Source organism: Dendrobates tinctorius, unplaced genomic scaffold (assembly GCF_039654945.1).
Source record: "Dendrobates tinctorius isolate UK_male_01 unplaced genomic scaffold, ASM3965494v1 ptg000111l, whole genome shotgun sequence".
Lineage (NCBI taxonomy): Eukaryota > Metazoa > Chordata > Amphibia > Anura > Dendrobatidae > Dendrobates > Dendrobates tinctorius.
The window spans coordinates 29,886,712-29,953,901 of NW_027361779.1; the positions used below are offsets into that span (position 1 = coordinate 29,886,712).

Genomic DNA, 67,190 nt, shown 5'->3' on the forward strand with positions numbered 1-67,190 from the left:
CTGATTCCCTTCTTTCTGCTTTCAATAGTATTTGCATCAGTATGGAGAGGTGGGAGCGTGGGGGATAGTATGGAGAGGGGACAGCAAGGAAGGACGCTATAGAGAGGTGCGAGTCCTGGGACGGGACATTTTGTACTAGTGGGAAATTGTCATTCGGCATTATAATGACACTTACTTTGAAGGGCACTGTGTGGATGTTATGTAAAAGGACTGAGAAGAGGGAAATCTTCAGAGACAAGCTATGGATGCCAATTCTCATCATGGTGTTTGTACTACATGGATACAAAATGGATGAAAATGACTACAATCAGAGAAGATGTTACCTGTAGGATATCTGGATATAAATGTTTATTTCTAATCATTATTGTGGTTTCTGTATGTCTACTGATGATGGCTGGTACAACTCGTAGTATTGCCTTACCATTGTTAATGACATATTGGGAGATACAGGTTCATGCTATACAAGTATATGTGGTGGAGGACAGCATGAGATTGCAATTGATCACTGTACTAAGCGTGATGCTTTATATAAATAGCGATGTCGGTTCTGGTACGCTATTCATGTACTGACATTGGTTCTGTTCTGGTGATGTATTCCAGTACTGATGGCAACTCTTGATTGCTTAATCAATGCATTGAAGCTTGTAACAATTTTCTGTGCTTTACATTGACAAACTATGATCAATCTTCAAAAACATAGAAATTATTATAAACTCCAAGCACTGATTAGGCAAGAATTAGGTTGTCATCAGTCACGATTTGTACCACACGCTGATATCCAGTTGCCAGAGCAAACTGAAGAAGTCTTGGAAAATAAAAGTTAAAGGGAACCTGTCACCACTTTTTTGGCCTACTAGGTAAATATAGCATTTAATTGAGTGTCAGCTATGCGTTCCACAACTAGTTCTGAAACCCCCTGACTCCCCATGTATCACCCATGAAAACCTTTTTTATTTGTCCCGCGCTGTAAATCTGTTCGGTCTGGTCCGGTCCGATGGGAGTTGCCTCTGTTTCGTCACTCCACCCCTCCTGGGCTTGCTGTACGCATTATTATTTGCTGTGAAGATCGCAAACAGATTTTGTGCGTGTGTATTGAAATGTGACCTCGCGCGTGCACAATATGCTTTGCCCAACAGAGGGCAAAGCCAAAAATCAATAGTTTGCATGGCCGCGAAATACTTCCAGGACATAAGAAACAACTGCGTATGCCGGCACATATGCACTCACTACAGATTTTCGGCTTTTTCCTCAATTGGGCAAAGCATACTGCGCACGCGCTTGGTTACATTTCAATGCGCATGCACGAAATATGTACTCGATCTGCAATCTTTACAGCGAAGAATGCGTACAGCAAGCCCAGGAGAGGTGGAGTGACTGAACAGAGGCAACTCCCATTTGACCGGACCGAACAAATTAACATACAGCGCGGGACAAATAAAAAAAGGTTTTTATGGGTGATACATGGGGAGTCAGGGGTTTTCAGAAATAGTTGTGGAACGCACAGCTGACACTCAATTAAATGCTATTACACTGTAAATATTGAGTCTTTGCACAAACTTGAAGCATTTGTCAAAAAAAGTTTAAAAACTTATGAAGCACATATAATTGTACTTCATCAACCATACAAACATCTGACTAAAATATCTAAAAATACTGAAGAAGAAAACTTTGCGAAAACCAAAATTAGTGTTAGTCTCAAAACTTTTGACCACCACTGTACATAGGGGCAAATCTGTCATCTAGCTAAGCGGAGCAGAGAGAAGCCAGGTCATCTGAATAATCTTCTCAGCCACATTGTTTCTGAATCTGTATAAAGTATGAAAGTATGAGACATAGGTATTTGCAATAAAATTTTGGGCAGTTTTTTAAATTATTTTCTATAAAAAATTCTCTCAATTTTGCCATATGGATAAATTATACAATACAGAATGATTTCATGTAGTTAAAGGGGATGTTTTATGTTAGAATACTTTCTGCCATACGCTGAGATAGATATAAAAAAAACAAAACAGCAAGGATCTAACTGATTGGCTGCACCGCTGTCGACATAAAGTCACTGATGACAAACAACAGAGACCAGGAGCTGGCGCTGGACCTACGGATGGTAATTAATACTTTGTGTTTTTTTAAATTATTTAAGCATATGGCAAAAAGTTTTGTTAAATATGACAGCCCCTTTAAAGGAGTTTTCTAACAAAATATAATTTTGATCATTTTCACTGATCACAAGAACAGGGGGCCCAATGCCCCAGTGTGCTTGGGATTAATTAAAGTGGTATGGCTGTTGTCTATGGGACTGATGGAGATAGCATATTGCTGTACATGGATATCTGTATCAGTCACATATACATACATACACAACCATGCTGCTTCATTCAAGTCTGGCTACAGTAAGAAGGAATTGGTGGTGGGGGAACCTGAGTTCTGAAAGGAAGGGGTCACACCATTGGCTCATGGCAGATGAGATATTGGCTCTCTCTTTTTTAAGTCATTTTATGATTTTAATCATTATGACTTTAGTCATTATATGATTTTCAGTAAATTATATTTTTTTTTATTTACTGCTAATATTTATGCTTTTTATTAAGGGCTCAGGATTCTCTAGGGATATATCTGTAGGCTACTCTTCATTATTAACATGTGAGCAGTGATCCTTTGGAAAAGACCAAAGAAAGTACCACCAAATATAAAGGCCTACATCTCTGGAACTTTAAGGTGGATTTGAAAAACAAAAACAAAAATATAATACTCAGCAGAGTAGTGGAAATAATGTAAGTTCAAAAAACTGGCCACCTTTGACCTGATGATAGGACATCTGTAATCATACTGCTCTCTCTTGGTTTTCTTCCTACCTTTCAGACCACTCTTTCAGTATATCATTTGTTGGCTCTCATTCCTTTCTTCATCTATTTGTGGGGAGATATTAGTTATTATGCTACTCTTGTATAGTGCCATCATATTCCACAACGCTTTACAGATATTGTCTTCGTTGTCCCCATAGGGGCTCACAATCTAAATTCCCTATCAGTATGTCTTTGGATTGTGATAGGAAACTGGAGAAAACCTACACAAACATGAAGAAAACATACAAACTCCTTGCAGATGTTACCCTTGTTGGGTTTTGAACCCAGGGCCACGGCACTGCAAAGCAACAGTGCTAACCACTAAGAAACCATGGGGTAATTCAGGGACCCATTTTAGATCCCTTCATCTTTTTTCTTCAAATATTGGACAAGCTATCAAAAGATTTAGCTTGCAGTAACATTTCTATGCTTATGCCACCAAGTTATACACCTCTTCTCCTGACAACATAACCTCACTGCTCCCAAATACCAGTGATTGCATGTCTACGGTTAAAAACATACTGTGTTCTCTCTATCGTCAACTGAATTTTCCAAACCTGAACTTCCTAAGTTTCCACCTTCTACTAACCAACATAAGCCTTATTTTTCCATTTCTATGTGTGGTACTACCATAACTCCAAGGCTGGGCCTGTTGTTTTAGGATTATATTTGATCTGAATCTCTCCTTATATCCTGTTGTTCTCAATCATTTGCCCTGCATCTCAAGAACATCTCCAACATTTGACTTCCTTTTCCTACTATTGCTTAGATTCATTCTTATCTTAGCTACTGTAACTCATTACTAATTGGTCTTCCACTCACTAAACTCTCTCCTCTACAATCTATCCTGAATGCAACAATAAAACTCATATCTGTCCAGCAATTACACTGATGCCTCCTCCAAGTGCAAGTCATTGCACTGGTTATCTATTTGCTACAAAATGCTACATAAACTTGTCACTGTTACTTGCAAAACTTTCTACAGTTCTGCAGCATCATACAGCTCATCGTTCATCTCTGTCTACTATGAAGTTTTCCAGTGCCCACACTTTAAAGTGTGCCATAAAAACGTATCTCTTTAGACAGGCCTTACTCATCTAACTTTTGTCAGTTACCCCTTCCTATTGTACATTATCTTCAGAATCTGGTTCTTTCTATCATCCATTCCTACAATGTCCATGAACTAAGGCTAGTTTCACACTTGCTTTTTTTTGCAGCGCGTTTTTCCCGCAAAAAAACGCATTGAAAAAACGCATACATAAGCATACAACTGCTGCGTTTTTTTCAAGCATTTTTATGAGCATGCATGAAAAAAACGCAGCGTTTTTATGCGTTTGTATGCGTTTTTAGTGCGTTTTTACCGCGTTTGCGTTTTTTTCCAACATTTTTAGGTGGCCCCTCACACTACCCAAACCATGACTTTACTAACCCTAACCCTGACCCTAACCCTAACCCTAACCCTGACCCTAACCCTAACCCTGACCCTAACCCTTAACCAAATCATACTTAACCCTAACCCAAACCCTAAACCCTAACTAACCCTAACCCTAACCCTTACCCTGACCCTAACCCTAACCCTAACCCTGACCCTAACCCTAACCCTAACCCTAACCCTGACCCTAACCCTAACCCTAACCCTGACCCTAACCCTTAACAAAACCATACTTAACCCTAACCCTGACCCTAACCCTAACCCTAACCCTAACCCTGACCCTAACCCTTAACCAAACCATACTTAACCCTAATCCTGACCCTAACCCTGACCCTAACCCTAACCCTAACCCTAACCCTGACCCTAACCCTTAACAAAACCATACTTAACCCTAATCCTGACCCTAACCCTGACCCTAATCCTTAACAAAACCATACTTAACCCTAACCCTGACCCTAACCCTAACCCTGACCCTAACCCTAACCCTAACCCTGACCCTAACCCTAACCCTAACCCTAACCCTGACCCTAACCCTTAACAAAACCATACTTAACCCTAATCCTGACCCTAACCCTGACCCTAACCCTTAACAAAACCATACTTAACCCTAACCCTGACCCTAACCCTAACCCTGACCCCAACCCTAACCCTAACCCTAACCCTAACCCTAACCCTTAACAAAACCATACTTAACCCTAATCCTGACCCTAACCCTGACCCTAACCCTTAACCAAACCATATTTAACCCTAACCCTGACCCAAACCCCAACCCTAACCCTGACCCTGACCATAACCCTAACCCTAAACCCCCTTAACTAACCCTAACTCTAACCCAAACCCCTAAATTCCATGGTTAAAAAAAAAAACGCATATGCAAAAAAACGCATACATGAGCATGCCAGTGCGCACATATGCGCATCCATAGGCTATAATGGCCATTTTTAGCGCAAAACGTGCGCATATGTGCTCATGCGCTTTTTTGCAGGGCCAAAAAATGCAACATGCTGCGTCTGGAAAATACCAACGCACACCCCAAAAAAACGCAGCGCATGAAAATCGCATACATGCGCTTACCAGCGCGCAGGTATGCGCACCCATGTTAAATATAGGGGAAAAAACGCATGCGCAGGTATGCGTTTTTTTCCAGCGCTAAAAAACGCAAATGTGAAACCAGCCTTAGTAGCACTATTGTATGTATCTAGAAATAGACAGATACTGGCTTTATGAACAGTTCATGCAACTTTACAATTTATTATACCCTTATTTATGATGATGACTGGGCCATACCTTTTGTGTGTTCCCTACTTCCGTACACAGTGGGGAAAATAAGCATTTGATACAGTGCCGATTTTGCAAGTTTTCCCACCTACAAAGAATATAGAGGTCTGTAATTTTTATTGTAGGTACACTTCTACTTTGAGAGACAGAATCTTAAAAAAAATCCAGGAAATCACATTATATGATTTTTACATAATTAATTTGCATTTTATTGCATGAAATAAATATTTAATGCAATAGAAAAACAAAACTTAATGTTTGATGCAGAAACCTTTGTTTCCAATTACAGAGGTCAGACATATCATTGCATTTTATTTTGTGCTATGCCTAAACATTGATAATGTTATTGCTGTAATCTTTTCCATTATTCAGAAATAAATAATTGTAACAAAATCAATATATACTGTATGCTCTGTTATTGTGGATCTCATCTGTACAAATTTTGCAGAGTCCTGCCTGTGCTTTATATCACATTTTTACAAGGATGACATGAAAAGATTCTCAGTAGTCTGGTTATTACAGATTGGCGGTCCCAGACAGGCTCACTGAAGAAAGATTATCACCGCTAAACACTCTATTTGAAGATAAATCCAAGGCAGTGACTATAGATGTATATGCTTAATCTTCTCAGCAACCTCACAAACCCAATTAATAATGATTTTCTAAGATTGGCAAAGATACACTTTACATAGGTCTTAATAACTGCAGCCGTGTGCAGGCTTATGCTATGTAGAAGGATTTACAGAAATACCATTTAAATAAGAATGCGTGCCAACAGTGTAATATGGAATAAGACACACAGCTAAATTAACATATTTTTGCATGCAATTAAAATAAAAACATTCTGCAAATCCTATAATACTTGCTATTGCTTTATATCCCATTATATTGCCAAAGCTCAAAACAAGCTGAGCTATCATGAAGTGCAATAACAGCACACTTGAACTCTAGATTGTGTTACTCACATTTACTCAGTTTTTCCAAAATTGGACATTTTACATAATGGACTTAAGGTAATAAATAAATAATTTGTGAAAAGTTTGGTTGCAATGGAGGATTCTGGAAAACGCTTGACACGGTGCATTTCTGTGCTTATATTTGAAGAGGGTGTGATTTAAGGTACTGTCACACTTAGCGATGTACCAGCGATCCCGACCAGTGATATGACGCGGTCAGGATCGCTGGTACATCGCTAAGTGGTCGCTAGTGAGCTGCCACACAGGCAGATCTCACCAGCGACATCGCTGGGGACGGGGGTCGCTACTTACCTGTCACACTAGGCGATCCTGCGTCCTCCCGCCCGGCTCCACGCTCGTCGCTCCACAGGAAGCGCCGCAGGAAGCTGACGATGAGAAATATTCCTGAACGTTCTCGCACGATCAGCGATAAGCAGCGGGGGAGCCGGTCGTAGGTAAGTATCACACACAGCGATATCGCTAGCAATATCGCTATAACGTCACAAGTTATAGCGATATTGCTAGCGATATCGCTTAGTGTGACAGTACCTTAAGATGTTCTTCTACATATTTGGTTTAGAACAGAGCTCTGCTCCATTTCCTAGGGTGAACAGAGAGAAAAAGGGACACCAAGCGCAATAGGGTCTTATCCTAGGGAGGAAAGTCAAAGTGAGGGGAGGGAACTGCTCACCTTATGGGGTTGTTTGACCTACAACTAAAGTATCAAGTATGACAACTGCTGCAGCACTCTTGAGATGGAAAATCCTGTTATGTAGAATAGATAATAGGAGAATAGTGGTAGTTCTCCTGATGAATAAATTGATCCAACATTGTAACGCGTAGAGAATAAACTACTGGTCAAATTTCCTTACTTCCTTTGGTTTTGAGTCCTACATCGGCAGCGCAGACTACCACCCCTATTCTCTTACTATTTATCTGTTTCCTAGGGTATTAGTTCAGGTCTGTTATCAATTACATCGCCAGCAGATTAGATATGATCAAAGTTTAGGTTACCAAATTGCTAAAAATAACAATCAGCCTTATCTAAATTTATATACCACATGGAGACAGCATTCCCAGGATATTCTTAGTTAGCCGAGATTTGATCAATATTTTTCACCTTCTCAAAGAGATTAGTCTGTACTTTTTTATACATGGTCTATTCTTATTTATTCTGGTCCCAGTAGTGGTAACGGCCCATAGGATAGACCATCAATGAAAAAATTGTGCTAGTGGTTTGGGAATGCTACCTCAGTTAGTGAGGTACCACAGGGACCATTTCCATTTAAATGTCCAGGCTAGTTTATTGATGCTGCATAAACCATGCCACAGTCAAAGAAAAACAAACTGCCTTTCAGTATAGGTAAAACAAAGTAAACAGTTCCAACAAAGTCATTTTAGGGACAGTTCAGTACACATAGAATGGATAGCATCCAGTATAACGGCTCAGTCTGGAGACATCACACAGTAGGTCTTCTTACCTCCACATACAAAGACCATGTGTAAACAAACAGTCTCCATTTTACCCTGTGAACCAAAGTCAGAGGTCAGGTATGTGGGCAATCAGACCTGCCCTTCTCTCAGGCTGCAAGTAAAACCTGGCCCAGATGCACAAAACAAGTCTCTTATTACTATATGCACTAGAGCATTACTCCAGGTTTACATCACAGAGGACAACCACCTCCGTGATACATACCTCCCATCAACTATGTGTCCGGTAGCCACCTTACAGTGGCCAAACCCTTCAAGACAGTTATTCACTGATTATGTTTTACCTGCAATTGGTTCTGAACATTGACTTACATATCTTAAATATAGAGTACAACCCTGGTAGGGCTACCAACCATCCAGAAATTCCTGGACTGTACGTAAAAATAAGGCACTTTTTTCACCTGCCTGTACAGATTATTTTCAGTGTAATTATCTTCACCAAGTATTGGCAGGGCTGTGATTTGCCAGTGCAGCACTTGACATGGCCTGTATAGATGCCGGATCATGAGTGTCGCTGCCATTCTGCTCTGATTAATGTAAGTACAGGAGACACAGCTGGAGTGAGGGACATAGGTAACACAGTCTGCCAAAAATCTGTTGTGTGTACTTTGCACGTGTCTCAGTGGGAGTACTGTGCCAAAAGCCGCTGTATGTACTCTGAAACTCTGTCTGTGGGAGCACTGTGCCAAAAGCTGCTGTGTGTGCTGTGCACCTCCACCTGTGGGAGTACTGTGCCTATAACCTGCTGCTGTGAGTACTCTACACCTATATTTGTTGGAGTACTGTGCCAAAAGCTGTTGTGTGTACTCTGCAACCCCACCTGTGGTAGTACTGTGCCAAAATTTCTGTGTACTCTTCAACCTAGCTTGTGGGAGTACTGTGCCAAAAGCTGTTGTGTGTACTCTGCACCCCTGTCTGTGGGAGTATTGGGACCTTAAGCTACTGTGTGTACTCTGCACTCATATCTGTGTGAATACTGTGTCAAAAAGCCACTGTGTGTACTTTGCAGCCCTGCCTGTGGGAGTACCGTGCCTTTAAACTGCTCTGTACTCTACACCCATATCTGTGAGAGTACTGTGCCAAAAAGCTGCTGTGTGTACTCTGCAACCCCACCTGTGGGAGTTCTGTGCCAAAAGCCACCATGTGTACTCTGCAACCCTGCTGTCAAGGTCCAGTCCAGAGTTTATTTTCTGCTGTCCTCTCTTTAAACTGGTCATGCTAGCTGGGCTATTTCAGTCCGTCACAGTCAGCTGACAAGTGTTAGTGATAGCTCAAGCTTCCAGTTTAGAGCCTCTGACCCTTGTACCTTGTTGATCCTCCTGCCTTTGACTTGTGTCCACGTGTATGACCCGGACTGATCTCTTACCTCGTCTCTTGGTATTCGTCTCTACTGCTACGTTCTCTGTCTGGCTTTTGATTCCCCGGCTTGTACTTCGACCACGTCTTTCGTCTCACGTTTTTGGACCCCACGCTCATGTTTGGCTTTTTGACCCTCGGCTTGGTATTTTGACTATGTGTTTTGCTGCTTCTTCTGGTACGTCCGCTCCTGATCATTTCTGACTCGGTTCGTCTGACCATTCTCTCATTACCTGTGACAGGTTGCTCAGTGTTGCTACGCTTAGTGTGTAACCTCTCTTCCCTCACCAGCTCCCCCTGGTGGAGGTTTCACTACACCTGCCAGGAGGAGTACTGTGCCAAAAGCCACTGTATGTACTCTGTAGTTTTATCTATATGAGCAGTGTGCATAAAAAATAATTCTACTCTGCAGCCGTCTCTTTGTCATTTCTAGGCCTAACAAATATTTTTATGTACCGCTGTGTATTTTCTAGTAATGTGACAAATAAATAAATCTCAGCAGCAGTTTCTTTGCAATCTGTAGGCCAGTCAGACAACTTATACCAACCATAATTAAGACCCGAGTGTCGAAACGCGTCAGTTGGTAGCTCTCTGGGATCTATATGTTGTCTGCTTTGTGCCTGTTTTTATGAATTATTTCCATTAAAGATGAAGTTTCATATTTTTCTACGCTGGAGTATCTTTCTTTTTCTTCATTCTTTTTGTTAACAGTGTATCTAAAAAAATTTTGTACGATGCAGCCTTCTCTTTCCCATTTGTGGACCAAAAAGCCTTGTTTGTACTGTACCAAAAAGCCTCTGGGAATAATGTGCCAAAAAGCTTCTGTGTGGATGGTACCAAAAAATATCTGTTTGTAATGTACCAAAAACCTCTGGGAGTAGGCTTCTGTTTCTACTTTACCAAAAAACCTCTATGTGAACTATGCCAAAACCATTTGTTTATACTTTACCAAAAAGCTTCTGTTTGTACTGTACCAAAAACATCTGTTTGTGCTGTGCCAAAAAACCTCTGTGTGGATTGTGCCCTAAAGCTTCTATTTCTACTTTACCAAAAAGCCTCTATGTGCTCTTTGTTTATACTTTACCAAAAAGCAACTGGGAGTACAATGCCAAAAATCCTCTGTTTGTACAATGTAATTATAGCATAACGATAAGCTTAGGACAGCATAGGATATAGAAAAGGTTAGCATGTTGATAGGAAATAGTTAAGGTTAGGATTAGCCCAGTGGGAGCATACCTAGTGATAATAGTAAGTGGTGCACTTCCTGGTTAAAGGGAGTTCAGTCTCAGCCAGTGAAGCGGAAAGGAGAGTTCAAGTTTAGGTGGGGTGGTGGGTTGCAAGGGTCAGCATGAGCCAAACGTTCAGGACAGTGGATGACCAAATGAAGATCCCTGATGGTCATTCCAATAGCTTTTGGAGCTTAAGGCTTGGGCCAGGTACCATGGAGCAGGTCTGGTCTTCCGACATCACGAGGTCGGTAGATATGGAGTTACATTGGGAGCAGGTAGCTGGTCCCGGGTGCACTGCTGGAGTGGACAACAAATCCCTGAGGCTGATAGAGTCACCAGGCTTGGGGGTAGTCCAGACTTACAGAAGTGGAATTTTGCTAAGGAGGAAGGAAGTCTGCATTGGAGTGCTCTATCCCACCTATTTCTACCCAATGAACTTGGACTTTAAAGTAAAAGTTTGACTGTTGCAAAGAACCTGGTGGCACATGCATTGTGTGCATCTGCTCCTGAGGACAGAGGCCTACAAGTGAGTGTGATGCATCACTCACCCTACAGCTCACTGGGAATGGGAACCCCTTGTCTGTAAGGTACCAGAGTGTAACAGGACAGCAGCTCGGTTGCAACTACAGCTCTTGGAGAAACACTTTACAGCTGCTAGCACAGACTTTGCAGCGGTGAGTCAAAAGGCAGAAGTGAAGCTGCCACGCAGACCAGTGAGCAGCAGCAGGGTGACAATATCGAAAGCGTGCAAAGACGGCCCGCACTTTCAGCAGTAGCTCTGACATATCTGTGTAATTTTTAAAGAAGCTCTGCACCACCCAACTCAGCACATGCACTAGACAAGGGATGTGCATCAATCAATTTGCTAGGCCCAGTGATGCTTACAGATTTTGCCTGTTATCGTACATTACTGGGCCAGGTTTGAGATTTGCCATACATCTGTCTGTTATTTGATCCCCATTCGCAGCTTCTGCACGGTCTTGGATTTTTCCCACAAACATATGATTTTCAGAACAACCTGCTCTCGTTTCTACCTGGCTGTGCTGAAATTGGTCACACAGGTGTTACGTAAACCAGATATGGAGGCCGATGAGGAGGCGGTGGAGGAAGAGGAGGCAACTTGGACCGAAACATCCAGCAATACTCGGTGGTGGTAGGACATGCACCAAAACGCTTTCTGCCTCAGGCCCAGCCACCACTACATTTACCCAGTGGGCAGTAAGGGAGATATTATCTCCTTTTCAAAGAGTTCGATGACTTATCTGATTTAGTCCTGCAAGACTAAAGGTCCCGTCACACCTAGCGACGCTATAACGATCCCGACAGTGATACGACACGACAGGGATCGTTGCCGCATCGCTAGGTGGTCGCTATTGAGATGTCAGACAGTCCAATCTACCCAACGAAGGAGCAACGATCTAGCGTGTCATAGCGACCTTTGTAACGATGTCGGCAGTCGTTGGGACCCTGTCACATTGCATGTTCCATTGACGATTCACACCTCGATGAGGGATGTACTGTGTGACGCTGTATTTACACAGGCGTGGATTGCGCTCCCTTTCTCACGCCCTCTCAGCTCTGAATGGTGGACGCTACCGCATCCTGATTGGCCGTGCATTTAAAAGAAGGTGACGTACTAGCGCTCCATTTCATTCAAAAAATACCTACCATTAACTGGCTAGAGAAGCAACGAAAATGGAAAAGCAGATGATCCAAAATGGAGTCGCAGCCGTTGGACAAAAACAGGATCTCAACTTGGACACACCCGGGTCAGGAACAAAGAACTGAAGCACTACTTTGTTAGCTTCTTTTAAAAGAAAGCCCGCCAATCAGGACGCTGTAGTGACCACCAATCTGAGCCGAGGTAGGCGTGGAAACGGGAACGCTAATCCCCGCCTTGTCTTGCTTCTGAGTCGCTAACGAGGTCGCTAGGCTAGGTGTCAAATGAGATGATACAAGCGACTCAGCGGAACATGAGCGACCAAAGAAATGTTCAGACATTTCGGGCACGATCAGCGATACCCGGCAGGGGGGCTGGTCGCTGGTCACTGTCACACACAGCGATCTCGCTGGTAAGATCGCTATAACGTCACAGTTCTAGTGACTCAGCAGCGATCTCGCTAGTGATCTTGCTTAGTGTGACAGGGCCTTAACTTACAGCACAAGTCTTGCAGAGATTGGACAGTACCTATTTCAATTACTTCAATTTATGTGTAATATTAATAGCAATCACCCCATGTCACTCCTGAAACATATTAATCATTTCTACATATTTTAACTACAATGAATTGATATATAAAATCATTCTCTGAACTAGATGATAATACTCAACAAATGTGTAGGTGCAGTATTGCTCCCCATACCAATACCAGATAACTGGTTCTAAAAAAAAATTTCACCATCACCTGCTGCGACTTGCACAGGCTCTCCAGCATACGCAAGGTGGAGTTCCACCTTGTATATGCTGGAGATGCTCATATAAGTACATCATATATGAGGCAGGGAGCAGGAAGGTAGACGTGATGCTGCACTGCAGAGAAGGGAACAGTAGGGTGAGAACGCCAAAAGCGCACACACATTGCCCGCACTTTCGGACCGGATGAGAAAACGGTAGAGGAGGCAAAATCCTCCATCTCTCCTCCACAATCACGTTCCTCATCCAATCACCTGCAATATTTCTCTGGAGTATCCACCGTCCTGTAGAATTCTTTGGCCCAACACATCTGATTATCCCCTATATTTGGAACTTTCAAACAGAACTTGAAAACCCATGTCTTCAGAACAGCTTATAGCTTGCAATCATCCCTCTGCAAACGACAAACACCAGAGCTGATGCAACCCCCGAACCTACTGGCCGCAAGGGTAGAGTACTCTCCCCTCTGCACCTGTCTGTCACTATTAGTTTGTTCATTGTAATTTCTATTTGTGTTTTGCATGTAAAACCCCTCCCTGCTCAAGAACAGCACCATGGAATCAAAAATGCTCTAAAAATAAAAAATAGTAATAATCCCCTGCATGATGTTCTACTCATTCTTCGCCCTTGCCATCTTTGCCAGTGTAAACACGGCACAATTCTGCAGCATTTGGCAGCATCATCAGAGATGTTCTTCGGTGGTTCGCTAGCCGTTTGCAATAACCCTCCCATGTAGTCAACCAACAGAACAAATAGTTGGGCTTCAGTGCACTCAATCTCTTCAAATTGTGGGGCAGGGCTGGGTGGATGGGCCTCGGAACCACAGTCAGCAGAGTCATCAAAATGCAGAAGTGACTGCTGCATGACTTGGAGCTCAGACTGCTTGCCTGATTTGCAAGGGGGTGAGTTGGAAGACAGATGCAAATGGGCTGCAGGTGCAAAATCTGCGCTTTCAGCAGGGTATCAGGTGGAAGATAAAGCAAAAGAACTTAAGGCACTTTCAGCAAACCAATCTAAAACCACCTCTACTTGTTCTGACCTCACCATTCAGTCAACGGTACTCGGGCCTACGAGATTACACAGAACATCTTGTCTCCTGCTTGCGGCAGAGGAAGATGTTAAATTTGGCCACATAGCAGACACAGATTGATCACATCCTCTCTCTCTCCCTGCATCAGCTACATCACCATCAACAGCAACATGGCCACATCCCCTATTTGATGCTCTCCTCATTGTTACCACCAAAAAAAAATGCAAAGTATTCTGTATACAGAGGGAACATGGCCCACAGATTATTACATTGCCAGTTTTCAAATTATCCCCTCAAAAAAAAAATTAAAACAGTTGCTGTCTACCTCCTTCTTCTACACCTAATCCACCTACACCACCACTTCCACCTCCTTCTGTTCAACCTCTTGCTCCATTTTTGGCCTCCGACTGCTAGTTCAAGATTATATTTTTTTATTTTGTTTTATTCTATGCTATTTTAAGTCATTTCCCTGCCCACATTTGTTCGCAGGGCATTTGTCCTGCTCTTTTGTCAGTTAGTTTCCTTTTGCAGCACCCTAGCCCTTACTATGACCATTTTACCGCCATTTTAAGGCACTGAAGTTCAGCTCCTCGTTAACTTCTATTGGATTCGGGTTCAAGTTTAAATCCAAAATTAACTTTTAACTTTTGTTTGGCTGAACGCGCTGATCCCAAACATCCACGGGTCTGCTCAACCGTAGTGTGAGTGTATTAGTATACTCATCTACTGCTGCATTATCCATGTCCAGCTGCCTCTAGTCTCTATGTGTGACTCAAAAGTCTTTTACAATAAAGGCTATGGAGATTCATTGCAAGCAAAATGGGAAAGATTGAGGCCTTTCAATAATACTAAAACAGGTTGTGTTTTCTGATAATTTTACGATTGGAGCGATTTTAGGGGCTGAGTTACAATTTTCCAGGATTTTACAAAATCTTGTAGAGAATGTAAAAAAAAAAATTGCATTACAGACCTGTTGAATCTCAGTTATTCCAGGCAGAACTGAAGAGATGATGTCCCATCTATAAGTCAATCATCCCCTGCAGCCAATCAATTGACTAAACATGAATGTCACCTCTGAGGCTGGTGATTAGCTGCAGCGGTAATATGAATCATGTCAGTTGGAGGACTAATCAACGAGGTCAGTCGAGTGTCATTGGGATCTGTCATGTAATGGATCTGTTTGCCAACTTGAATTCCATGATCTTATAATCAAACAGACAACCAGGAAGCCCAACACAGAAGAGAATAGAGTCTTAAACACCTGCATAATTCCAATAATATTTTACACTGTTCAGAATACGTACGTATTAGTATATTTTTAGATCTTTTTACATTCCTCCTGACACATTTGATTCACACTTTAGACACCAAAAATAAAGTTTAAACAATGTACAATGACTTGTGCTCAGAATTTATTTGAGCTCTTGGATTCAACATGTGTCAAGTTCAGGAAGCATAAACTTCAATCAAGATCTTAGCACATCCCTGCCTTAAAATGCACACAAAGGTAATCAGTCTTGCCCCCTCTGCCCTTTTCCTTCTTAATGGCTTCAAATACAGAGATGGGAAGTTTTACATTACAGGAAAGGAGCAGTTTATTTCTGTACAACCTAAAGATTTCTTGAAGAAATTTAAAACCGTTACATTTTATTTCCTGGATACCATAGAATTTCCAATTAAAATTGCCTATATAAAAATTAATTATTATTAAAGATATAAACGACAATGACAGGACTCCAATGTCATCTAAGTTGGCAGAGCAAGAGGCCAAGAGACTTGCTTGAGACTTCAGCCATTTGAGCTAAGAAGGAGTGGTTACGGAGAGCTCCCTTTTGACTGGTGATGACTAGGGGTGAGTGGGCGTGATTCTCGGTTATCATTTGAGTATCTGGGTACCCTGATGTGCTCAACACTCGGTGAGTATTGGCTGGTGCTCGGATGTAATGCTCGAATACCTGTAATAACGTGCAGGTGCTGGGTATGTCACCACGGAATAGAGACAGATTAAACGTTGAAGGATTTATTTACAGGGATAAGATTCTCCTCGCAGGGAGAAAGTAAAGAGGGTTAAACTGGTTTTAACAGTATATAGGCACTAAGACAAGTAATCAAACAGTCAAGCAGAATAACAGTAATGAAACGGGGATTCCTGTAACTTATCAGTTCTGAAGAAATCTTGCTAGTAGGGTCGTCTTTTCCAACGTGGGCGCCGTCAGCAGCGGCACTTGTAGTCTCACTGGTCTCTGTAGGCTCCGCAGTCTCTATTTACCCACAATAGGGGTTCCGGGGGTTAATGCTGAAGGCAGGGGGGACGCAAGGCAGACTGGGTCTCCCCTGCTTTGAGTCTTTGCTTAAGCACTAGCAGTCTCTCCGCAGGTACGGTGTTCAGTCTCTTTATAAGTCTCACAGCAGGAATCAGGGGCTCTGTGCTACCACTGTGGGTACCGCGGCTACGCACGTGGGTCACCATCTCTGCACTGGTCAATGTCTCTACACGGTCAGTAGGTCACACTTCTCTAGTCACTGAGGGTTCCGCTTCCACATACTCACGGACAGCAATACTTCGGACACGTCCTTCTGTCTGTGCCTCCTGACCGGGAGTTCTCTCTCTTCTCCTGCACGCGGCGTGACCTGCTCTGTCTGCTGCACATGCTGCTCACGCGCCCTGCTTTGCTGCCCTCAGCCTGTCTTCCTTCCTGTTCCGGTCCAAAAGTCTGCCCCCGGGAAACCTTCAGCACAGCTAACTGGTTCCGGCCACAAAGCGGAGAAGGTAACCCCCCTCCAACTCCTCCTGTGCTTCACTCCCTTACATTCCCCCTCTCTTTTTGCTCACCATTCCACGGGCGAGAGTTTCTGAAATTCCAGTTGACAAACTTCCAATCCCTGCACAATCTGCTGCCAGATGAACTCATCCTGATTGTAGCGAACGGGGGGTACACCAGCCATTGAACGTTCAGAGCGTTTCAGATCAGCAGGGACAGCGGTGTCAGCTGCTGTTGAAAGAACGGGAGTCAGGGTCCCTTCTGGTATGTTGGTAGTTTCAGGCACCAGCCCTGCTTCCGGATTCCCTGGGGGAAATTGAGAGTCTTCCTCATCTTCAACATCAGTGTTGACCACTGGCACGGCCGATGGGGGCACTGGAGCCAATTGCACTGGTTCAGAATCTGGAGACAAACAAAGACACAGCATATTCTGATGTAGTGTGCAAGTGGGGGCTCCTTCTTCTGTTTCCGGCTGCACTTCGTAGATGGGACCCTTGTTGCCAAGTCGCCGCTTCACCCTGTACGGCTTTTTCTCCCATCGGCACTCCAATTTGTTGTGTGGGTGCTTTTCTCTCACCAAGACTCGGTCTCCAGGCCGCAGAGCTGTCCCCTTTTGAGGAGCAACTTGAGGGTGTTCCAGTTCCTGCAGCCGGTTCTGCACTAGCCGATGTATAGTCCGTAGCTGACAACGATGTTCTTGAACCCAGGAGTACACCCCCGTCCGTGGGTAGTCCTCCTCGGGCTCCAACTCCAACTCTGTCAACTCCTTCCCGGACCGTCCAAAGAACAGAGAGTAGCGTGTGAAGCCGGTGGTGCTGTGTTTCCGATTGTTATACACCCACACTAACTCAGGGACGAACTCAGTCCAACATGCCTTCTGGTCCTCTTCCAGAGTCCTCAGCATTTGGATAAGAGTGCGGTTAAATCTCTCACAAGCTCCATTCCCCTGTGGATGATAAGGAGTTGTCCGGGACTTATCGATCTTGTACAGTTGGTGCAGCTCCTCCATCACCTTTCTGAGGAAGCAGGCCCCCTGATCGGAATGGATGCATTTGGGACACCAGTACACCTGAATGAAGTGCTTGCAGATTGCGTGAGCAGCAGACTCGGCAGTCTGGTCTCGTGTAGGAGTCACTACTGCAAACTTAGTAAAATGGTCTATCATCACTAAACAGTGTTCGTAGCCTTGGTCAGTAGGTCCATAGGACCAGAGAACTTCAACGTCTCTGTGGGGACCCGTTGTTCCGGGGGTTTGACCAGTTCGCAACTCCGGCACTGTTGGCAGACCCTTTCCACGACACTCCTCAGATTGGGATGATAAAACAGGCGCTGCAATCACTGGAAGGTTTTTTCCTGCCCGAAGTTTGCTCCTTTTTCATGTGCCACCGTGGCCATCTGATCTACCAGGGACAAGGGAATAACCGTCTGCCAGACAAGGCTGAGTTTTGTTTGGAGAAACATCTTCCAGTACAGGATGCTATCCCACATTTGTAGTCTTTCCCATTGCCGCAGCATCTTCAGCATCTCAGGTGAGGCAGATCTCCTCTCGCCTTGGCTGGGCCCCTGTCTAGATGCGACCCACCATCTCAACTGGGCTATCTCCTGATCCTCTTGCTGTATTCGGACCCACTCATCACGGGCGGCGACTGGAGTGGAGCTGGTTCAGGGTCTGCTGAGGCCTCCGGTGGGACCTGCGCGGCCGTGCCAGGTCCAGGCAGGAACAAAGTCTCTGCTTCATAGTCAGCTCCCGGGTCCTCAGATAACTCCTCCTGGCAGGCAGCGCTCAGCGGCGGTAGCAGCGTGGAGGTGGTGACGGGCGCTGCCGATGGGATCGCAGCAGCCGCGAGTTTCACGGGTGCTGACTGGGGGAGAACTGGTGCAGCGGTGGCGGGTACCGGTGGTGGAGGTATCGTTTCTGCAGGCCCCTCCTAGGTGCGCTGCCGTTCCAAGGTCCACAGAGCCTCCTGCTTCAGCCGCAGACTGCGGTTCAGCATAGCGATCTCTTCTTCCAACTGCTGGCGGTCCATCACGGAAGCAGGGTCGGAGGCTTCAACTATTGCGCCAGGGAAGACAAGCTCCTCTTGTAGACAGACTTAATAGCTGAATTTAGTGAATCCTGCTTTGAGCAGGGGGTTGGACCAGATGGCCCAGGAGGTCCCTTCCAACTCTACGATTCTATGATTCTATGATTCCTCGCGCTCTTCAGGCCTCCATCCTTCCATCATGGCGTCCTGGCGTTCTGGCTTCTCTCTGAGCTTTCTTCCCGCCTCACAGCTCTGCTCCTCCTTCCTGGGGTGGGGCCTCCTTTCTCTTCCTCCATACCAAGCCAGTATACAGACCCCTCTGGGGGTGGGCCATGTTGCTGTCACATAGATGTTCAGGCAGGGGAGGCCCAGGACAGTTCGCGCTCTTTTCTTAGGGCCACCCATGATGTCACGCCCTTCTTCACCGCGCCGGCGGCCATTTTGAGAGTCCATTTTACAGTCTTTCATTTTGGTTATTATGCACATTTTCAACAATATCCAATGTAATAAATCTTCAGCACACAGGACCCGGTGGTACCGGGCTTCATCATCCTGTTCGTGACGCCAAAATTGACTCGCCCCCAGAAGCCGTAGGGTTCTCGGTACCGGGCCCGTTGATTTCAATGGGAGATGTCACAGTGGCAGTGACCTGGTCCGTGGCCTCAGGCAGTCAATGTAAAAGGGGTAGAGTGATGGGAATAAAGTTATTGAGATGATTTGTGACGCCACCTGTGGTTTCTGGTCAGTTTGACCAGCGCTGCAGGGTTGCTTCTCTGAGACAGATCGTGTGGTACAGCAATAATGTTGACGCTCCCCACAGGTGGAGCTGTAGTCCCAGGGTAGTAGCAATGAGGTTGGTAAATGGGGAGACAGTGTGAAGGAGTAGATGTAGCAGAGCCGGGTGCAAGGCCCAGGAATAAGTGGAGGACACCAGGGCATGTAGTTCCAAGGCTTTACTCACAGTCTGGTGCACACAGGTACCCGCTTCGGTGCCGTGTCCTCCAGGTCAGGGGCTCAGCCAACTCCCAGGCAAGGTAAAGTACACCTTTCCAGCACTCCTCCAACATGTGCCTTCTCCGAACGTCTCCTCACTAGCGCTTAAACTGAAGTACTTGTAGTTGTGTATTAAACTCAAGTTCCTCCTCTCAGATGTTGCTTAGAACTCCACTCGTACGGCAGACAGTTGTAGCCCGCTTCAGGGACCCCTTCTCCCAAGTCCCGGCTCACACATGTTGCTATTGTGCCCTCGAGTCTTAGATGGGAATAAAGTGGTGACAACTTCTATTCCTCTGGTTTCTGTTGCAGGAACATCAGTATCCATACAACCTCGGAGACCAGACTCCGAACGATGCGCTTTAACTTAAGGAAGGGCTCTGCTCTCACCCTTGTCTTCAGTTCTCTTCTCCTCACGTTCCGTACTAAACTATCTTCCTTCTGGAGAACTAGGCTTTCTCATGTTCCTTCCCGTGCCAGCAGCTCCAGATCACAGGAAGCTGCTGCAGAACTTGCTTTTACTCCATCCCTCTCTGGGGATTTTCTCTCTCTAACTGACCCTTTCCTAACATTCTCTTGCTCTCTTGTGCAGTCTAAGCTCCACCCACCTCCCAGCACACTTCGTGTTCCAAGCAGGGAGCCATGAAGGGTGCTCTGCTACACTAGTAGTGTTTGTGCTGAATGCAGGTGTGGAGTGTGGTCAGGTGTCTCCACCTTACCTGGATAGTGGGGTACCACACCTCAGCAGGAGGTGCAGTACCTCTGTGGCGACTGAACCCTCAGGGGCGCCACAATGACGTGTATAGTCGTGTGTCATCAGCATAAAGACGGTACTGAAAGCCAAATCTGCTGATGGTCTGTCCAACTGGGGCCGTGTAGAGAGAGAAGAGAAGTGGGCCAAGAACTGAGCCCTGAGAGACCCCAACAGTTAGAGGAAGAAGAAAGGAAGTGGAGCCAGCGAACAAAAAACTGAAGGAGCAGTCAGAAAGATAGGAAGAGAACCAGGAGAGAGCAGTGTCCTTTATGCCATTTGACTGGTGGTCAACAGTGTCGAAAGCTTAAGAGAAGTCGAGAAGAATGAGCAGAGAGTGGTCACTTTGATGAGTCAGTTTCTGTAGAATGTAGGGGGCAGAAGCCGGACTGTGATGGATCTAGGAGAGAGTGAGTGGAGAGGTAACGGGTAAGGCAGGAGTGGACCAGGCGCTCCAAGAGTTTAGAGATGAATGGGAGGTTGGAGACAGGTCTGTAGCTATTTGTGCAGGATGGGTTGAGAGAGGATTTTTATAAATAATGGAGTAATGATAGTGTTTGAAGGAGGAGGGGAAAATACTGGAAGAGAGGGAGAAATTGAGGATTGTAGTTAGATGGGTAGTGAAGACAGGAGAGAGAGACTGGAGGATATGTGAGGGGTCAGTAGTGCATGTAGCTGGACGAGAAGAAGAGAGGAGCCTGGAGACTTCATCTTCTGTGATGGGATCAAATGTGGGGAGGGATTAGAGTTGTGGCACTTGATGGCTGGGAGCTTATTTCCTGACAGATATTCTCTATTTTCTCTATAAAGTGGGAGGCCAGTTCATCAGCACAGATGTCTGTGATAGGGGCCTGTCTTTTTGGACTGAGGAGGGAGTGAAAGGTGTCAAAACATTTTTTGGGGGTTGCAGCGTTATAGGTCGGTAACATAACTTTGTAGTGGATAAAGTTTTCTGGTGATCAAGTTTTCTTCCATAGGTGTACGGCACTTCTAGAGCATCACTGGAGAAATCGAGTTTGCAATGTGAACCAGGAATGTTTTACTCTGTGTTTAGAGGTTCTGAGAGTGAGGGGTGCTACTTGGTCCAGGGTACTTCTGAGAGTGTCATTGTAGTGATGTACAGCCAGATCAGGACATGAAAAAGAGGAGAATGGGGACAGTGATGAGTGTAGGGAGTCTGAAAGTGTATGAGGGTTAATGACTTGTAGATTTCTGCATCTGCCCCTGGGTCGCCCTCCCCGGGCTGTGGGGTACTCGGTACCGGGCCGGTTTCTCAGAGGGGAATGTCACAGCAGCGGTGACCCAGTCCGTGGCCCTGGGCACCCATGTAAAAGGGGTAGAGTGGTGGAATAAAGTTTATGAGTGATTCGTGACGCCACCTGTGGTGTTCGGCAAGGGAGGTGTTAAGCCGACGCTGCAGACAGATCCTCTGGGACAGATGGTGGGGTGCAGCAGTGATGTTATAGCCCTCCACAGGCAGGGCTGTAGTCCCAGGGCAGTGTAGATCGGTGAGGATAGATGTTGAGGAAGAGGGTGCAGTGTCTGGCACAGAGATGTAGCAGTGCTGAAGAAGTTGCAGGAAGAAGGCAAGGACACAACAAAGTGTAGTTTCTTTACCTTTACTTTGTAAGTGCAGTCCAGGGTCCAGATTACAGATGGCACAGGAGTTGATTAGCCTGGAAGCAACTCAGGAATCTCTTTATGCAGATAGGTTGTGTAGTCTCCTTCCTAGCGCTTACTTGAGGTACCTCCAGTACTGTGTTACACTGAAGTTCCTCCTTCTTGTTCGCTCTCAGATCTACCTCGTACGGCAGACAGCTGTAGCCTTCTATCTCTTCTCTTGGCTCACCCGTTGCTACTGTGCCTCCGAGTCTTAGGTGGGAATAGAGAATTTACAGCTTCCTATTCCTCTGGTTTCTGTTGCAGGGCCATTAGTATCCATACAACCATGGAGACCAGGCTCCAGTTCATGCGCTCCAGCTGGGAACGAGCTCTCAACTCCGCTCAGTCTCCCAGCTTCTCTCTCCACGTCTACACACTTCGACCTCCTCACAGAACTAATTTCCCTTCCTGGCCCTCAGAGAGCACTCCTCCCCCAATTCTGGTTCAGAGCTCCCTCTGCTGGCCCTGAGTGGGAACTGTGTTGCATGTTATAGTTAACTGCTAAAGAGACCCTTCATTGCTTCCAAGCCTGACATCACCCTCCCTGGAGGAAGGCAATGCCATTGTGGCGACCATACTCCTGGGGGCGCCACACCCCCATCATTCTTCCCCAGCCGGAGTAAAGAGGCCAGGAAACAAGTATCGAACGACTTCAATATTGTCAATCATGCTCATTTAACGGCCTCAACTCCGCGTATGTAAATACAACAGAAATGTGTCGGTGAGATGGTGCAATATGTGAGCATTTAGGGCCCCACTTTAAACTTTTGCCCAGGGCCCCACTTTGTCTAAAACCGGCCCTGGTCCCAACTTACTGGCAAGTGTGGGGTGCATCATATTCACCTGTAGACCGCAGACCTCTGCTTTCCCCAGATCTCCCTCCTCAGGAGACAGCCCACATAACTCAGGGAACACACAGTTCATTGTAAGAAGCAAACATTTATTGGGCAGTTTATGTTCATCAGACTGTAACATGCAGTTTCTGGCACAACACTTCGTATTCTTTGTTTCTTTAGTACAGTATGTCTCCAGCATCGCTCTCCGTTCCTCTTGGACTATCCTCATGTTAACTGGTTTTCCAGGGATTTCCTGTCCAGTTCCTCAGTGCACCAGGCATCCGTTACCTTCTCTTAACCCAGTTTCACATCCGCTTCCTCTGTACCCTAGAGAATAAGGCACTCTTGGCAGTATCTGTACCGAATCCTAGGCGCCGGATATTGCAGGAATGTCCGCAAGAGATTCTAGTAAGGCCTCCCACTGCCTTGAATGATAAGTGCGCGCCCACTGCAAATTAATCTTGACCTTGGTTACTGTACTTCTCTATCTGACTATCAGGAAGTATTCCTCTTTTACTGAGGAGGTTTCCCCTCCCACTATGGGCCAGTCCTAAGCTTTAATTATGTCTGTTCTCACAGTATGAACCTGCGCAGATCTCCACCACAAACACAAAGTATAACATTTACATATATTACACATATTATACCCAGGCTTGGACAGGCCCACAGGAGAACAGAATAAATCCTACGGTGGGTCACTGTGCATTAGTGGGCCACCACCCTCTTATATAGCAGTACTTGACAAAATATCCTTTATTCACTATGTACTTACAGAGGCAGCATCTTATTCACGTAACAATCTTCCCAGTTCATTGTTATATAAATTTGTGATTGAGGATAATGTCACATTTGCATGTAGCTGTAAAAGTTGGGCCCTGATGATGGTTACTAGTGGGCCCTTGGCACCCCAGTCCTACACTGCTTGTGTCTCTTGTATGCTGCAGCTCTGTGTCTCCGTCTTCAATCTTCTAGCGGGTAGTTTTTTGTGTAGGACATATACTATTTTAGGGCACTGCCTCCATAACACTTTTAATGTAACTTGGGACAGGAGTTGATATTACGATACCACAATGGTTGGAGATATGTGGTCTGACTTCTGTAAATAGCTCCCCCCATAATTCCTGGTTCAACTTGTAGAGTACTGAGGGAAGTATTGATCACTCCCATCATTGTAACTGTGTAAAAAGAAAGTGAATAGAAAAAAACTCCCATGACACTTTTTATTTTCTATCTTATTATTTTTTTTATTGGAATAGCAATAAGCAACACTGTAATAAAATATTACCGGCCCTTTAAGAAATTAAACCGCGATCACAATGACTCTCAGGTCAGTCTCTATACAGACCACAGAACTAGCTGTGGGCATTGACGACCGGCTGAGAGCCACAGGACCGCAAGATCCAGAGGAAGGCGAAGAAACCCCCCGGAGAGTTCTGCCTCAGGGGGGAAAAAAATTCCTTCCTGACCCTAGTTGCGGCGATCGGATATTTCCCTGGATCACATCTGTCCTGCTGCATATTGCTGTATATCTGCATGCATTATAAGCTCAGGAGAGTCGATCTGGAAGGGAAAACATAAATGCACCCTGCTCCTAGGAGCTTACACTCTAACATACAATATACATCCTGCTCCTAGGAGCTTACACTCTAATATACAATATAAACCCTGACCCTAGGAGCTTACACTCTAATATACAATATACACCCTGATCCTAGGAGCTTACACTCTAATATACAATATACACCCTGATCCTAGGAGCTTACACTCTAATATACAATATACACCAAGCTCCTAGGAGCTTACACTCTGATATACAATATACATTCTAACTAATAGGCATCTTAGTTAGGTGCGTCTTATAGTCAACAAAATATAACTATATACTTAGCCATACAACCAACTATAGATAAATATACCTAGCCATACAACCAACTAAATATAAATATACCTAGCCATACAACCAACTATAGATAAATATACCTAGCCATACAACCGACTATAGATAAATATACCTAGCCATACAACCAACTATAGATAAATACACCTAGCCATACAACCGACTATAGATAAATATACCTAGCCATACAACCGAGTATAGATAAATATACCTAGCCATACAACCAACTATAGATAAATACACCCAGCCATACAACCAACTATAGATAAATACACCCAGCCATACAACCAACTATAGATAAATATACCTAGCCATACAACCGACTATAGATAAATATACCCAGCCATACAACCAACTATAGATAAATATACCTAGCCATACAACCAACTATAGATAAATATACCAAGCCATACAACCAACTATAGATAAATACACCCAGCCATACAACCAACTATAGATAAATACACCCAGCCATACAACCGACTATAGATAAATATACCCAGCCATACAACCAACTATAGATAAATACACCCAGCCATACAACCAACTATAGATAAATACACCTAGCCATACAACCAACTATAGATAAATATACCTAGCCATACAACCGACTATAGATAAATATACCCAGCCATACAACCGACTATAGATAAATACACCCAGCCATACAACCGACTATAGATAAATATACCAAGCCATACAACCAACTATAGATAAATACACCCAGCCATACAACCAACTATAGATAAATACACCCAGCCATATAACCAACTATAGATAAATACACCCAGCCATACAACCAACTATAGATAAATATACCTAGCCATACAACCGACTATAGATAAACATACCTAGCCATACAAGCAACTATAGATAAATATACCAAGCCATACAACCAACTATAGATAAATACACCCAGCCATACAACCGACTATAGATAAACATACCCAGCCATACAACCAACTATAGATAAATACACCCAGCCATACAACCAACTATAGATAAATATACCTAGCCATACAACCAACTATAGATAGATATACCTAGCCATACAACCAACTATAGATAAATATACCTAGCCATACAACCGACTATAGATAAATATACCAAGCCATACAACCAACCATAGATAAATGCACCTAGCCATACATCCAACCATAGATAAATACACCTAGCCATACATCCAACCATAGATTAATACACCTAGCCATAAAACCAACTATAGCTAAATATACCTAGCCATACAACCAACCATACCAGAGTTGCAGACTCCGATCAGGCTTTGATCAAAGTGGTATCAGTGGGGAGGGAAAAAAATGTTTCTCCATTTTGTCAGTCTATGAAAATTGGAGAACATATATATGAGTGAATATATATCTATAAATATATCTATATTTGTTTATAAATATTTAATTTATTTCTATATATTACGTATACATAGCGCTGTGGAATTAATGGCGCTATGTAAACGAGTAAAATAAATATATGAGTTTGCTATCCGTAGTTTTGACGGATAACACTCGTACCTATGATATTCTATGGGGCTGTGCAAATGTCAGATTTTTTGCACGGACCCAGTGCTCCATGGAAAAAAAATCGGAAAAAAGTCCAATTTTTGATCCCAGTATCAGATCAAAATTGGCAATGCAATTGGCAATGTCTACGGGCCCATGAAAAAAATTGGACCCCACTTGGATGACATCTAAGTGTGTCTGATTTTCACAGACTGACATAATGCAGAAGGTGGAGAATCCTTTTTTTCCCCCTCTCCATGCCGGAAGAAAACTGATGCAAGGACGGTTTCACATTTGCGCTTTATAGCGCTGCGACGGCCTGCGCACGGCCAGGGCTAAGCCCCGCCCCCTGCCGACTCCCTGCCCGCCCCATCCGGTCATCGCCGCCTACTAGCGCACATGGGCGCTTGCGATCCGCGCACCCTATCTTTAGCATAGGGTGCGCAGATCGTGCGCTAGCAGGATTTTGCCATGCGCTGCGCACTTTTGAAGGTGCGCCCGTGTGCGCCGAACGCAGCATGTTGCATTTCGGCGCGCATGGTGCACCTTCAAAAGTGCGCAGCGCACGGCAAAATCCTGCTAGCGCACGGCCAGCACACGATCTGCGCACCCTATGCTAAAGATAGGGTGCGCAGATTGCAAGCGCCCATGTGCGCTAGTAGGCGGCGATGACCGGATGGGGCGGGCAAGGAGCCGGCAGGGGGCGGGGCTTAGCGGCAGCCGTGCGCAGGCCGTCGCAGCGCTATAAAGTGCAAATGTGAAACCGGCCTAACTCTGATCTGTGCCTGACCGGAGTCTCCAACTCTATTACCGCAGTTGCCGTTAAATCAATTCTGCTCATGACATCCTGTGGTTCCAGTTGTGGTCCTTCTGCTTCCATCGTGCTACTACGTTCTTCATTGTTTCTGCTCAGCCTTCTTGCTGCGCCACCATCATCTGTCCGTGCTTCATTACAGCAGATCATCTGAACTAGATGAGACATAACACCTATCAGTACCAAAAAGAGGATTCAATGGTAGGTTCTATTTAAGGAATCATTCTAATACACAAGAGAGAGATGTTTGCTGAGATTTTTTAGGGATAAATGGTGCAGTTCTAAACTTCACCACTAACACCTCACAGCTACACAATGTGTGAATGGGGTCTTAGTGTTGTTTGAGCAGCTACTTGGACTTGTCTTCCTCAAGATGCTTCTTCTGGGGACACTAAGTGGTTCAGGATAACTTTATACATTCTGTACCAATTGTGATATGTATGATGTGATGTGCCCTGTGATGTCAAGTGATATTTATGATGTCATGTGATATCTATGATGTCATGCGATATCTATGATGTCATGTGCCCTGTGATGTCATGTGATATATATGATGTCATGTGATATCTATGATGTCATGTGCCCTGTGATGTCATGTGTCCTGTCGTAATAACTGCCACTGGTGTGTTATGTATCAAGTTTCCAACATCAAAAGTAGAATTAATAAAACAAAATCACAGGCCGCAAATAACCACCAGCCTCATTTTTTGAGTCATGACGCATATTAAAACCTAAGCATTTGCACCCTTTTATTCTAATCTGTATCACTTAGTTTTCTATGCACTAAAGGAAAACACAGGACGCCATACTGCAATTCCTGATCACAATAAACTGTCAGTTCCCGGTCACCCTTGATCCAACAGGACCAAGAGAGCTGACAATGGAGAACTGTAGCAGTCTGCAATTAAATTTGTTATGATAACATTTTCATATTAATGGCAAAGCTACCCTAAGATGGAACCAAGTGGAGTTGTCTCACTGGCCCACCCCTTTCTATATGCTTTTATTAGAGCACATGGGTGTCATAGCGGGCAAAATCAGCCGATTGCTGAGGGTCTTCAAGACCAGTGACAATGATCAGTTGATTGCCAGCAAATCCTCATTTAGGGAAGGGGTAGTCCAGATTGGTAACACCTGTTAGGCCGGGCTCACACTGGCTTAGTAAAGAACCCAAATGTGCAGATTTTCCTTAGAATCTGATCAATAATTTTTATTAATCATAGAATCATTATAACAATCACAGGACATAGGATATAGCTCTTTTTGATAAGATTTTGGGTGAATGATGCAGTTCTGAGCCCCACTTCTAACCCCTCATCTATACAATTTGTGAGTGAGGTCATAAGTGAAGAGTTCCCTACCTTGACTTGTTCCTTCAAGCTGTCAGACTCTAATGAAACAAGATGGCTCATGTGTTGCATTTTCCTCATTCTATGCCAATTGTGATGTCATATGATGTCTATGATGTTTATGTGCTTTGTGATGTCATCAAAACTGACTGTTTAACCCCTGCCCACCCAATGACATACTTTCATATTGTGAACAGGTTATTTGGATGCAACGGCACAGACAATGAAGGGACAATGGTAATCATCCAAAACTATTTATCTTTCTACCACAGAAAGGAAATCTAACTATAGGGAAATATATATACTGTGTGTATGAAACCAGAAGTTTACATACACTACATAAAAACACATATGTATGTTTTTCTCAAAATCTGACATGAAATCAGAATAAACCTTTGATGTTTTAGGTCAATTAGGATTACCACAATTATTATTTGCCATTTGAGAGAGAGAGAATGTTCTAGTTTCAACTGTAGTATAATGCACACCCCATAGGCAGACTATATATAATATAATGCACCCCCCATAGGCAGACTCTGTATGGAATAATGCACCCCCATAGGCAGACTCTACACTGTATAATGTACCCCCGTAGGAAGACTCTATATAGTATAATGCACCCCCATAGGCAGATGCTATATTGTATAATGCACCACCCATAGGCAGATTCTATATAGTGTAATGCACCCCCATAGGCAGACTCTACACTGTATAAAGCACACCCATAAGCAGACTCTATATTGTATAATGCACTCCCCATAGGCAGACTCTATATAATATAATGCACCCCCCATAGGCAGACTCTGTATGGAATAATGCACCCCCATAGGCAGACTTTACACTGTATAATGTACCCCCGTAGGAAGACTCTATATAGTATAATGCACCCCCATAGGCAGACTCTATATTGTATAATGCACCCCCCATAGGCAGATTCTATATAGTGTAATGCACCCCCATAGGCAGACTCTACACTGTATAAAGCACACCCATAAGCAGACTCTATATTGTATAATGCACTCCCCATAGGCAGACTCTATATACTATAATGCACTCCCTATAGGCAGACTATATATTGTATAACGCATATCCCATAAGCAGACTCTATAGTATAATGCACCCCCATATGCAGACTCTGTGGTATAATACTCCTTCATAGGCAGACTCTATATTGTATAATGCACCCCCCAAAGGCAGACTCTATAGTATAATGCACACCCCAAAGGCAGACTCTATATTGTATAATGCAACCCCGTAGGCAGAATCTATAATGTACAATGCACTCTCCATAGGCAGACTCTATATGGTTAATAAGCACCAGGATACATTTATCATTGAGTTTGTAGCAAAATGTGGGTGCCAATCCCTACTATATTATTAAGAAGTGTACTACCTTATATTATACCCAGATATTAGTGTGTATAACAGTACATTTGGTGGTATTGTATTTATTTCTATGTAGCTACAAAGTGGGCCCCAAGAATGATTTTCTTCGGTAGGCCCAGGGTGCTCCAGTCCAATACTTGCTGGAAGTGTAGGTAGATAGTGAGAGAACATTTCACATGGAGGGCAGGTAAAGAGAGTTAAAACCCACACTACATATAGAGGGCAGGTAGAGAGTGAGAGACAGACCTGGCACTACACAGAGGGCAGGTAGAGAGTGAAAGAACCCCGCTGTACACATGGAGGGCAGGTAGAGAGTGACAGAACCAGTACACATGGAGGGCAGAAAGGGAGTGACAGACCCCATACTACACATGGAGGGCAGGTAGATAGTGACAGACCCCTGCAATACACATGGAAGGCAGAAAGGGAGTGACAGACCCCACAATACACAAAGACAGCAGGTAGGGAGTGACAGACTCCAACCTACTCTTGGAGGGCAGGTAGGGAGTGACAGACCCCACACTACACATAGACGGCAGGTAGGGAGTGACAGACTTCTGCTCTACACATGGAGGGCATGTAGGAAGTGACAGACCGCCACACTACACAAGGAGGGCAGGTAGAGAGTGAAAAAATCCTGCCCTACAAATGGAGGGCAGGTAGGCAGTGACAGACCCTGTACTACACATGGAGGGCAGGTAGAGAGTGACAGAACCCCACACTACACTTGGAGGGCAGGTATGGATTGAGAGACTGCTGCACTACACATGGAGGGCAGGTAGAGCATGACTGACCGCTGCACTACACATGGAGGGTAAGTAGAAAGTGACAGACCCCGCACTACACATGGACGGTAGGTAGGGAGTGACAGACCCCAGAGTATACAAAGGGCAGGTAGAAAGTGACAGACCCCTGCACTACCCAAGGAGGGCAGGCTGAGAATGACAGAACCCCACACTACACATAGAGGGCAGGTAGACAGTGACAGACTGAGTCTAAGAACTCATGAGTGTTCGAAATGCATTCACTTTCTTACAGGCACTTTTTCTGCCAGTATATCCGGTACTAGCATGTCCTATGGCCTATTTTGAACAAATTTTATACATTAAACTGAATAAAGAGAATTGATCTTATTCCTTGGAGCTGGATTCTCCTTTCTTTCTTCAATGTACTTGCAAGGCGTCTGGCAGAGACGTGAATCCGTGCTCAAGGTCCGTTGAATCTAGGACATTTTCTATGGAGAGGGTGAGCTGAATGTCTTCTTGTTCTTTGCAGACAGTGCCAGACCCTGCACTACACATGGAGGAAAGGTAGATAGTTATAGATCCCGCACTACACATGGAAGGCAGGTAGAGAGTGACAGACCTCTGCACTACAGATGCAGGGCATGTAGATAGTAACAGACCCTTGCATTACACATGGAGGGCAGGTAGGGAGTGACAGACTCCTGCACTATACACAGTGGGCAGGTAGATAGTGACAGACTCCACACAGAGGGCAGGTAGAGCATGATATAACCCACAGTGAGAGGAGGCGATGGTGGTGATGTCAGAAGTGGAGAGCTACTCGGAGGCTTCCGGGTCCAAGGTCAACTAGGACAAGTGTGAGAGTCTCTGGCTGGGAGGTGGGGATCCCGGGTTTGATCTTCCGGACACCCTCCCCAAACCCCAAGAACATGCCAAAGTCCTAGGCATCGAATTTGGCCAGGGTGAATACCCCACGAAAAACTGGGAAGGCAGAATCAAAGGTGTCACCCAAAGAGTGGACCAATGGAAGGGTTGGTCTTTGACCCTGAGGGAAAGGGTTGACCTGTGCAAGGCTTTCCTGCTCCCCTTGCTAATCTACCTGTGCAGTGTCTGTGTCTTGCCAGAGCCTCTCTAGACTCGGGTCTACAGTCTGTTCTTTCAGATGTTATGGGGGAATAGTTTGAACCTAGTCAAGCGGGATGTCACTTACCACACGAGGAGACTAGGGGGGTTGAATATGGGGAACCTGGTGGTGTTCCTAGTGAACACCTTTTTGAAGGTCAACGTGGCAAACCTCTGGAAAGAGAGGGCTCCTCCGTGGGTATTCTCCTGCAAGGGATGGTTTCAGCCTTTCTTCCAGGAATGGGAGACAGGGGGAAGATTGAAGGATCTTCGAACACCGCACGGGCATCTCTCGACCTATGTTACCCCGGTTCTGAAAATGATGCGCCGGTGGGGTCTGGGAATGTGGGAGGTGAGGTTGCTCCCGAGGAAACTCCTCGACATGCCGGTCTTGCTTTCGCATTTTCAGAGTCCATTGGCCCTCAAGGACTGCCCAAGTCGGGATCTAGAGGTTGGGTTGAGCGTGCTAAATTCTAATAGGATCCCCAAGAAGTACTGGGACATGAATTGGCGCTGCTTCCAAGGTAAGTTGTATGTGAGGGACAATTTGAAGTACAGGAGCTTCGAGGACAAGAATTGCCCCGTGAGGCTTGTGCTAACATCAGGGCCGGCCCGAACATATAGGCGAACTAGGCGGCCGCCTAGGGCGCCGACCCAAAGGGGGCGACAGAGAAAAAATAGAAAAAATTATAAAAAATCTTTTCAAAAGGCAAAAAGTTTTAGGGATGGAAAGAAAAGTGTACATATTTAAGGGCAAATATGACGCAAGAGAGGTTGGTTGGGTTGGCAACAATTTCGATAGAATCTGAAGTTGCTAAACAAATTAATCTCGGTGACTTAGTGTCATTCTTTTAAAAAAAAAAGGCAAGGAAACAAACATTTTAATTACCTATGGTCGTTTTTGTTTTGTGTTATTGATTACTTTGTATATATTTGTCCTATACAACTTCTCAGAAGATTAAAGAGTTAGGAGAGAGTTAATTAATCATTGTTGTTGTGGTTTATTTTGCTCCTAAATTTATATCCCAAGTTTTCATCTACTGCCAAGAATAGTAGGGGCGCAACAAAATAGTTTCACCTAGGGCGCCGTAATCTCTCGGGCCGGCCCTGGCTAACATGCTGGAAAGCATGGATCACTTCCTGCTCCATTGTTCCTTTAATACAGAGGTGTACAACAGGGTGGGAACTTCCCTTGGTTGGCTACGGCTGGCTACTCTGTCCTATGCCGAGTGGGCCTATGGAGCGTTCGGAGAGGTTGGGAGAAGGGACCGAGTCACTTTATTTATAGTCAGCGCAGTGGTCAGGTACTTCACGTGGAACGCACGAGTTTTAGTTTCGACGCAGAGTAAAATCCTCCGTGTAGACGAAGTTTGTAGCAGCATCCTAGGTGCCCTGGTGAAGGTCCGTTCTCTGGAGTATGAAAGACTCGGTGCCCGGAGGGCGGCCCATCTCTGGAGGGGTTTCTCCTTTGGGGTGCCTTAGTCCGTTAGTACTCCTATATCCTGGTGGTGGGCTGATATCTATTCACTCTAGAGTTTTGTTTTGAATTTCTGTCTCCTGAATAGAAGGTTTGCAGGCATCAAACTTGAGCCTTAAGTGGTGAGGTATGTTGGTTGTGTTCTGTAACATTGGTTTATGTATATATTGTATATAGTGTATTGTATATATTGTGTATAATAGAGGGTCTTAGTTAAGTTGGGTGGGGGGATGGGGAGTTTCAACTGTCATGATAAGAGACTGATCTGGCCTGGGGAAAAATTTTGGGGCCTGATCCTAGTTCGGAGAATTCCTGAACTTTGTGGCCAGAGCTGGATCAGGGGTGGCGGGATAGTTAGTGTAGATGTGCTTTTATATATACAGTGGGGCAAAAAAGTATTTAGTCAGTCAGCAATAGTGCAAGTTCCACCACTTAAAAAGATGAGAGGCGTCTGTAATTTACATCAGAGGTAGACCTCAACTATGGGAGACAAACTGAGAAAAAAAAAATCCAGAAAATCACATGGTCTGTTTTTTTTCCTTGTATTGTATTTTTTTCTAAAAGGAATTAGATTAATTAATTGAGAGATGTAGTATGTAAAATGGGGTCATGTATAGGGGGTTCTGCTGTTCTGGCACCTCAGGGGCTCTGCCATTGTGACATGGTACCCGCAAACCATAACAACAAAATCTGTCCTATATTATGGCACTCCTTCCCTTCTGAGCCTTCCACTGTGCCTGAAAAGTATTTCCCAATTACATGTAGGGTATTGGCGCAATCAGGAGAAATTGAGCAACAAACTGAGAGGTCCATTTTTTTCCTATTAGCCCTTCCTTATAAAAATGAACAACTTGGGGCTCAAACAACATTTTAGTGGCAAAAAAGGAATTCTTTCTTCACCGCCCAATGGTTTAAAATTGTGACACAAATGTGGTGTCAACATGCTCACTGTTTAGGCACATCAGCGGCTCTACAAACATAACATGACGTCCGCTATCTATTCTGGCCAATTTTGCGCTCCAAAAGTCAAATGGCGCCCCTTCCCTTCCAAGCCGTGCCGTGCGCCCAAACAATAGTTTTTCACTACATATGGGGTGTCCGTTTACTCAGGAAAAATTGCACAACAAATTATATGGTCTATTTTAGTCTGTTACCTTATGAAAATGGAAAATTTGGGGCAACTTTTTTTGTGGGAAAATGTAATTTTTTTATTTTACGGCTCAACGTTATAAAACTCTGTGAAGTACCTGCAGGTTCAAGGTGCTCACCATGCAGCTAGATAAATTCCTTAAGGGGAGTAGTATCCAAGATGGAGTCACTTGTGGGAGGTTTCCATTGCTGAAGCACATCAGGGGCTCTGTAAACATGACACAGTGTCCACTATCTATTACAAGCAATTTTGTGTTCCAAAAGTGAAATGGTACCAAACAATGGTTTTCCACCACATTTGGCATGTCGGCGCACTGAAGAGAAATTGCACAACAAATTGTATGGTAAATTTTCTCCTGTTACCCTTGTGAAAATGCAACCCTGTGAAACATCTGAAGGGTTAATAAACTTCTCGCATGTGGTTTCAAGCACTTTTTGGAGTGCAGTTTTAAGAATGTTGTCACTTTAGGGTATTTTCTGTCACATATGCTCCCCAAAGTTACTTCAAATGGCATGTGGTCCCTAAAAAAATTGATTTTCTAAATTTTGGTGGAAAAATTAAAAACTGCTGATCAGTTTTAACCTTTCTAACTTGCTAAGAAAAACGAATTGTTTCACAAAATATGCTGATGTAAAGTAGACATGTGGTAAATGTTATTTTTTTATTTTGTGTGATATAACTATCTAGTTTAAGGGCCTAAAAATAAGTTTGAAAATTGCAACATTTTTGCCAAGATTCCAATATTTTTACAAATAAACACAAAAAAATCAACATAAATTTACTACTAACATAAAGTGCAATGTGTCACAAAAAAAAATTCTCAGAATTACTGAGATTTGTTGAAGAAGCGTTTCAAAGTTATTACCACATAACTTGACCCTGGTCATAATTGTAAGATATGGCCTGGTCATGAATGTGCAAACAGGCTGGGAGGGGTGAACGGGTTTTATATATATATATATATATATATATATATATATATATATATATATATATATATATAAATAATTTTAGCTTTATAGGATGTTAGCTTTTAAGGGCTTGTTCATTTGAGCATAATACGCTTAGGTGAGCTTTCCATGTTTAAATTATGTATCACACTAGCCAATGTCAATCAATAGAGCTGTTCAGATGAGAACTTTTGTTATCATGCGGAAAAAAAAAACTCTGACCCAGCATGAATGACAGCTGCAACTTGTATTCAGCAAGATTTTAAAAGGGAGAAGGGAAATTGAGGAGCTCTCAGTTTGTCTAGGTGGCTAGAAATTGAATTAAACTTTCACAAAGAATTTAATGCCATGCTGATGTAAAGTGACCGCGGGTGGTAAAAATGGTCGAACAGCTGCTCCATTGCACACTGGCACTTTACAGGAAAACCGTGTTCCACTCAGGGCCGATGTTAGGGGCAGGCAGACCAGGCAGCTGACTAGGCCCCCTACTCTCCTCCAGGGGCCCCATCGAGTGGCGTGGCGCTAATAGTGGCACACCATGCAGCTGCTATAGGGCCCATGAGTAAGAGGGGCCCAGAACTGCCCACCCCCACATTGCGCATTCAACCTATCGGCATCATAGATGCCAATACAGATGAAAGCAGTGATGGAGGAGGGAGCGTCAGATGACACTCCCTCTCCCAACACTCCCTCTCTGCCTCTAACTCAGCAGCATGTGCCAGCAGTGGAGCTGATGAGACACGCTGCAGAAGCCAGAGCAGCAGAGGAACAAGGAGGAGAGGTAAGGATTGTATGTGCGTGTGGGGGGGGGCTGCATTATTACAAGGCACACATCTGGCCAAGGTTACAAGAGAATTTCTGCATTACTCAAGGTTCCTAAGAGCACAGTGGCCTCCATAATTCTTAATGGAAGAAATTTGAGACCATCAGAAGTCTTCCTAGACCTGGCCATTCAGCCAAACTGAGCAATCTTGGGAGAAGAGCCTGTGGCTGAGTTCCACAGATGCAGTAGGGAGATAATAATAATAATTTTATTTCTATAGCGCCAACATATTCCACAGCACTTTACATTATAAGATGGGAGAAAGTTCCAAAAATCAACTATCACTGCAGCCCTCCACCCGTTGGGCCTTTGTGGCAGAGTGGCCCGACGGAAGACTCTCTTCAGTGCTAAGCATATGAAAGCCTGCATAGTGTTTGCTAAAAAACATATGAAGACTCCCAGACTATGAGAAATAAGATTCTCTATTCTGATGAGACAAAGATAGAACTTTTTGGTGACAATTCTAAGCGGTATGTATGGAGAATGCCAGGCACTGCTTATCACCTGCCCAATACAATCCCAACAGTGAAACATGGTTGTGGCAGCATCATGCTATGGGGGTGTTTTTCAGCTGCAGGGACAGGATGGCTGGTTATAATTGACGGAAACAAGAATGCGGCAAAGTACAGATATTGTAAGGATTCCAGACTTTCATTTGTGCCTGTTCGCCATTATCCAAGATGGAGTCTTGTATCTCGCCTTGTCATGGAACTTCCTGTCTGTTCCGATTATTTAAGTCCAGGCCATGTGTTCCTTTTTGCCTGAGTATTTTGTTGTTCTTGGCTCCTGAGCTCCTGCATGTCTACTGGTGAACTCCCTCCTGCTGCTGCTCGTTACTCGGTGCTCTGCCTCATTTTGCTGCCTTCTGTCCTCTGTGCGTCTCCCTGATGCTGTCTGTGCTTAACTACTGTCTGGACTTCTAGTGTGGAACTATTTGCCTCTGGATCTGCTAAGGCCTCTAAAGAATCCTGGCATCACCATCTCCTCTAGGCTTGTGTTTGTTGGGATGTGGTGTGGGACTTGTACGGGACTTTCAGCCCAATAAAGGTGCAAATAGTGACCTTCTCCTGTTAATGCCACTCCCACATAATGCTGGTCTTCTACATTTCAGTGCCGTGTGCATTTTCACCCATATGATTGCTGGACTTCTACACTTTAGTGCTGTGTGCATGCTCATTCATAATATAACTAGACTTCCTTATTAAACGCAGTGTGCTTACTCTCATACTTACTGCAGGACTCCCACATTTAGTGCTTTGTATACACCTGCATCATATTACTGTTGGACTGGTTCATATTAGCGGTTGCACCCCGCTCTTCAGTTACACTGGACATTTCCATATTGTGCTGTGCATTTGTTAGTGTTGCAGGAAGTGCTCTGTTAGTTTTGCTTTACTTGCATCATTTTATATTGTGCTGTATTTTTGTTACTTTTGCAGGAAGTGCTCTGTTAGTTTTGTTTCACGTGCATTATTCTATATTGTGCTGTGTTTTTGTTACTATTGCTGGAAGTGCTCTGTTAGTTTTGTTTCTCTTGTTAATATTTTCATTTACATCAACTTTGGTCTCAGTTTTGCATAGGTGCTTCAGGATTTAAGTAATCAGATAACCCCTGGGGCAGCCATTGCCAACTAGCCCTCCCAAGTTACCACCAATTAGGTTCAGTAGAGACAACTACACGTTTCATGGGTTTGTAAATCAATACCTTTTGTATTTTGATGTGCATGCCGCCCACTTCCTTACTGATAGATTCAAGATTTTATGTATAATCATGTAAGTTACTTCCCGCTCTCTCGCGTGGGCAAATCCGTTTATGGAAACTTATGACCCTCGTTTGAATAACCTTGAAGGCTTTGTTGCTGCAATGTCTATGATGTTTGATGATACTGATCGTCGCACTACAGCAGAGACCGCCTTTTTATCATTACGTCAAGGTAAGCCTTCTGTCATTGACTATGCTACCTCCTTTTTATAGTTGTATTTCCTATGTTGGATACCCATTATTTTAGGTTTGTACTCTTTTTTATGTATTTTAACCCTTTATTTTCTTTGCAGCTATTTCAGTACCTATGATGTGTTCAGGACCTTCATCAAGCACCTATGTGATGTCATACCCATGGCTTCAGAACGGCACTGTTACACTTTTTCTATGCACAATGCACATTAACATATTTGCATTTTATTTAATGTGGAAAGCTTTTTGTCATTATACTCTCGTAATGCATAGTATATATTAATATGATTGTATTAGAATATGAAATGTACTGTTTACTTCACTGTGTAATACATTGGATTTTCTATCCAGCTAACATGACATAATGAATTGTTCCACATTGCCATATGCATAGTATTTTCTATGTAATTATTTGACTGTTTCCTATATATATCGTATACTGTATATGTGCGCCACATGGGACCCTTATGGAAATAATATGGTATAACTAATTGTTCCATATAATGCTGGGACCTAGATATTGTTACAGTTGTAGCCAAAAGTATTGACACCCCTGCAATTTTGTCAGATAATACTCAGTTTCTTCCTGAAAATGATTGCAAACACAAATTCTTTGGTATTATTATCTTCATTTAATTTGTCTTAAATGAAAAAACACAAAAAGAATTGTCCTAAAGCCAAATTGGATATAATTCCACACCAAACATAAAAAAGAGGGTGGACAAAAGTATTGGCACTGTTCGAAAAATCATGTGATGCTTCTCTAATTTGTGTAATTAACAGCACCCGTAACTTACCTGTGGCACCTAACAGGTGTTGGCAATAACTAAATCACACTTGCAGCCAGTTAACATGGATTAAAGTTGACTCAACCTCTGTCCTGTGTCCTTGTGTGTACCACATTGAGCATGGAGAAAAGAAAGAAGACCAAAGAACTGTCTGAGGACTTGAGAAACCAAATTGTGAGGAAGCATGAGCAATCTCAAGGCTACAAGTCCATCTCCAAAGACCTGAATGTTCCTGTGTCTACCGTACGCAGTGTCATCAAGAAGTTTAAAGCCCATGGCACTGTGGCTAACCTCCCTAGATGTGGACGGAAAAGAAAAATTGACAAGAGATTTCAACGCAAGATTGTGCGGATGTTGGATAAAGAACCTCGACTAACATCCAAACAAGTTCAAGCTGCCCTGCAGTCCGAGGGTACAACAGTGTCAACCCGTACTATCTGTCGGCGTCTGAATGAAAAGGGACTGTATGGTAGGAGACCCAGGAAGACCCCACTTCTTACCCCGAAACATAAAAAAGCCAGGCTGGAGTTTGCCAAAACTTACCTGAAAAAGCCTAAAACGTTTTGGAAGAATGTTCTCTGGTCAGATGAGACAAAAGTAGAGCTTTTTGGGCAAAGGCATCAACATAGAGTTTACAGGAGAAAAAAAGAGGCATTCAAAGAAAAAAACACGGTCCCAAACATGGCGGAGGTTCCCTGATGTTTTGGGGCTGCTTTGCTGCCTCTGGCACTGGACTGCTTGACCGTGTGCATGGCATAATGAAGTCTGAAGACTATCAACAAATTTTGCAGCATAATGTAGGGTCCAGTGTGAGAAAGCTGGGTCTCCCTCAGAGGTCATGGGTCTTCCAGCAGGACAATGACCCAAAACACACTTCAAAAAGCAATAGAAAATGGTTTGAGAGAAAGCACTGGAGACTTCTAAGGTGGCCAGCAATGAGTCCAGACCTGAGTCCCATAGAACACCTGTGGAGAGATCTAAAAATGGCAGTTTGGAGAAGGCACCCTTTGAATATCAGGGACCTGGAGCAGTTTGCCAAAGAAGAATGGTCTAAAATTCCAGCAGAGCATTGTAAGAAACTCATTGATGGCTAGCGGAAGCGGTTGGTCGCAGTTATTTTGGCTAAAGGTTGTGCAACCAAGTATTAGGCTGAGGGTGCCAATACTTTTGTCTGGCCCATTTTTGGAGTTTTGTGTGAAATGATCAATGTTTTGCTTTTTGCTTCATTCTCTTTTGTGTTTTTTCATTTAAGACAAATTAAATGAAGATAATAATACCAAAGAATTTGTGATTGCAATCATTTTCAGGAAGAAACTGAGTATTATCTGACAAAATTGTAGGGTGTCAATACTTTTGGCCACAACTGTAGTTATATTGCCTCCTATTGGAATCACATTGCTGGCTGTGCGCGTGCGCTGTGTTATGTCCCTTGGTCCTCCTGTCCCGGGCTTCTCCGCGCCTCTGACTCGCACCGAGGCTCCTCCCCGCTTGCACGTCATGATGCATGACGCCTTGGACACCTCAGGACCTGAGACTTCCACCGCGCATGCGCCGTTTACACCAGCACTCATTGGCCCACTCGGACCATGTGACCGATCACGGGGATATTTGAAGGTCCTTCTTTCACATCACCACCATCCCCTTGATAAAGCGGCGTTGTGAGCCAGCGAAACGCACGTCGGGGGCGGACATCTGGACGGGGGACCTCTGTACTATTGTTACCTTACCCTGGTAAGCCCTTGCATTATATTTTTGATGGGAATTTTCCCAGGCGTTACAATGGGTCTTAATATGGACTTTATTATCAGGGGATTTAACTCAATGGGACTTTCTACTTTCTACACGTGATTTCATGTGCTGGTCCTCCTCCTTTTCTCCGTATTTGTACTGGTCTTGGATTTAATTGAGCATTGTAACTTTTTGTGTGTGACTTTATATGTCTTAAATTTAATAAAGCTTGTTACCCTTTTTAACATAAGTTCATCATCCTTGACTCATATTTTTCTCCTGGTGTTTGATATGTTATTAGAGTGAATGTTTGAGTTAAGGACAGTCCACCATTGTGTGAATTTGTTCCTTTATTTGTATTGAATTAACATGCAGCTGGAGGTGTTCTCATTGACTTTAGACGGCTGGCGATGGATACAATTTGGGACTATTACGCCCAATTACCCATTTCTCTAGTCACCTTCCACGACAGCCACCTTGGAGGTTGTCTCCCTGCCCTAATAGGGGACAGGAAGCACAAAGAGGTTAAATAACCCTCCCCTTCCTGCTACCTCCAGTGTTTTTCCTGTCCCCTATCGGGGCATGAAGAAGTTACAAGGGGCTGCCGTGGCCAGCAAGCGGAGCCTCTATATGCTTGCCGTGGCAAGCAAGCGGAGCCTCTATACTTACAGCTGGGCAGCCGAGGTCGGGGGGTTCGCCTCTCCTCCTCAGAGCGCTGCTCCCGTCTCCACCGCTGGTGTGACTCGGGACTTCCTCCGCCCCTCCCGCGCCCTCCGGGGTAAAGCGGGGCGGTGTAGTGCCTACCGGGGTCCTCCAGCAGCTCCCCAGCTTCCTCCTTCCTCCCACGCTGCGATTCGGAGGCCGCGCGCACGTTGGGGGGGTGGGCTCTCGACCGGAAGTGACGGTGGCGCGCACTTCCGGTTTGCGTTCCCCAGCGTTCCTGTGATGGGAAACGCGCGCTGGCACCCGGGGACCCAGGGGAAACCCTCAAAAAGGATCCTATGGCAGCAAGGGTCGAACGATAGTTCCTCCCCAGGGACAGGAGGAAGGAGGAGCACCAAACAATAGACGCTGCAACACCCACATAAGGGTGCCACTGCTCCAGGTAAGCGCAGTGTGTCTGTGGTGTGGCTGCAGACATGGATGGTGAAAAGCACTCAACTGCTGCATCTGCGGAGCCCAGCGTTTCCCCTCCTACAGTGAGTAGCAGGGCCGGTCCCTTATCTGTCAAAATTGGTGGCATGGGTCTGAAGCCTTCTCACTCTTCTTACAGGAGGACAAGGCCTCTGCCCCAAGAAACCCCCGCAAGTGTGGTATATGTGGTGCCAGGTTTCCTTCTGATTATAAAAAAGTTATGCCAACCCTGTACGCAGAATATCCTGCGCACCGAGCAACCCTCCCTATTTGACAGCATAAAGACTCTCATTAGGCAGGAGGTCCAGACCTCCATGGCAGCCCACACCCCGGTGACCCAGGGCCCTCCTCTAAAAAAGAGGAAAAGGGTGCCTACGGAAGCAGACTCAGATTCGGGGGAAGTCCGTTCCTCAGGGTCGGAGGATATTTGGGAGAATGAGGGCTCCACATCCACCTCAAACATGACGCGAAAAAATACTATTTCTCCTCTGAAGATATGGTGGAGTTAGTCTCCATGGTGAGAAATACCATGGGAGTGGAGGAGGAGGAGGTCAAGCTCTCAGTCCAAGATGAGATGTTTGGGGGGTTGAAACCCAGAGGTAGAAAGGGTTTCCCGGTTCATGAAGTTATACAGGATCTGATAGCTCAGGAGTGGTCCTCCCCTGAGAAGGCTCTCAGTGTGCCCTCTGAACTAAAAAATCGCTTTCCCCTCGAAGGTGACAACTCTATGTGGGAGGTCCTTAAAATAAATGTTCAAGTTTCTAAAATTGCTAGGAAGACGTCCCTTCCCTTTGAGGATGCTTCCCAGTTGAAGGATCCTATGGATCGCAAAATAGAAAGTCATCTTAAAAAATCCTGGGAAGCTTCTATGAACCTGCTCAAAGCAAATATTGCGTCCACTTGCGTAGCCAGATCTGTTCCTCTGGCTGCGTACGTTGGAGGACCACCTCTCAGGGGGTACCCCCAGAGAGGAAATCTTAGATTCCCTTTCAATCCTCCAGAAAGCAACAGGTTATTTAGCCGATGCTTCAGGAGAAACGGTGCGGGTAGCAGCAAGGTCCCTAGTCCTTTCAAATTTGGCCAGAAGAGCCTTGTGGCTGAAGTCATGGGGAGGCGACATCACCTCTAAGACAAAACTCTGTGCCATCCCCTTCCAGGGGCGCCACGTGTTTGGGCCAGTCTTGGATGACATCCTTGAAAAGGCTTCCGACAAAAACAAATCACTGCCGGATCAGAGAGCCACCAAAAGACGATTTTTTCGTCCCTCAAGATAGCAGACCTCTCAGAAGGTATTCAGAGGGAAAGGCAAGACAGGACAATGGAGCTACCCGAAAGGGGGTAAAGGGAGAAACATCCTTGTGCCCCAGCAGCAACAGCCCCCGGATAAACAGTGACTCCCAGGTCGGGGGTCGTCTCACTCAGTTTCTCGCCCAATGGCCGACCACGACCTCGAACCAGTGGATCCTGCATACTATACAGTTTGGACTGAAACTGGAGTTCAAGCCCCCCCCCCCCCCCCCACATGCTCTGAGAATTATCCCGGCACAGTCCCACAGTCTCCAAAAGGTCCTACTTCTTCAAATAGAAGATCTATTACGGGAAGGAGTGATCTCGTATGTACCTCCACAAGAGGTTGGAAGAGGACATTACTCCTGCCTGTTCCTGATAAAAAAAGCCCTCAGGAAAGCACAGGCTTATCATAAATCTGAAACCCCTGAATCGCTTCATCAAATACCGAAGGTTCAAGATGGAGTCAGTGAAATCGGCAATTCCTCTTAATGGACGGGGCTGGCAGATGGCTACAATAGATCTAAGGGACGCTTATTACCACGTCCCAATTCATCCGGATCACCGGAAGTTCCTGAGGTTTGCGGTCTCCCATGACCAGGGGATCAGCCATCTCCAGTTCAACGCCCTGCCATTTGGCGTATCCCCGGCACCAAGGGTATTTACGAAAATCATGAGGGAAGCAGTCATTTCTATTTGTCTTCAGGGGATATGCATTGTGCCATATCTAGATGATCTGCTGATCGTCGCTCCGTCGGTATTCAGGCTGAACCAGGACGTATCGAAGACCCTGCAGATACTCGAATTCCTAGGGTGGATACCGAATCTCCAGAAGTCAGTCCTCTATCCCTCCCCAAGGAAAAAATTCCTGGGAATCCTCTTGGATTCGGAAAAGAGGTCGTCCTTTCTTCCCGAGGATCGTCAAGCAGACCTTCGTCAGAGAATAGCCTGGTTCAGAGAGCAAAGGGCACCGACGCTGAGGGACGCCATGTCTATCCTGGGTTCCCTGACAACGTGCATTCAGGTGGTATCCTGGGCACAAGCACACACGCAAGTCCTCCAGTCATACGTCCTGGTAAACGCAAGGAAGTATCCAAACAACCTGTCAAAAGGGTTCCACTTCCAGGACACGTAAAATCGGCCCTCTTGTGGTGGCTGAATTACCGAAACTTGAGACGAGGGATAAGCTGGGACCAGCTTCCTCTAACAATACTGTGTACCGATGCCAGTCTGAGAGGTTGGGGAGCCGTGGTGGAGGAGTCGTACTTCCAGGGACAGTGGCCCCAGGATATAAGATCCAGATCCTCAAACATAAGGGAATTGACGGCAGTGGAAGAATCACTGAAAGTCGCGTCTTCCCTTATCAAGAACCATCACGTTCGGATATACTCCGACAACGTAACCACGGTGGCATATCTCAAACACCAGGGGGGCACGAAGTACGCCAATCTAAAGAAGGTGGCAACAAGGATCTTCCTCTGGGCAGAGAAGCACCTGTTATCCATCTCCTGAAGGGGTCGGAAAATATCCAGGCGGACTTCCTAAGCAGGAAAGATGTCCATCCGGGAGCGTGGTGTCTGAACAAGGAGGTCTTCCAGGCTCTAGCCTCGAGATGGGGAGAACCAGAAGTCGACCTATTTGCAAGTGCGCAAAACGCAAAGACGACAACCTACTTCTCCCTCAGTCCCACGTACGGAGCCCAGGAGATGGATGCATTCGCTCATCCCTGGGTCTTCAGACTGGCCTACGCCTTTTCCCCGATCCCTATGCTGGCAAGAAGGTTACAGAAGATCAGAGCAGACAGGGTCACGACAATCCTGGTGGCTCCTATGTGGCCGGGACGAAGCTGGTACAGCGCCCTGCTGGACATGGCCCAGGAAGGTCCCTTGCTCCTACCCCAAAAGACCAACCTCCTTTTCCAGGGTCCCTTACTGCACCCAAACCCCAGCAAGTTATGTCTAGCGGCTTGGTTATTGAGGCCAACATTCTAAAAGCCAAGGGGCTATCGGATGAAGTAATCCGAACCCTTCAAAAAAGTAGAAAGCCGGTAACCAATGCCATTTATGGCAAAATATGGAAAAAAAATTCTTTCTGGTGCTTTCCAGGGGCCCCTGATCCCTCCCATTCCAATATTGCCCAGGTCCTAGATTTCCTACAAAAAGGATTAGATCTAGGAGCACACTAAGAGTACAAGTATCTGCCCTTAGCTCCTTTTTTGACCAAAAGCTAGCCAAACACCGCTGGGTCAAGCGATTCATGACCGCTGCAAGCAGAATTCGCCCTTCGCTCCCTAGTCGGGGTTCCCCCCTGGGATCTTAATATAGTGCTCAATAATCTAACACAGGCCCCGTTTGAGCCCCTGTCATAAATTCCACTAAGAATTCTCACACTCAAAACAGCCTTTCTTGTAGCAATCACCACGGCTAGACGGGTGGGGGAGCTACAGGCCCTATCGGTACAGGAACCATACCTTCTGCTCAATTTGGACAGTATAGTACTGCGCCTAGACCCCTCCTTTATGCCTAAAGTGGTGTCAGATTTCCATAGAGGTCAGGATATCGTGTTGTCCTCATTTTGCCCAAATCCTTCTAACTCAAAAGAAGAAAAATTTCAAACCTTGGATGTCCGCAGAGTGGTTCTCCGCTACCTCGAATCAACCAGGGACTGGAGAATCGATCAGAACCTGTTCCTTCAATATTCAAGTCGGAATAAAGGGAAGAAAGCGGCAAAAAACACGATAGCGGGTTGGATCAAACAATCCGTCTCCCTGGCATATTCTTCAAGAAATCTCTCTCCTCCCGAGTCGCTAAAAGCCCACTCTACTCGAACAGTCGCTACATCCTGGGAAGCAAGGGGGAACGCATCTTCGGAGCATATATGCAGAGCTGCTATCTGGTCCTCTGTACACACCTTTACCAGACACTATAGGTTAAATTTCAATAGGGATCTAACATTCGGCAGACGCGTCCTGCAGGCCGTAGTCCCTCCCTAAGAAATTTGCGTTGGTATGACTCCAAGGTGGCTGTCGTGGAAGGTGACTAGAGCAAATAGAATTAGACTTACTGGTAATTCGGTTTCTAGGAACCTTCCACGACAGCATTAATTTCCCTCCCTATATAACAAGTTTACCGGATGATTCCTGCTCTACTGGCGGTAACTGTTCTTGCTAGTATGTCCAGAAAAAACACTGGAGGTAGCAGGAAGGGGAGGGTTATTTAACCTCTTTGTGTTTCCTGTCCCCTATTAGGGCGGGGAGACAACCTCCAAAGTGGCTGTCGTGGAAGGTTCCTAGAAACCGAATTACCGGTAAATCTAATTCTAGTTTTTAAGAGGGGATTGTCTAGTGTGATGAAAGACGAGTTAGCTAATGCAGATGCTCACAAGAGTTAGACGCTTTTATACAGCATTATGTACGCATTGACATACAAATTACTGACCGTAGACAGGAGAGATTTTCAGCCTCTAATTGTGTCACTAACTCCTCCCTTTCTTCTAAAGATCCTACGGGCAAACCCTCTTGGGAGGCTGAACCAGTTCCCATGTAGGTGGATGCTTTACAGCAGCGCAAGATTAACGAGCGCAGGGTGCATCATTTTCGGTAAAGTCTGTGTTTTTACTGCGGTCAGTCAGAACACTTCCTTATCAACTGTGCCAAGTGGCCTCGCAAGGTACTGGCCATGGTAGGGGAATTTGAGAATCAGGATGCTGAATCTATTAACATCTGAGTAGTTTTTCTGTGAATGCCATCTTTCATTCTCTGTCTGTGACTGCTTCTCCCAAAACACAGAGGAATAAAGAGACACATTGCTCCCTTCCCATTAAGATCAGGTTGTCAGGACAATGGATTCCCTGCGCAACTATGGTGGATTCAGAGGCAGGAGGTAATTTTATGGACTTAACCTTTGCCAAGGAACATGGCAGACTCAGCAGAGAGCTACCCCGGTAACAATGGAAATGGTGGATGGTTTTCCTCTAGCTTCTGGACCAGTAGATCAGGAAACTGTAACTTTGGAAGTTTTCATTGAACGCGACCATCAGGAAATGTTATCCTTTATGTTGACTTCCTCATCACATTTCCCTTTAATTTCAGAAATTCTATGGCTACAGTTGCAGAATCCTATTATCAACTGGGAGACCAAGGAAATCACTTTCCCATAAAGGGAAACACCAGTGACAATCCAGGCAAGTTCTCGGGATACGGAAGGTACCACTGAGGTATCTTTGCTACCATCTATTTATAATGAATTTTCGAATGTTTGTGAAAAGAAGATGGCAGACCAGTTTCCTCCTCACAGACCTTATGATTGTCCCATTGAACTGCTTCCGGGGGCAGCTATTCCATTCAAGAATGTCTACCCACTAGCAGTTCAGGAGCTACAGACTTTGAAGCAGTGGCGTAGCAACTGTTTGTGGCACCCGGGGCGGACGAAAAATTTGCCGCCCCTTTGGTCGTTGATAATCCGGAAACATCCGAAGAGCCCACACTACACTCAAAGATCTAATTTTTAGTCTGCTACTAACTCTGCTGTTATTATTTCTAAATTTCTAGAAATCTAGGTCCTTGTGCATGACTTGATCTTGTGGCCCTATTTACATACATAAATATAATCACAATACACCGGCGCTCCCAGCAGTACCCACTAAAGCTGCAGGTGCTCAAGACGTTACTGTGCAAATAACTGGCAATGACAATAGTTGCAAAATATATAACAAATAGTGCACCGCGCTGAAGTTGCTGCTATACAGGTAAAGATTATCTGTTATCAGTGATTGATAACTGAAAAGGATGTAAAAAGTGCGGCATATAAATAAAATCCATTCATGCCTACCTTAGGATAAAACGGACGGTGCTTAGGTAACAGAAGGTCCTCCTGGGCACTGGAACAGGAAGACGTAATCTGAGCCATACACCGGTGATCGCACAGGATCGTACTCGTACCGACGACACGTAAGCTGGAATGAGTGCACCAGATGGAGGGAGGCTGGGGACCGGAGAGCGTCCTCCCGAATCACCAGCAGAATAGTGAGTGCAGCTCTGGAATATAATACAGGAGGTAACTCAGGATCAGTAATGTAATGTATGTACACAGTGACTGCACCAGCAGAATAGTGAGTGCAGCTCTGGAGTATAATACAGGAGGTAACTCAGGATCCGTAATGTATGCACACAGTGACTGCACCAGCAGAATAGTGAGTGCAGCTCTGGGGTATAAAACAGGCTGTAACTCAGGATCAGTAATGTACTGTATGTACACAGTGACTGCACCAGCAGAATAGTGAGTGCAGCTCTGGGGTATAATACAGGCTGTAACTCAGGATCAGTAATGTACTGTATGTACACAGTGACTGCACCAGCAGAATAGTGAGTGCAGCTCTGGAGTATAATACAGGAGGTAACTCAGGATCCGTAATGTATGCACACAGTGACTGCACCAGCAGAATAGTGAGTGCAGCTCTGGGGTATAATACAAGATGTAACTCCAGAGCAGTAATGTATGTACACAGTGACTGCACCAGCAGAATAGTGAGTGCAGCTCTGGAGGATAATACAGGATGTAACTCAGGATCAGTAATGTATGTACACAGTGACTGCACCAGCAGAATAGTGAGTGCAGCTCTGGGGTATAATACAGGAGGTAACTCAGGAACAGTAATGTAATGTATGTACACAGTGACTGCACCAGCAGAATAGTGAGTGCAGCTCTGGAGTATAATACAGGAGGTAACTCAGGATCAGTAATGTATGTAAACAGTAACTGCACCAGCAGAATAGTGAGTGCAGCTCTGGGGTATAAAACAGGCTGTAACTCAGGATCAGTAATGTACTGTATGTACACAGTGACTGCACCAGCAGAATAGTGAGTGCAGCTCTGGGGTATAATACAGGCTGTAACTCAGGATCAGTAATGTACTGTATGCACACAGTGACTGCACCAGCAGAATAGTGAGTGCAGCTCTGGGGTATAATACAGGCTGTAACTCAGGATCAGTAATGTACTGTATGTACACAGTGACTGCACCAGCAGAATAGTGAGTGCAGCTCTGGAGTATAATACAGAATGTAACTCCGGAATAAACACACACACACCAAGAGGCAGCACTTACATCCATAATCAATAGGAGACAGCCCGCAGCAGGTGTCAGGATAATGGCTGATGTATATGACATGTATGGAGCAGGCAGCACACAGAGGAGGTCAGTGATGGCAGAGGAGTTCACAGACATTGACAGTACACTCAGGACACAGCAGCCATGTCACTACCTGGCTGCAGCCGATGACTCTGGTAACGTCCTCCAGCAGCAGCAGCCCCAGGACCCGGCTCCGCAGCCGCGGTGTCTCCTCTCAGTCCCTGCTCCTCCCCATGCTCACTGTTGGGCGCACCCCGCACCAGTCCCGCTGCCCAAGTCTTCCCTATTTCCGGCACTGTGTCACTGGTGGGAGGATCCTCCGGCTCCAGCCGAGTGCTCGGGTGTGACTGCACATAGTGACAGCACAGACGGTGACAGTGTGTTTGTACGGACACAGCGACAATATATATACAGCCACGGCGACAGTACAGCCAAAATCTGCTGCTCCGCGGCAGCATGTGACAGAGAGAGACAGGCAGGATCTGGGATGATCATCTCTGTTAGAGTGAGAGCCGGGTACGGAGCGCTGATGCGCCGCCGCTTCTCTGTTCTCCCGCGGAGTCCTGAATGATTACCTCCTCCTGAGGTGACATGCTGGACTGTATGCAGCGCTGATGCGCCGCCGCCGGTTCTCTGTCCTCCCGCGGAGTCCCGAACGATTACCTCCTCCTGAGGTGACATGCTATAAGCTGACCGCCGGAAATGAGGTCAGCGGTCATTTCCGGCGGTCAGCTTACAGCACGTCATTTTCGGTGGAACGTGATGTGTGGCTCAGAGTGATGTATTTTGCGGCCATACACCGCGATCGTGGGCTAGAAAGCTTCCCGGCCAGGACGGCGGGATACGGACCCAAAATCGGGACTGTCCCGCGGGAATCGGGACGGTTGGGACCTATGCCCACGCGGCTCCGCTCCGTACACACATGACTCCGCTCCATACACCTCGTACACGCAGCTCCGCTCTATAAGCATCTCTGCTCCGTACACCTCGTACACGCAGCTCCGCTCTATAAGCATCTCTGCTCCGTACACCTCGTACACGCAGCTCCGCTCTATAAGCATCTCTGCTCCGTACACCTCGTACACGCAGCTCCGCTCTATAAGCATCTCTGCTCCGTACACCTCGTACACGCAGCTCCGCTCTATAAGCATCTCTGCTCCGTACACCTCGTACACGCAGCTCCGCTCTATAAGCATCTCTGCTCCGTACACCTCGTACACGCAGCTCCGCTCTATAAGCATCTCTGCTCCGTACACCTCGTACACGCAGCTCCGCTCTATAAGCATCTCTGCTCCGTACACCTCGTACACGCAGCTCCGCTCTATAAGCATCTCTGCTCCGTACACCTCGTACACGCAGCTCCGCTCTATAAGCATCTCTGCTCCGTACACCTCGTACACGCAGCTCCGCTCTATAAGCATCTCTGCTCCGTACACCTCGTACACGCAGCTCCGCTCTATAAGCATCTCTGCTCCGTACACCTCGTACACGCAGCTCCGCTCTATAAGCATCTCTGCTCCGTACACCTCGTACACGCAGCTCCGCTCTATAAGCATCTCTGCTCCGTACACCTCGTACACGCAGCTCCGCTCTATAAGCATCTCTGCTCCGTACACCTCGTACACGCAGCTCCGCTCTATAAGCATCTCTACTCCGTTACCTCCTACACACGCGGCTCCGCTCCATACACCTCGTACACGCAGCTCCGCTCTACAAGCATCTCTGCTCCGTACACCTCCTACACACGCGGCTCCGCTCCATACACACACGGCTCCGCTCTGTACACACATTGCTCTGCTCCATACACACACGGCTCTGCTACATCCTCCCTGTAAACCCCTCCTGACCCCACACAAACTTCACTCATCCAGCACCATGACAACCAGCACAGCAGAGTCCTGCACACGATCACCGAAACCAGTCACAGCCTGCAATGAACGCTAGGGTGTAGTTAGTTCTCTTTGTGCGCACAGGACTTCTGATGAGGTCACAGGAGGGGAGGAGTCAGGAGTCACATGATGATCTTGTGACTCCTGACTCCTCCCCTCCTGTGACCTCATCACAGACCCTGTGCGCACAGAGAAGAGAACTATCTACACCCTAGCGTTCATTGCAGGCTGTGACTGGCTTCCACCGCGTCTCTGGGAGGGCGAGTATGTGGAGGGGCGTGCGGCTTGTCCCCCTGCACTGCGGGACAAATAGTATCGCGGGCGGGACAGCGGGTGGGAGGGGCAAAAACGGGACTGTCCCGCGGAATCTGGGACACTTGGGAGCTATGGCTGCACTGTGCCTTCGCGGCTGCGCTTCTCCCACAGAGGAGAGGAATTGCTGCTGCTGCAGCGCCGCCCCCACACACGTGCCGCCTGGGGCGGACCGTCCCCCCCACGCTACGCCAATGCTTTGAAGGAATGCCTTGATGAGAATTTGGCTAAGGGTTTCATTCGTCCCTCCTCATCACCAGCTGGAGCACCCATCTTTTTCTTAAAAACGAAGGATCGAACTCTTAGACCTTGTATTGACTATCTTGAGCTCAATAAGGTAACCATCCGGAATCGCTACCCTTTACCGTTGATTCCTGAACTGCTGTAAAGAGTACGACATGCTAAGGTCTTCTCTAAGTTGGATCTTCAAGGAGCTTATAATTTGATTCGGATCCTCTCTGGAGATGAATGGAAGACTGCATTTAGATGTCGGTATGTCGGAAAATCCACTTCACATTATTCATTTTGTACTCCTATTCTGTTTTCTTATGCATTGACTGCAAGGCCTGCCCTGCTACCAAGTCATATGCACCCCAATAAGCCTTTGAACCCACATACTGGATGGGCCCAGGAAAATCCACTTCACATTATTCATTTTGTACTCTCATTTTGTTTTCTTAAGCATTGACTGCAAGGCCTGCCCTGCTACCAAGTCATGTGCACTCCTATAAGTCTTTGAACTCACATACTGGATGGGCACAGGAAAATCCACTTTCCTGGAAGAAGCGCTGCAGGTCCATTTCCAAATCAAAAGTCCTATATTTATAGGAGGGACAAAATGAAAGTCCCTTTGGAGAACATTGTATACTGCAACACTTAATGCTTGAGATGAAATGTTTATAACCAAGGGCTAAAATACTTGAAGTTTCATCAGCATTATAAGAGAATGTTAGAGCAGACAATGACATGACCAAGTAGCGTGCTACACGTATAGGAACAACAGTATGAAAATATAAGCGTGTGCACAGCCGTAGGGAGGTGCCAGGGTAGGTTCCCACACCGTAGAATATATAGCAAACACTCAGCACTCAACTTAACGTGATCAAGTAAGATTTTTAATGGTATCCACAAAGTAGTAACAGAAATGTTTCGGTCCTAATAATGGACCTTCATCAGTCACTACAAAACAATAAAGTAAAAATAAACACATAAGCAAATAATAAACAAAGTGTATACAAGAGGTTGGTCAAGCGGATATAATTACATAATATAGAAAAAAATGCTTGCTAAAAAGAAAGTTAGACCAGACTATATGTGAAGACAGCATGTGAGCCTTTTGTAGTGGCGTAGGTGGTGAAAAAACGTACCCATTATAGTTTATATAGGGATATGGGTGTACCCATGAGATCACTTGATGCTAGAGTTAATCTGTGGAAAGGAGAAAAAAAAATATATATATACAGTATAATTGGTGGCAGTGGAGGCAGATAGTGTGGTAAAATAATACACGGTGGAAGCATACCAGGCTATTTATGAGGCTGCTGCCCGTATTATAGAAAGTATGGCCAAAATGAGGTTAGGTAGATCTGCAAATAGGAATAGAGACAGTTTGTCGCAATGGCACAAAACAATGTGAAATAAATAATATATAGTAGAGACATACCTGGCTAATTGTTGCAGAATACATGTCCTCCGAAAGGACTTTCATTTTGTCCCTCCTATAAATATAGTACTTTTGATTTGGAAATGGACCTGCAGCGCTTCTTCCGTTCCCTTAGACTGAGGGTTTATTTCTATAAACCCTCATCTGATATGTCAACTATACCAGACGTTAACCAGGTCCGTGACGGCCTTTCTGTATCTAACCTGGGTTTGAGGTCCAAAAGTTTTTTCAGGCCACCAACCGGTTCCCATGCTCTTGAAACTTTTTTTCAATTTCATACAGACCTCCTTCCACAAACTGAAAGCAGACATGGAGAAGGGTCATCTACATTACCCACCCAATCTCACAGCAGTAGACCATCATGCGTTGAGATCACTCCAGGATGAGAGTCATCTCATTGTAAAACCAGCTGAGAAAGGAGGTGCCATAGTCGTCATGGATCGATCTTGCTACATACAAAAATTACCCCGTGACCCAACTAGTGATATAAAATCAGACATAAAACATGTTCTTAAAAAGTATAGTGACTCTGGCATTATGGATAAATAAAACTAGTGCGCTCCTGATTAACCGTAATCCTGTTATTCCACTCTTTTACACACTCCCCAAGATCCATAAAAATCCCTTAAAACCTCCCAGCAGACTCATTGTCGCCTCCACTGATTCTCTTTTCTCGCCCATTGCCATTTATCTTGAAAAGATTCTCACTTCTCTTATCAAAACTAGCAGTGTCACGTAGTGACTTGCCCTGTGTGATGCGACCAGCAAGTCGGTAACTGAAACAACAAGACAAACAAAGGAACACCGGGGACACAGTTACAACGGTGGGCCCTACAATAGGGAACGGGGATGTGGACACCTCCTGCACTCTCCTGAGGCTGTGTCCCTGAACACTCCTCACATTCCCTATACAGGCTCTTCACCTGTTGCCGACCAGGATACCTGGCTAGTGAGGACACTGGTCCCACCGCTGTACTAATATAACATTAGGGAAAATAACGAACAGGGAAAACAAACAACTTAGCTTTCTCTGTTGCCAATGCTCCTGAGGCAACAGAGTACGGCATCCGGATACAGCTTCCAACGGAACAGCTGAAACACCAAAGCTCTGGATGAGCTGCAAAGCACTGCTCCAAATAGCTCCTCTCTCCTCCAAGGTTGGTTAGGAAATGACCAGTATCATTAACAGTGATCCAGAGCACCTGACACCCTTTTAAAGGAATGAGGGGAGGGTTAACACCTGCTGGCTAATTTAACGTGTAGTAACCCCAGCGGCCACTGGAGAAAAAACCCATTAGCAGCAACTAGGTTGTAATAACACCAGCGGCCACAAGGGACAAAACCCATTAGCAGCCACTAAGGTTGTAATAATACCGGCGGCCACCGGGGACAAAAACTAACATTAAGCCAGAGGCTTGAAGGAAAAAAAAAGGTTATATGTGAGCCCAGATCTGCCACAGATCCAAACATGGATTGTAACAGTACCCTCCTCTCAATGAGGGGCCTCTGGACCCTTAAGAACGCACCTCACCGTAAAACCACCTACAGTGAGGACGCCCAGATCCACCAGAGTTCACTTCAGCAACTACCCGTCTCTCCGGTTTATGGCAAATGTTGCCAGATGGAAGTGGCAATGTATGCTCTGGAGGCACCACAAATCTCCAGAGCGCCAACCTGGGGAATGAGTTGGGTATGGGCATTTTTGGGGGTAACTCCAGCTGGTAAGTCCCCGAGCTGAGGATGGCCGACACCCGATACGACCCGATCAACTGAGGACTCCAGACCCCAGCAGCACACTTCCACTGGATGTTTTTAGTGGCCACCCATACATACTCGTTCACACACAGGTCCGGACCTGAACGTTTATTGCCACACATACGTTTGTCACAAGACGGTGAACTCTTTACGGAACTGACAACAGAGGTGTCCCCCTGTGTCACCACACTCACACCCCTGCAATTCACAGAGGGAACCACCACCCTCCTCCGACACCTCCTCCTATGAGGCCTCCGCCTCTCAGGGTTGGCTAATGGTGAGGGTTGAGACTTGCCCCTACTCCCTGGCAGCACATCTGCTGCCCCCACTGGAGAAGAAGGGGACAGTTGTAGAAAGACGGCAGAGACAGTAGCCCCCAGGCAGCAGCCCTCACACGACTGACCCCAGCCGACTACTTCCCTAGACCGCCAATCAATTATCAGGTTGCGTTTTTTCAACCAAGGGAGGCCTAAAACGATAGATACTGGCATTCCCTCCAAGACGTAGCGTGACAGGGACTCCTCATGATGAGTCCCTATACGCAGATGCATGTTACCCACGACTTGGGTCAACCTCCCTTGGCTCAGTGGGACAGAGTCAACGGCCTGGACGCTTAGGGTTTGGCCAGCGTCCTACACTTCAGGCCATGAGTCTGGACAAAGTGAGCATTCACCAGACTGACTCCTGCTCCACTGTCCACAAGCACCAGTATGCCCTCAGGTACCCCGCCAACCACCACTTCTGCTGACATAGTACCTTGAGATGGCAAAATGAAGGAAATATACACTCCCTGGTCGTCTCCCTCCACACGACCAGGGGCACGCGGCTTCTTAGCTGGTACAGATAATTTGGCGCGCGTTGGGCAGGCTTTGAGGACATGATCTGTCTGCCCACAGTAAAAATATTCCCCCACCACTCCACGAACCATAGGTGACACTGTTTGAAAACTAGCTCCTCCTACTCGTGTGGGCTCGTCCGAATGTTTGGCACGCACTGGGCAGGCTCCTATAAAATGGCCAGGCTGCCCACAGGTAAAACATACCCCCACACCTCGGCGAACCGCAGGTAACCCCTTTTTAGCACCAACTACTCCGAGCTGCATGGGTTCCTCCATCCGCACTGGTGTGTCCTCCTCCCTAGCGAGGACTGTAGGGGGCACATATGGTGTATGTCTCTCCCTGAGGCGTCTATCCACCCGGATGGCAAGGGACATGACAGCCTCCAGCGACCTGGGAGCAGTGTACTGTACCAGAGTATCCTGCAACTTGGGAGACAGACCCTGCACAAAATGACTCCTAAGTGCAGGGTCATTCCACTGCGTGTCAGTGGCCCACCTCCTAAACTCTGAGCAGTACGCCTCAGCAGGCCGGCCTCCCTGCTTGATCTTACGGAGTCAGGTTTCCACCAGGGAGACGCCATCAGGATCTCCAGCGCCAATGCCGCAAAAAACTTGTCCACTGATCGAAGGATGGTGAATCGACCGGCCGGGAGAAGGCCCAGGATTGGGGATCACCCTTCAGAAGGGACATAATGATTCCCACCCGTTGTTCCTCACTCCCTGATGAACGAGGACGGAGCCTGAAGTATAACTTGCAGGCCTCCTGGAAAGCCAAGAATTTATCTCTCCCCCCAGAAAACCTGTCAGGGAGGGATATCTTGGGTTCTGGCTGAGCCTGCACCTGAACCAAGGTCCCAAACCCCACCAACTGCTGCAACTGCTGCATTATCTCACCACGCAGCATCCTAAGCTCATCAGTGAGGGGCTGAAGCAGTTGGGTAAAGACCTGTATATGGGTCATGACTCACCAGAAATAATAGATAGAGGTTGGTGATAATGTCACGTAGTGACTTGCCCTGTGTGACGCGACCAGCAGGTTGGTAACTGAAACAACAAGACAAACAAGGGAACACCGGGAACACAGTTACAGTGTTATGAATGGGCACCGGGGAGGATAGCAGGCCCAGGCTAAGCCACAGAAAACCAGAGAGGTTGGTAACTAAGGGGATGCAGACCCCTGATCCTGTCCATACAACTAGCAGTAGCCAAGAAGATTGTAGAAAAAGCTACTGACAAAAAAAGCAGGGATCACCACAACAATATATATTTTATTAATTACAGAAAGACTACACCATATAAAAACATTTAAAAAGTCATAAAATGACAAATGCAAAGCACAAAGCTCATAATAGAGCCAACAAGACAAACCCCATATTGTGTGCGCGGATAGACTGGCTCAAAAAAATATTAACAATCATATAAAACAGTTTAAACAGTGGGTGACCTGTAGATATATTGTGTCGCAAAAAATCCACCATCAGATTCCTGTTATTGTGTTGTCAAATGCCCAAAAACAGGCTATAATAACCAAAAAGACAATTAAATACCCATAGACAGTACCAGAGGGTAATAAGCATACTAACAGTAACACAGATATCAAAATAGGCCCATACCATAAAAAAGAGCCACATGACTAAATCAGGGACAGTGCGAGCAATCATGCAGAAGGATTCAGAAACCTATAAGGTAAATAAAGCCATAATGGAGCCTGAAAGGCTAAAAATACATAACAAGAAAGAATTTTTACAGAGACTGAATCCTGCCCGCGCTGTCCCATTATGATACCGCTCACATGGGGGGAGCCTGTGGAGTGCCCGACGCGTGTCGCCACCGCGAGGTGGCTTTGTCAGGGGCTGGAGAGTCAATCTGATACATGTCATATTTGTCAGGATCCTGACAGCGCCGGCGTACAGCCCTCGCTGAGCAGGGACTCACCAGTGCTGTAGGGGTCCCGGGGACAGTAACAGCTGGAAAGTACAGACACACAGGACCTGAACGCTGAAGTATTAGCAAGCAGGCACGGGACCTACGGTCATGTGACCACAAGTGGGCGAGGCTTAGCGTCCTGCTTGCTAAGATGGAAGAACACTCAGAGTCGGGCAAACCAGAGATCATACACAATACGGGTGAACGAGGTACAGGAGGGACAAGCAGATGGGAAGTCAGACGAAGCCAAAGGTCATACACAAGAGGGCGGTGCGGTACAAAAAGGGACGAGCAGAGAGCAGTCGAGTCACAAGCAGAGGGTCATACATGAGAGGACGGTGCGGTACAAGAGGGTCAGGCAGAACTCGTAACAGGGACAGAACAAGATCACAACCAAACAAGCAACAAGTTATCAGGCACAAGGCACACGTATACAAGAGGTCACTTAACTCAGCCGAGGGCAGGAGTATAACTGACACCGGACCCAGGTCCAGTGAGCATTAAATAGCCGCCCTCTGCCAGAGAGAGGCAGAAACAATTAACCCCCTGTCTGACCAGGACAGGCCAAAGCGAAACCCCGTCCTGGATCATGACAGTACCCCCCTCTCAATGGGGGGGCCATCGGACCCCCAGGTTTCTCAGGATACTTGGCGTGAAAGGCCCGGACCAACCGATCCGCATGAACCGATCGAGCAGGAACCCACGAGCGTTCCTCCGGACCGTAGCCTTTCCAATGTACCAGATATTGAAGGGCACGACGGACCAACCTGGAGTCGACAATTCGTTCTACCTCGTACTCGGACTGCCTGTCTACCAAAACCGGTGGCGGGGAAGCTGATGGTCCCTCCCCACCGGACCTCACAGGTATCAAAAGGGCCCTATGGAAAACATTTGGGATACGCAGAGATGGCGGGAGACGCAACCGAAAAGCCACCGGGTTAACTGCTTCGGTAATTTCATAGGGACCTATAAACTTGGGTCCAAGCTTCGCGGAGGGGACCTTGAGCCTTATATTCTTGGTGGATAACCATACCTTATCCCCAACCTGAAACACTGGTCCCGCGGATCGTTTTTTGTCTGCAAAAAATTTAAATTTATCCTGAGCCTTAGTAATGTTACTCTGGACCTCCCGCCATACCTCCTCCGACCGCTGGATCGTCTCATCCGCCCCAGGACACCCAGAATTCAAATGGGAAAATTCTCCAAAATGTGGATGAAACCCATAGTTACAGAAAAAGGGAGATGTACCCGTAGACTGGTTAATGCGGTTGTTAAATGCAAACTCTGCCAACGGTAACACAGAACACCAATCATCCTGTCGGGCTGAGGTCAAGCAACGCAGAATTTGCTCCAGAGACTGATTGGTCCGCTCGGTCTGCCCATTAGACTCTGGATGATAAGCGGATGAAAAGGACAGACCAATACCCAACCTCTTACAAAAAGCCCTCCAAAATCTGGAAACAAATTGCACTCCTCTATCAGACACCACATTCAAGGGTACCCCATGCAACCGCACCACATGCTCAACAAACAATCTGGACAATGTTTCCGCATTAGGTAGAGCTGCCAAAGGTACAAAATGTGCCTGCTTACTAAACCTGTCCACCACAACCCAAACGACGGTATTACCCTTGGAGGGGGGAAGGTTGGTGATGAAATCCATGGACAAATGGGTCCATGGTCTCTCAGGAATTGGCAGTGGTACCAATTCCCCGGCCGGCCGGTTATGGGGGGTTTTCGCATGGGCACAAACATCACATGCAGACACATATTCCCCAACATCAGAGGCTAAAGAAGACCACCAGAATACTCTAGCAATGGCCTTCCGGGTAGCCGAGATCCCTGGATGTCCACCCAGAACTGAGTCATGGAACTCTTGGAGGACCTTGAGACGAAACTGAGCTGGCACGAAAAGTGTATCTACCGGCTTAGCCGTAGGTGCAAGAGACTGGGCTTCCCGAATCTCCCGTTCCAACATGTTAGAAACACCTGCCACCACCCCAGGCTGAAGAATGGAGGATGGAGGTTCCGGGGGGGACACCGGATCTAGACTGCGTGGCAAGGCATCAGCTCTGACATTTTTGGATCCTGGCCGAAAAGTGATCGAGAATTTGAATCGGGAAAAAAAAAGTGACCATCTAGCCTGCCTGGGAGTCAACCTTTTAGCTGACTCAATGTAAGCTAGGTTTTTGTGGTCCGTAATTACGGTTATAGGATGGACAGCCCCCTCCAAAAAATGCCTCCATTCTTCAAAGGCCAACTTTACAGCCAGAAGTTCTCGATTCCCAACATCATAGTTTCTCTCCGCAGGAGAGAATTTCTTCAAGAAAAAGGCGCAAGGTCTCAAATTGGTCAAAGTGGCGGGTCCCTGGGACAATACCGCCCCCACCTCTGAGGCGTCTACCTCGACAATAAATGGTTCAGACGGGTCCGGTTGAATAAGAACTGGGGCAGACATGAAACATTTTTTCAAAAACTGAAACGCCGCTACCGCTGTGGCTGACCAATTCTTGATATCAGCCCCCTTTTGAGTCATGTCTGTGAGGAGTTTAACCACCTGTGAGAACCCCCTTATAAATTTACGATAATAATTGGCGAACCCTTGGAAACACTGCAGAGCCTTCAAATCACAAGATTGAACTCACTTGACAATGGCCTGCACCTTATTAGGATCCATGCGATACCCTTCTGCAGACACAATGAACCGCAGAAATGACAGTTCTTGAACACAAAATAGACATTTTTCAAGTTTAGCAAAGAGACAGTTCTCCCGGAGCCTTTGGAGAACTGCCCGAACATGACCAATGCGAGCCTGTTTATCAGGAGAGTAGATCAGTATGTCATCCAAATATACCACCATAAAACGTCCAATAAAATCAGAGAACACGTAGTTTATGAAATTTTGGAAGACTGCTGGCGCATTGGTCAGACCGAAAGGCATGACCAAATTTTCAAACAACCCTTCAGTAGTGAGAAAAGCAGTTTTCCACTCATCTCCGTCCCGGACTCTGATAAGGTTATACGCTCCCCGTAGATCTAGTTTCGAAAACTACTTAGCTCCAGACAATTGGTTGTATAAATCAGGAATAAGTGGAAGGGGATACGTATTCCTCACAGTTATCTTATTTAACTCACGAAAATCGAGGCATGGGCGTAAACCACCGTCTTTTTTCTTTACAAAAAAGAACCCCGCCGCCACGGGAGAAACAGAAGGATGAATGTGTCCCTTACGGAGACTCTCGGAAATATATTCCTTCATTGCAGCCCGTTCTGGACCTGAAAGGTTATACAAGCGGGCTTTGTGCAATTTAGCACCTGGAACCAGGTCAATGGCACAATCAAATGGGCGGTGTGGCGGTAAAACATCGGCCTCTTTTTCGGAGAAAACGTTCGTATAGTCTTTCATGCACTCCGGAATACCTTCCAGATCCACGGACGACACAGACACAGTAACAAGACAATTCTCAGAACAATAGGGACCCCATTTAACAATGTCCCGAGATTCCCAATTAATCACTGGATTATGCACTTGTAACCAGAGGAACCCCAACACCAGTCCTGCAGGCAGGTTGTCCATAACAAAACATGAAATATGTTCCTGGTGCAAGGAACTTACTTTAAGGAGAAACTCTTCTGTACGAAACATAACGTTATTTTTAACCAGTGGTGTTTTGTCAATGGCAACAATGTGAATAGGAGTCTCCAACCTAACTGTCCCTAACTTACACCTGGCCACCAAGTCCGAGTCAATAAAGTTTAATGACGATCCGCAATCCACGAAGGCAGAAGTGAATGTGGAGACACTCCCACAACAAAGTTCCACTTGCAACGACATTTTTGAAAATGCAGAAAAGGGTACCTGAGAGCCTGGGTGATCTCCACGACAATCACCCGGGCTCAGTCGCCTGTTGGTCAGAGGACAGGAGGGGCAATCCTTATTCCAATGTCCAGAATCGCCACAGAAAAAACAGCATTTTCCCACGAGTCGTTGTCTTCTTTCTTTCTTTCTCTTTGAGGTCGATGGTCTCCAATGTAGGACTGGTTCCCCTTCCTTGGGAGAATAACGGTGTCTCAATCTGCATCACTCCCCTCGCCCGTAGCCTGCGATCCATTCGGATGGCCTGTGTCATAGCCTCCTCCAGGGAATCAGGCGGAGGGTGGAGAGCCAAGGCGTCTTTCAGATGTTCAGACAGGCCTCTACGGAACAAACCACGGAGGGCGGCATCATTTCAGCAGACCTCAGCAGCCCAGCGTCTGAACTCTGAACAAAACCACTCAGCTGAGTGTTTCCCCTGGCACACACTCATCACCATGTCCTCAGCCATACGTATCTGATCAGGCTCATCATAAATATGCCCCAGGGCCTCAAAAAATGCATCCACAGTCATACGCTCAGGGGCCGTGGTCGGAAGGGAGAAAGCCCAAGCCTGTGGAGCCCCCCTTAACAGAGATATAATGACCCCCACTCTCTGGCTTTCACTCCCAGACGAGTGTGGTCTCAAAGAAAAAAAAAGCTTACATCCCTCCTTGAAAACTCTGAATTCCTTTTTATCTCCAGAAAAGCTATCTGGTAACTTAACCGGAGACTCCGGGGAAATTAATGTAACATCCGGAGCCCCCGATGAAAAAAACCCCTGCACAGTGTCAGCGATCAGCTGCTGAGACTGAGCCAGGACTCGTTGTTCTCCAAGGAGTTTCTGAGACATCAGAGTTAGGTGCTTAACCTGCTCAGAGAGAGCGTGCATAGGATCCATCACATACACAGGTGAATGGGAGCAGAGAAAAAAAAATGGTAATGGTCAGTTATAATGTCAGGATCCTGACAGCGCCGGCGTACAGCCCTCGCTGTGCAGGGACTCACCAGTGCTGTAGGGGTCCCGGGGACAGTAACAGCTGGAAAGTACAGACGCACAGGACCTAAACGCTGAAGTATTAGCAAGCAGGCACGGGACCTACGGTCATGTGACCACAAGGGGGTGGGGCTTAGTGTCCTGCTTGCTAAGATGGAAGAACACTCAGAGTCGGGCAAACCAGAGATCATACACAATACGGGCGAACGAGGTACAGGAGGGACAAGCAGATGGGAGGTCAGATGAAGCCAAAGGTCATACACATGAGGGAGGTGCGGTACAAAAGGGACGAGCAGAGAGCAGTCGAGTCACAAGCAGAGGGTCATACACGAGAGGACGGTGCAGTACAAGAGGGTCAGGCAGAACTCGTAACAGGGACAGAACAAGATCACAACCAAACAACGAGAGGACGGTGCGGTACAAGAGGGTCAGGCAGAACTCGTAACAGGGACAGAACAAGATCACAACCAAACAAGCAACAAGTTATCAGGCACAAGGCACACGTATACAAGAGGTCACTTAACTCAGCCGAGAGCAGGAGTATAACTGACACCGGACCCAGGTCCAGTGAGCATTAAATAGCCGCCCTCTGCCAGAGAGAGGCAGAAACAATTAACCCCCTGTCTGACCAGGACGGGCCAAAGCGAAACCCCGTCCTGGATCATGACAATATAAATATATACAATCATTAGCATATACAAGCTGCAGCCGCGATGAAGTACCTGATTAGTCGCACATGATATGGAGACCAGCTCGCGCAGTCAAGCCGGAATCAGAGGTATGGTTAATGACTCACAGTTGCTTCCGGGTTGAAGCTGTATGACGTATCAAATCCCCACTGCGCAAGCGCAGAACAGGCGGTTACCACAGTAACATGGAGAGACGTTGATAAACTATATGAGGTGTCTAATCACCAATGCGCAAGTGCAGAGCAAACAGTTACCATAGTAACAAGAAAAAACACTGATATGCTGTATAACGTATCCTGTCAACAATGCGCAGGCGCTAAGCAAGTGGTTACCACAGTCACAGGAAAAAACGCTGGTATTCTAAAAGGACGTATCTTGTCAGCAATGCGCAAGCACAGAGCAAGCAATTAACATAATAACAGGAAGCAACGCTGGAATTGGGGATTACCAGACTGTACTCATGATCCGCAATCAATGCGTTACCAAGTACAAGGCGAACACATACCACAGTAGCGAAAAATGACGTTGGTAATCAAGGTTATCACGCTATACTCACTATCAATCAATGCACAAAATTAGTAAAGAAGATGTGTAGTAAGCATAAATGCTCATAAGCTCACAAGATGGAATATGTTACAAATCCAAAGACCTGTAATAACACACTGGGTCAAGTACACAGGCACATAGGCACATATATCAAGGCACATAGGCGGCTCTGCACACTACACCTGAAGACAGGCGAGTGTACATAAACGCCCGTGCAATCGTCAGTGTGCACATACACCAGACGCTGTTGTCAAAGTTGAATTAAAAAAGAAATAAAGATACCATAGCTATTTGCATAGTCTGGCCTAAGAAAAAGGCAATAACACCACCAACAATGAGGAACCATACAGACACATGGGGAAAAAAATATCCCCCAATACAATTGTTCTTGAATGTATGTTTCCAAAATAGAGAGACATCATATGTCGCCGACTGCCACATATCATGATCCGTGTCACTATATGATTATAAAAATTAAATATTAAGCAAAGCGTACATACATACACAATCAACACAATATTTATTATAAGTATGAGAACACTTTACAATGTAATTGCCCAAAAATAGAATGAACGCCAATGTGTGTACAGACACAAGTCTGAATAAGTACAAAGAGAGGGAACAAGATAGTGGTCATGCTGTTCAAGCTAATTCTGGATTAAATCCAGTGCTGGCTACGGCCTAACACCAGATAATATAACTCCACAAGCTCCTCCCCTTTTTTTATTTTTTCAAATAATAAATTGAAGTTGAAAATAAAAAATTCAATAGTAACACATTTTAATCTACTGACGGTAAACCGTACAGTAGAGAAAATAGAACTCCACAGACTCCTCCCCATAACCAGGCACACACTCCAAAACAGCATATTTACATATAGTAATAGCAAGTGTTGTATATAAAAAAAGATGGAACTCCACAAAATCCTCCACATTACCAAACAAGAGTTAAGGCCCCGTCACACTAAGCGATATCGCTAGCAATATCGCTGTAACGTCACTGGTTTTGTGACGCAGCAGCGATATCGCTATGTGTGATATTTACCTCCGACCAGCTCCCCCGCTGCTGATCGCGCGAGAACGTCCTGGGCCGTTTCTCGTCAGCCACTTCCTGCTGGGCTTCCTGTGGCGCCGACGAGCGACGCGTGGACGCGGGCGGGAGGACGTCAGGATCGCCTCGTCTGACAGGTAAGTAGCGACCCCCGACCACTGCTATGTCGCTGGTGAGATCTGCCTATGTTGCAGCTCACCACTTAGCGATGCACCAGTGATCCATATTGTTGTCGGGATCGCTGGTGCATCGCTAAGTGTGACAGCACCTTAAAAGTGAACTTTAACATCTATAAATGGATAAGAACAAAAGAAGGAATCCAAGAATTGTTCAAAGATTGTGATAAAACACCAAATCTTATTAAGCAAATCCCTAGGAAGGCAGGAAACAATGAGTCCATGTCCAAGTAAGAGTCTCTTCGGAACTTGAAAATCTTCACAAAAATCCTGTGTAGGTAATGGAAAACAAAGTCCAATACAAAAAGTCCGAAAAGACCTTGATCCAAAGAATTGATAGCAGAAAGGACGTATCCTAGCTGAGACACGTAAACCAGACAAATAAAGTTCCACAGGGGATCCAGGTTGTTTTGACCATGGCACAGCAAGTCAGAGACCTACAAAGAGAACAGAGGGAGAAACATAACTACCTGGTTAAATCAAATTTGTTTGTAAAAACCAGTGAATAGTAGCTCCTCATTCAATCCCAAGGGTGACCGACTCCGGAGGTCAAAGATCCACCTGGATTCACGCTTCAATAATTCCAACAAAATGTTTCCCCCTCTAATGTTGGTCTGTACTGCTTCTAAGCCCATAACCATAACGCCAGTCAATGGCCATTATGTTCACACAAAAAGTGCATAGCTACTGAGGTTAGGGGTTTACCTTTTTCGCGATCGGTTCTTGCGGTGTTGATATTAGAAAGATGTTGTTGGATCCTCTTCCGGAGTTCTTGCGTGGTTTGTCCTACATAAATTTTCGGACATGGGCAAAACAAAGCATAGACCAGATTCTTAGACCTGCAATTGAAAAAGGTCTTAGAAGCAACAGGGAACGTCAAGGTTGGAACATTTACCCCTTCACTGCCGACAGTTAAATGACATATATTACATCTGCCACAAGCAAAGGTCCCCAACAAACGGGTACCCCTATTAAGGTTATGTACAGGCCGTTTAAAGTGGCTATGGCAAAGGGAATCTTTTAATGATTGTGCCTATCTGGCAATAAGAGTGGGATGTGACGCTATATGAGGTGCTAACTTGGGCTCATTAAACAGCATACCCCAATATTTGGTCAAGATACCCCGTAAGTCACGCCACTGGTTGTTGTATGTAGTTATCAAACCTAGAGGTTTGCTGGAATTGGGTGGTCGCGGACCCAATAAGTCAGCACGATCCCTGTCTCTTGCTGATAAGAAGGCTCTGGATATTACCTTGCGTGGGTATCCCCTGTTTTTAAAGCGTTTTGTCAAATCCTTGGCCTGTGTCAGAAAATTTTGATGGTTAGAGCAATTTCTTTTTAAACGATAGAATTGTCCTTTCGGAAGTCCGTTTCTCAGATGTTCCGGGTGGAAACTTGAATGGTGTAGAATACTATTGGTGGAGGTAGGTTTCCGAAAAAGGGTAGTCTGGATAGATGATCCTTCTATAACCAGTTTTAAATCCAAAAATTCCACAGCGGTGCCTGCAAAATTAGCCGTAAGATGGATGTTTAATGCATTGTCGTTAAGACCATCTACAAACTTTTTACATGCTTCCAAAGGCCCCGTCCACAAAAGAAGAACGTTGTCGATGTAATGCCACCATTTGAAGACATGGTCCTTAAATTCGGGTGACGAATAAACTCGAGTCGACTCCCACCAGCCAAGAAATAAGTTGGCATACGATGGTGCACATCGTGCACCCATCGCAGTGCCCGACACCTGTCTATAGAATACCCGATCAAATACAAAATAGTTCTTATCTAACATAAAGTGCAACAAGTCCACTATAAAAGAATCGTGTTGCCAGTCACCCGTAGTATGTGGTCCAAGAAAAAAGTTACCGCTTGTATCACCAAATCGTGTCGGATATTGGTATAAAGGGATTCAACATCCAAAGTAACTAAAAAAGTATCAGGGGGAATAATTAAATAATTCAACAAAACCAACAGATGTGAAGTATCCTTAACATAAGAGTTAAGGGTGGTAACCAAAGGCTGAAGAAAAAAATCAACATAGATGCAAGGTTTCTCAAAAACCCCACCAATACCCGACACGATTGGCCGGCCAGGTGGATCAATAGTGGACTTGTGCACTTTGGGTAACATATAGAAAGTGGGGATTCTTGGGTGGTGGGAAGTCAAAAAATCTCTTTCTTTTTTGTTTAAAACAT

The 67,190-nt window shown here is 45.7% G+C and overlaps 1 long non-coding RNA gene across 2 annotated transcripts; it reads right to left on the reverse strand.

Annotated features, from left to right (window-relative positions):
• Positions 1 to 27,191: 27,191 nt before the first annotated feature.
• LOC141100874 (uncharacterized) lies at positions 27,192 to 49,970 on the reverse strand. 2 transcript variants are annotated; one of them, XR_012234810.1, is made up of 3 exons: positions 49,438 to 49,970; positions 48,005 to 48,210; positions 27,192 to 27,454 (listed from the first exon to the last, which is right to left on the reverse strand). It is a non-coding gene; the product is annotated as an uncharacterized lncRNA (long non-coding RNA). The 2 variants fall into 2 exon arrangements; XR_012234809.1 differs by having other exon boundaries at positions 27,194 to 27,436; positions 49,438 to 49,965.
• Between the last annotated feature and the right edge of the window lie 17,220 nt (positions 49,971 to 67,190).